General features: G+C 47.4%; 2 protein-coding genes and 1 long non-coding RNA gene across 4 annotated transcripts; 2 read left to right on the top strand and 1 right to left on the bottom strand.

Annotated features, from left to right (window-relative positions):
• Positions 1–20,748: 20,748 nt before the first annotated feature.
• Positions 20,749–46,504, top strand: LOC119296138 (metal tolerance protein 2-like). 2 transcript variants are annotated; one of them, XR_005144888.1, is made up of 13 exons: positions 20,749–21,114; positions 21,187–21,256; positions 21,873–21,970; positions 22,182–22,330; positions 23,823–23,938; positions 24,272–24,368; positions 43,703–43,787; positions 43,893–43,955; positions 44,493–44,598; positions 44,905–45,044; positions 45,354–45,445; positions 45,541–46,163; positions 46,244–46,504. XR_005144888.1 is itself a non-coding variant. In XM_037574529.1 (12 exons), the coding sequence occupies exons 1-12, from the start codon at positions 20,785–20,787 to the stop codon at positions 45,728–45,730; spliced, it is 1,536 nt and encodes a 511-aa protein (XP_037430426.1). In that variant the 5' UTR covers positions 20,749–20,784; the 3' UTR covers positions 45,731–46,504. The 2 variants fall into 2 exon arrangements, 1 of the variants encoding a protein (XP_037430426.1); XM_037574529.1 differs by having other exon boundaries at positions 45,541–46,504.
• On the top strand, positions 45,752–47,442 carry LOC119296139 (cleavage and polyadenylation specificity factor subunit 7-like). Its single transcript, XM_037574530.1, has 2 exons — positions 45,752–46,305; positions 47,119–47,442. The coding sequence occupies exons 1-2, from the start codon at positions 45,789–45,791 to the stop codon at positions 47,217–47,219; spliced, it is 618 nt and encodes a 205-aa protein (XP_037430427.1). The 5' UTR covers positions 45,752–45,788; the 3' UTR covers positions 47,220–47,442.
• Positions 46,270–48,072, bottom strand: LOC119296140. The gene is made up of 4 exons (XR_005144889.1): positions 47,957–48,072; positions 47,790–47,877; positions 47,436–47,593; positions 46,270–46,371 (listed from the first exon to the last, which is right to left on the bottom strand). It is a non-coding gene; the product is annotated as an uncharacterized LOC119296140 (long non-coding RNA).
• Between the last annotated feature and the right edge of the window lie 24,017 nt (positions 48,073–72,089).

The following is a 72,089-nucleotide window of genomic DNA, read 5'->3' as shown; positions in this document are numbered from 1 at the left end:
CGACTGTGATGATATGGTCAGAGAAGTAGTGAGCAACTTTCTTCGTGGTCATATAAATCCCATATACAAGCTTCTGATAATGAGGGTATCGTTGCTTGGATGGGGTAAGGACTTCGGAAATGTAATATACTGGGTGCTGAACTTTGAAGGCTTTCCCTTCTTCTTCCCATTCGACCGTAAGTACAGTACTGACGACTTGTCCTGTGGCTGCAATGTAAAGCAGCAAAGGCTCTTTGCTGATCGGGGCAGCAAGCACCGGCTGGGTGGAAAGCAGGGTTTTTAGCTCTGCAAACGCTGCGTCAGCTTCAGGAGTCCACTCGAACTTGTCTGACTTGTTCATCAGTCGGTAAAGAGGCAATGCCTTCTCACCAAGATGAGAGATGAATCGACTTAAAGCAGCCTAGCAACCAGTAAGCTTCTGAACATTGTGCACACGCACAGGTCGTTTCATTCGGAGTATAGTACCCACTTTCCCTGGGTTTGCATCGATTCCTCGTTCGGAAACGAGAAAACCGAGTAACTTTCCACCAGGAACTCCGAATGTGCACTTGGATGGGTTAAGCTTGATATCGTACCTCCTGAGGTTGGCAAATGTTTCAGCGAGGTCAGTCAGCAGGTCGGAACCTTTCCGTGACTTGACCACAATGTCATCCATGTACGCTTCCACATTCCGACTGATTTGAGTGAGCAAACACTTCTGAATCATCCTCATGAACGTGGCTCCGGCATTCTTGAGGCCGAATGGCATGGTGACATAACAGAAGCACCCGAATGGGGTGATGAAAGCTGTTTTGATCTCATCGGGTCCAAACAGACGGATCTGATGGTACTCGGAATAAGCGTCCAAGAAAGACAGTCGCTCACATCCCGCAGTCGAGTCGACTATTTGGTCGATGCGGGGAAGAGGAAAATGATCTTTCGGGCAGGCCCGATTGATATGCTTAAAATCAATGCACATGCGAAGCGAATTGTCCTTTTTGGGGACCATGATGACATTGGCGAGCCACTCGGAGTGGTAAATCTTTCGGATAAACTCTGCTGCTAGGAGCCGAGCCACTTCTTCGCCAATAGCCTTCCTTTTCTGGACGGCGGACCATCGCAGATGTTCCTTCACAGGTTTTTCCTTTGAATCGACTCGCAGACGATGCTCAGCCAGTCCCCTGGGTACACCCGGCATGTCAGAAGGTTTCCATGCAAAGATGTCTCAGTTCTCACGGAGGAACTGGATGAGCGCTTCTTCCTATTTGGGGTCGAGTGTTGTGGAGATATGAGTCGGAGCAGCGTTGGGGTCGGTCGGGTGGATGTGAACTGGTTTTGTCTCACCGGACGACTGGAACGCTGATTCTGTAGCAGGCTTTTTGGCTCGCAACAAATCACTCGGGTCCGCATTCCTCTGGTGTTCCTGCCACTCTTCTGCCACCATCTGAGCATCGGCGATCTTTGAGCCTTTCTGGAAGCACTCTTCTGCCTTCTTGCGGTTACCAGTGACAGTGATCACGCCTTTAGGGCCAGGCATCTTTAGTTTGAGGTACACGTAACATGGTCGGGCCATAAAACGTGCATAAGCTGGCCTGCCCAAAATAGCATGGTAGGCACTCTGGAAATCCACAACCTCAAATGTCAGCTTCTCTTTGCGGAAATTCTTTGAATCACCAAAAACCACATCAAGAGCAATCTGGCCGAGTGACGCGGCCTTCTTGCCAGGAATGACTCCATAGAAACTCATGTTGCTTGTGCTGAGTCTGGACATCGGAATGCCCATCCCTTTTAGCGTCTCAGCATACAGTATATTCAAACTACTGCCGCCATCCATCAACACTTTAGTCAGTCGAGTGCCCTCAACGACTGGGTCGACCACCAGCGCTTGCCTCCCAGGGGTGGCTATGTGCGTCGGGTGATCAGACTGGTCGAATGTAATGGCGGTTTGAGACCACTTCAGATAATTGGGTGTTGACGGAGCAGCCATATTCACCTCTCGGTTTATAACTTTCAGTCGGTTTTTGCTCTCAACGTCAGCAAAAATAATCAGGGTGGAATTGACCTGTGGATATTTGTAGCACCCACGATGCGGCTATATCTCCCACGTGTCGAAGCACGATTTAGAGGCATAACCGCATTGTGGTTTTGTCGCAAGAAGGGTCATCTTCACACAATCCCATGTAATGAACAAGAATGGGATAAAGAGAGTTGGCTTACAATCGTCACTTCACACAATACATAAATTAAGATCATACATCATTCAAATACACTCATAGACCGGCTACGGTCAAGTTCAAATGAAAAGAAGACAACCCCAAATGCTAGATCCCCGATCGTCCCGACTGGGCTCCGCTACTGATCATCTAGAAACGATACATAGTAACGACCAAGGGCCTCATCAAATTCCCACTTCAGCTCAGTTGCGCCATCTGCGCCAGTATCCTCGGCACCTGCATCTGTTTTGGTAGAATTTGTGAGTCACGAGGACTCAGCAATCTCACACCCGCAAGATCAAGACTATTTAAGCTCATAGGTAGGACAAGGGGTAATATGGTGGAGCTGCAGCAAGCACTAAGCATATATGGTGGCTAACATACGCAAGTGAGAGCAAGGAGAGAAGCAACACATCGGTCGAGAAGCTAGAAGTGATCAAGAAGTGATCCTGAAACTACTTACGTCAAGCATAACTCAAACCGTGTTCACTTCCCGGACTCCGCCGAGAAGAGACCATCACGGCTACACACACAGTTGATGCATTTTAAAGAGCTCAAGTGTCAAGTTATCTACAACCGGACATTAACAAATTCCCATCTGCCTCACAACCGCGGGCACGGCTTTCGAAAGATAATATACCCTGCAGGGGTGTCCCAACTTAGCCCATCATAAGCTCTCACGGTCAACGAAGGATAAACCTTCTCCCGGGAAGACCCGATCAGTCTCAGAATCCCGGTTCGCAAGACATTTCGATAATGGTAAAACAAGACCAGCAAAGCCGCCCGAAGTGCTGACAAATCCCGATAGGAGCTGCACATATCTCGTTCTCAGGGCACACCGGATGGGCAAGACGTCGGGTTGGTATAGACCCTGGTTGCCCAGGTGACGCCGGACATCGCCCAGGTTGGACCAACACTCGAAGGAGCACTGGCCCGGGGGGGGGGGTAAATAAAGATGACCCTCGGGCTTGCGAAAACCCAAGGGAAAAGGGCTTAGGTGGCAAATGGTAAAACCAAGTTTGGGCCTTGCTGGAGGAGTTTTATTCAAAGCGAACTGTCAAGGGGGTCCCATAAATCACGCAACCGTGTAAGGAATGCAAACTCAAGGAACATAACACCGGTATCACGGAAACTAGGGCGGCAAGAGTGGAACAAGTCACCAGGCATAAGGCCGAGCCTTCCACCCTTTACCAAGTATATAAGGTGCATTAATTTAAACAGGAGATATTGTGATATCCCAAAATATCCATGTTCCGACCAGGAACAAACTTCATCTTCACCTGCAACTAACAACGCTATAAGAGGGTCTGAGCAAAAGCGGTGACATAGCCAAACAACGGTTGCTAGGACAGGTTGGTTAGAGGTTTGACATGGCAATAGGGAGGCATGATAAACAATGGCAGGTAGAGCTAACATAGCGATACAGCGAGTACTAGCAAGCAAAGATAGAAGTGATATCGAAGGTATGGTCATCTTGCCTGCAAGGTTCTCAGAGTTGTCGAAGGCTTGATCCTCGTTAGCGTACTCAATAGGTTCCTCGTGCACGTACTCGTCTCCCGGATCTACCCAAAGCAAGAACATAAGCAAGGAACCACAATAAATCACGGTGCAATGCACAAACAACATGATGCAATACATGTCATGATATGCGAGATGTGATATGCAATGCATATGCGTGCTCCGGGAGGAAAAGGATGAACAAGGCATCAACTTGGCAAACCAAGTATGCCGCTGGAAAGATGAGATGATTTCGGTTGAAATCGATATAAAGACCACCGGATTCGGGTGCACGGTTTGCAAATGACAAGCACGACAAGATATGATGCAAACTGCTAAAACAGCAACAAGGCCACTTGGATGCAAAGTATAAATAAGCTATCGCACCCAAACATATGAACAGAATGCATAGCAGTGATGTACAAGAGATGCTCTACGAAACATGAACACTGAGCTCAATCTATAAACCACTAGAGCATGACTAAAATAGCATGGCAATAATGCACAAGATAACAGTTTCTACAGACTTAGTGAAAATGATAGACATAGCAGAAAAAAGATTCAACATGGCATCTCTACAAGCTTGATTAACTCACTACCAGGCATTTCATGGCATGGAACAAGTACTAGCATGAAGTAGGCATGAAAATGAAGCTACTCATGTGCAAAACAACCACCTAACATATTTGCATGAACAAACACATAAAGGACAAAACAGCAACATAGATTGAGATGACATGTTCATGAACTTGCTCAAATGCAGAAACTAATGCCACCACTGGATTGGTGGGATTTTTCTACCCCAAAAACATATATAATATGTTAGGGTTGCTGTAGAAAAATCATCACAAATGCACTAAGATAAAACCTGCCCTAAATGGAATATGACACAAATGGCATTTTCCATATTTGGAAACGTCCAGAAATGGACTTGCCCGGAATGGATAGATTCCATATGCCAGAAATGGAATATTCGCTGGGAAATAACAAAAATAAAAATAAAAATAAAGGAAAACAGGGGCTAAGGGAGGATGACAGGTGGGGCCACCCTGTCATACACACGGTGCAAAGAAACGGAAAAAGGGGGGAAGGATTTATGCACCCGCGGGGGATCGAACCCGGGTCTCCCCGGTGTGGTTCTGCATAGTCAACCACTGGGCTAGGTAGGTGCTACTGATAAGGAAAGGGGTTCGGCCCCTTTTAGAGAGACACCGGATCGAGCTCCTCTATTACAAACAGAGAAGACGACGACGCCGGCGAGGGCAACGGCGGCAACCAGCGGGGCACAGGGACTCCGGCGGGCGTGCGGAAAGGGGTAAGGATGCATGCAGCTACGAGGGGATGCCGGGGCGCTCGAGCTCGGGCAGTTGCTCGGCTCGGGGCCATGGCGTCCGCGGCGAGCGGCAGCAGCAGCTACGGCGACACAAGGAAAGGCCGGGTGCGCGCGGGAGTGAGCGTGCACACGTGCAGGGTGAGGCCAGCGGAGGGGCGCGCTAGGCGCGAACCGGGGCGCGGAGACGTTTCTGCACCTACACGTGCAACAGATAGCTACAGCTTCTCTGGGTCACCGGGAGCACGGCAAAGGCACGAATTAAACGAACCCTAGGGGGTGCCTAAACGCGAAAGATGTGGATGGGAGAGGAAGGTGCGTTACCCAGCTCACCCAAAGACGCGACGGGATCGACGGAGACGAGCCGGCGGCAACGAAGTGGAGCTTTGAACCTTGGCGCGGTCCTGACCGAGAGGAAGGTGGAAGCAGAGGACGTCGAGGAACTAGTCGTCCGGGGCACCGTAGTCGACGTCGTGGAAGAAGACGACGACGAGGAGGAAGAAGGACATGATCTACGGGGGTGGGGGTGACCGGAGAGCACGCCGGCGACGAGGTGCACTCTCAGGTGCGCTCGGGACGGAGCGGTTGCGGTGGATCTGGTGGTTCTACTCACCTGGCGGCGGCGATGAGAGGAAGAGGGAAACCCTAGGGGGCGTGTGGACAAGGAGAGGGGTTAAAAGGGGGGCCAGGGCGACGGGTGGAGCACGGCGTCGGCGCGGCCGTGTCCATGTGCGAGCCCGGCACGAGCTTGACGAAAAGGTGAGGGGCGGGTGCGCTGTAGCCAGAGGCTGGGTAGTGGGGTCGCGGTTGACACGTGGGCGTACGGGCTACTGGGTAGCGTCGCGGCTGGGTGAGAAACGACGAGGGCGCGAGCGAGCTGGCTGGCTGCGCTGGCTGGGCTGGCGGGCAGGAAAGGCCTTGGCTGGGCTACGGGAGGCCCAGGGGGGCTGCTGCGCTGGCTGGGCTGATACTCTTCTTTTCTATTTGTGCAAACAGAAATAGAAACAGAAAAGCACAGGGTAAAAGGAGAGGAATTAGAGTATAAAGAAAATATTCTCAAGCTCCTGGAATTATCCACTATTTGAATAAATTGCATTGGGCATTTTTAGAGGTAGAAAAATAAGACAAGTTTGAATATAATTCAAACTTGTGTCATTTTTGAACCTGACCAAAACAACTTCAAATAAGGAGATATTTGGCAGAGAGGTTTAGGGCATGGAGCAAGATTTATAGGGAGACTATGAACATTTAAGGAGAAGGTAAAAGGTGCACTTGCAAAAAGAAAGAAAGAAAGGAAAGGAAGGAGAAATGGTGATGATGCAAGATTTATACATTGAGCATGCCACAACATAATAGGTATGAGATCACAACATGCACATGATGAGGATGAATGCAAAATGACAAGAGGCACAAATGCAATATGGTAAGGTGAGCATGACAATGAAAAGAATAAAACACATAACCAAACAAGATGAGGCCAAACATGATAAAACCCACAAGAAATGGATGAAGGTCAAGTTGATATATTGCCAAAATGGGACATGTTACAACTGGGGTGTTACAACTCTCCACCACTACAAGAGGATCTCGTCCCGAGATCTAGGACTGAAACAACTCCGAATATTCGGAACGGAGGTGATCCTCGCGCTCCCAGGTGGCTTCTCCGTCGGAATGGTGTGACCACTTCACTTTCAGGAATTTGATTGACTTGTTGCGAGTCTTGCGCTCGGTTTCTTCAAGAATAGCAACGGGGTGCTCATGATAAGAGAGATCTTCTTGGAGGTCGATTTCTTTGAAGTTGATAGTGCGCTCAGGAGTCTTGAAGCACTTGCGAAGCTGTGACACGTGAAACACATCGTGCACGTTTGCAAAGTTGTATGGAAGCTCAAGTTGATAGGCGAGGTCGCCTCTTTTGCCGATGATCTTGAAAGGACCCACGTATCTAGGGGCAAGCTTCCCTTTGATACCGAAGCGACGAGTGCCTTTCATTGGAGAGACGCGGAGGTAGACATGGTCTTCGATTTCAAAAGCCAAGTCACGGTGCTTGCTATCATAGTAACTCTTTTGGCGCGATTACGCGGGTTTGAGATTCTCACGAATGACTTTGCACATTTCTTCGGCTTTTGTGATCAAGTCGTTGCCAAGAAGTTGGCGTTCACCTGTCTCAGACCAGTTGAGAGGAGTACAACACTTTCTGCCATAGAGAATTTCGAATGGGGCCTTGCCCGAACTCGCTTGGAAGCTGTTGTTGTAGGAGAACTCGGCATATGGAAGACAATCTTCCCACTTCATACCGAAAGAGATGACACAAGCACTGAGCATATCTTCAAGGATTTGATTGACTCGCTCGACTTGGCCACTTGTTTGAGGATGGAAAGCTGTGCTGAAATGAATGTTGGTGCCCATGGACGTCTGAAAGGAGTCCCAGAACTTAGAAGTGAAAATGTTTCCACGATCTGAAGATATCAATTGTGGAATGCCGTGCAAGGAGACAATTCTGGAGGTGTATAGCTCTGCCAGCTGAGCTGCTGTGATAGATTCTTTGATAGGAAGAAAATGAGCCACTTTGGTAAGCTTGTCAATGACAACGAAGATAGCATCATTTCCACGCTTGGACTTAGGAAAACCAGTCACGAAGTCCATCTCGATATGGTCAAACTTCCATTCCGGAATAGCAAGAGGTTGGAGGAGACCAGCTGGTCGTTGGTGTTATGCTTTCACCCTTCTGCAGACATCACATTCATTCACGAATTGAGAAATCTCTCGCTTCATTCGAGTCCACCAATATGACTGCTTGAGGTCATGGTACATCTTTGTACTTCCAGGATGAATGGATAGGAGGGAATTGTGTGCCTCATTCATGATGACTTTTCTCAGATCACCTTTTGGAACCACAATTCGATCCTCGAAGAAAAGAGTATCTTTGTCATCCAAGCGATAGCACTTGTATATGGGAATGCCCTTGTCAATACCACGTTTCACCTTCTTCACCATGGTATCCAGGAGTTGTGCCTCACGAATTTGATCTTCCAAAGTAGGAGAGACTATGAGGTTGGTAAGAAAGCCTTGAGGAACAACTTGAAGATTCAGCTTGCGAAAAGCCTCACAAAGATCCGGTTGAAACGGCTTGAGAATTAGACTGTTGCAATAAGCCTTTCTGCTTAGAGCATTTGCAATCGCATTTGCCTTGCCAGGAGTATATTCAATACTCGGATTATACTCTTGAATCATTTCGACCCATCGAGTTTGCCTGAGGTTGAGGTTGGGTTGAGTGAAGATATACTTGAGGCTCTTGTGATCGGTGAAAATGTCCACTTGCCTTCCCAATAAGAGATGTCTCCATGTTATCAATGCATGGACAACTGCCGCCAACTCAAGATCATGAGTGGGGTAGTTCTTTTCGTTGGGCTTCAACTGACGAGAGTTATAGGCCACAACTTTTTTCTCTTGCATCAACACAGCACCGAGACCTTGAAGGGAAGCATCACAGAATACTTCGAATGGCTTTGATTCATCAGGAGGAGTCAAGACAGGAGCTGTGACTAGCTTCTCTTTGAGGGTGTTGAAAGCAACGTCGCACTCAGGCGTCCAGACATACTTGACATGCTTCTGGAGGAGGTTGGAAAGAGGCTTTGCAATCTTAGAGAAGTTCTCAACGAATCTTCGGCAATAGCTTGCAAGACCAAGAAAACTGCGGAGCTGTTTGACATTCTAAGGAGGTTCCCAATTCACAACTGTAGACACCTTCGCCGGATTAACAGCAATTCCCTTGGCGGAGATGATGTGACCAAGATAAAGAACTTCATCAAGCCATAACTCACATTTGGAAAACTTCACATAGAATTGATGCTCTCTGAGCTTGTCGAGCACCAATCGCAAATGTTTGGCATGATCCTGCTTATTCTTGGAGAAGACCAAAATATCATCGAGATACACCAGAACGAATTCATTGGTGTAGGGGTTGAAGATAAAGTTCATCATGTGAGAGAACGTTGGAGGAGCATTGACAAGGCCGAAAGACATGACAGTATATTCATAAGAACCATAGCTTGTTCTGAATGCTGTCTTGGGAATATCTTGTTCACGAATGCGAATCTAATGATAACCCATACAAAGGTCAAGCTTGGAGAATACTTTAGCACCTTTGAGTTGCTCGAAAAGCTCATTGATGTTGGGAAGTGGATACTTGTTCTTGATTGTCTTCTTGTTCAATGGACGGTAATCGACGCAAAGTCGGTCCGTGCCATCCTTCTTCTGGACAAAAAGAACTCCACAACCCCATGGTGATGAACTCGGTCTGATCAAACCCAGACGCTCTTGTTCATCGAGCTGCTTCTTCAATTCCTTCAGCTCCTTGGGTCCAAGCTTGTATGGATGCTTGCAAACGGGTTCCGTTCCAGGCTCAAGATCAATAACGAACTCGACTAGCCGATGAGGAGGCATACCCGGAAGCTCTTCTAGAAAGACATCTTGGTACTCACAAACGACTGGAATTTGAGAAATAGCATCCAACTTGCCCTTCTCATTGAGAGAAAACAACCGAATGGTTTCATCACGAGCGGCATAGATGATAACATCCTCAGAAGGGTGAGTCAATTGAATTTGCCTGGCAGCATAATCAAGCTGAGCCTTGTGCTTAGAAAGCCAGTCCATCCCGAGAATTAGATCAATATCAGAGTCACCAAGAACCATTAGAGAAGATAGAAATCTATAGTCGCCCATCTTGATAGAAACATCTGGAGCCATCATTTTGGTGTTCATGAATAAACCCGGAGAGGAAACCGCTATCGGCTTAGGTAGATCAACAATATGCAAATCGTGCATGGATGCAAAAGGCTTTGATATGAATGAAATAGAAGCACCCGTATCAAATAAAACTTTTGCAGGAATATCATTAACTGGAAGATTACCCATTATCACATCTAAAGAATCCTCTGCCTGAGCTGCATTCATCATGTTCACCTTTGCAGACTTTGGATTATGCTTGACCACAACATTGCTTGAAGATCTCACAGGAGGAGGAGGAGGAAGGCGCCTTTGATTGAAGCATTTGTTCGCATAGTGACCTTTCTGCTGGCACTTGTTGCAAGTCACTTCTGAGAGCGGACGATGATAAGGAGCATTCGACTTTGAAGCATGAGGCTGGGACTTGATCTGATAGCCTGGGTTGGGTGGGTGGGAAGATCCATGACCACCGGAGTTCTTCTGTTGGTAAGGCTGACGAAACGGAGGAGGAGGAAGATAGAACTTCTGTTGCTTAGCTGCCACTTGTGAGGAAGAAGAAGATTGCACTGCATCCCTGATTCTCTTCTTAGAAGCCTCACACTTGAGCTGAGCACCTTCTTGCTTGAGTGCCATATTGTAGAATTGATCAAACTGAGTAGGCTCAACAAGAACGAGAGCTAACTGCAGATCCTCTCTAAGGCCACCTCTGAATTGATAGATCATACTTTTCTCATCAAGAACATCTTGCTTAGCAAAGCGAGCAAGTTTCTGAAACTGCTTGTTGTATTCGTACACTGACATGTTGCCTTGCTTGAGATTGTGGAACTCCTCTCGCTTGCTCTCAACAACACTGGTAGGAGTATGGTGAGCTTTAAAGTCCCGACAGAAATCAGTCCAAGTAATCACTCGACCACCTCTGGAATCCTTGTATTGCTGGAACCAATCAGCTGCCTGATCCTTGAGCTGAAAACAAGCCAACTTGACATAGTCCTTAGGCCTGACATTGCTGCATTCAAAATGCTTGTTGATATCCACGAGCCAATCATCGGCGTCTGTGGCCTCGACACAGTAGCTGAAAGACTTTGGCTAATTTGCAAGGAATTGGTTGAGGGTAGGAAATAGAGGCTGATGATTGAACTGCCCTTGACCTTGATTCCCTTGGTTTCCTTGGCCTTGGTTGCGCTCTTGCATGAGCTGGATCATCATCTGGGCATGGGCGTTTGAGGCTGCCATCAAAGCTTGCCATGCCTCCGGAGGTGGAGGTGGAGGTGGAGGGTTCGCCTGACTCCCATCATTGTGTTCTGGATTCTAACGCGTTGGCAGAGCCATCCTGAAGAGGGTGACATCCGTTAGCATCTTGATAGACAGATAGCCAAGTTGAATCAACGGATAGAAATTGCAACATATAGTCTTCACAATAAACATTCGAACAAGGATGAACGAATGAATTCCCAACGCAAACATCACACGTCCATTAAGGTGAGAAGCCACTTGATAAGAGATTGATGAATGAAATAAACAAGGTACAACTGGAACAAATAAGTGGTAAGGATTACCCAATCACAAACCAAATATCTGCGGGAAGAAATGCTAGAGCTACTTGAATCCCACCTATAAACTCCCGAAACTTTCTGGTTATGCAATCTGGTGTTGGGGATACAGGGGAAGCAATATATCTCACCCAAACTAACAATCCCTACATCCAGCTGTATCCATCCGTCAACACATAACCAAGAAACCTTCGGAAATCGTGTACCTCAACCTTCGAAAAGCATCCATTATACGAGTTATGGCAATACTCCCGAACTCCCCAGTACTGGGTGACGTCGAGGTTATCTCACCAACAACTGCATAAAAGAGATTTTCGATGTCGGCAAAACTCAGGTATTCCAGAACTGCAACGATAAAATTGTGACGACAACACCTCGGAGCTCAACTCCCCGGGACACTGCCACAACCCCTAAATGTCAGGAGGCACCAAGAACAGTGTTCTCGTCACAAAACCATCGGAACGATTCCAAGATACCCGCGTGATCCTAATTTTTTTAGTGAAATTTGAGGAGAGGAAAGTCAAAACATCAACGTCAGGAGACCTCACCAGAGCGACGAAGGGACTGAGGAGTAAAAAGAATCCTACTCTCCGATATATATAATCCTAAGACTCAAAACATTTTTGTTCTAGACTCAACATCACCAGCAAACAATCAAGCAGGGGGCTCCTAAGTCGGGGATGGCTCTGATTACCAACTTGTAGCACCCACGATGCAGCTATATCTCCCATGTGTCGAAGCACGACTTAGAGGCATAACCACATGGTGGTTTTGTCGCAAGAAGGGTCATCTTCACACAATCCCATGTAATGAACAAGAATGGGATAAAGAGAGTTGGCTTACAATCGCCACTTCACACAATACATAAATTAAGATCATACATCATTCAAATACACTCATAGACCGGCTAGGGTCAAGTTCAAATGAAAAGAAGACAACCCCAAATGCTAGATCCCCGATCGTCCCGACTGGACTCCGCTACTGATCATCTAGAAATGATACATAGTAACGACCAAGGGCCTCATCAAATTCCCACTTCAGCTCAGTTGCGCCATCTGCGCCAGTATCCTCGGCACCTGCATCTGTTTTGGTAGAATCTGTGAGTCACGAGGACTCAGCAATCTCACACCCGCGAGATCAAGACTATTTAAGCTCATAGGTAGGACAAGGGGTAATATGGTGGAGCTGCAGCAAGCACTAAGCATATATGGTGGCTAACATACGCAAGTGAGAGCGAGAAGAGAAGCAACGCATCGGTCGAGAAGCTAGAAGTGATCAAGAAGTGATCCTGAAACTACTTACGTCAAGCATAACTCAAACCGTGTTCACTTCCCGGACTCCGCCGAGAAGAGACCATCACGGCTACACACACAGTTGATGCATTTTAAAGAGGTCAAGTGTCAAGTTATCTACAACCGGACATTAACAAATTCCCATCTGCCTCATAACCGCGGGCACGGCTTTCGAAAGATAATATACCCTGCAGGGGTGTCCCAACTTAGCCCATCATAAGCTCTCACGGTCAACGAAGGATAAACCTTCTCCCGGGAAGACCCGATCAGTCTCGGAATCCCGGTTCACAAGACATTTCGACAATGGTAAAACAAGACCAGCAAAGCCGCCCGAAGTGCCGACAAATCCCAATAGGAGCTGCACATATCTCGTTCTCAGGGCACACTGGATGGGCAAGACATCGGGTTGGTATAGACCCTGGTTGCCCAGGGGACGCCGGACATCGCCCAGGTTGGACCAACACTCGAAGGAGTACTGGCCCGGGGGGGTAAATAAAGATGACCCTCGGGCTCGCGAAAACCCAAGGGAAAAGGGCTTAGGTGGCAAATGGTAAACCCAAGTTTGGGCCTTGCTGGAGGAGTTTTATTCAAAGCGAACTGTCAAGGGGGTCCCATAAATCACCCAACCGTGTAAGGAATGCAAACTCAAGGAATATAACACCGGTATCACGGAAACTAGGGCGGCAAGAGTGGAACAAGTCACCAGGCATAAGGCCGAGCCTTCCACCCTTTACCAAGTATATAAGGTGCATTAATTTAAACAGGAGATATTGTGATATCCCAAAATATCCATGTTCCGACCAGGAACAAACTTCATCTTCACCTGCAACTAACAACGCTATAAGAGGGGCTGAGCAAAAGCGGTGACATAGCCAAACAACGGTTGCTAGGACAGGTTGGTTAGAGGTTTGACATGGCAATAGGGAGGCATGATAAACAATGGCAGGTAGAGCTAACATAGCGATAGAGCGAGTACTAGCAAGCAAAGATAGAAGTGATATCGAAGGTATGGTCATCTTGCCTGCAAGGTTCTCAGAGTTGTCGAAGGCTTGATCCTCGTTAGCCTACTCAACAGGTTCCTCATGCACGTACTCGTCTCCCAGCTCTACCCAAAGCAAGAAAACAAGCAAGGAACCACAATAAATCACGGTGCAATGCACAAACAACATGATGCAATACATGTCATGATATGCGAGATGTGATATGCAATGCATATGCGTGCTCCGGGAGGAAAAGGATGAACAATGCATCAACTTGGCAAACCAAGTATGCCGCTGGAAAGATGAGATGATTTCGGTTGAAATCGATATAAAGATCACCGGATTCGGGTGCACGGTTTGCAAATGACAAGCACGACAAGATATGATGCAAACTGCTAAAACATCAACAAGGCCACTTGGATGCAAAGTATAAATAAGCTATCGCACCCAAACATATGAACAGAATGCATAGCAGTGATGTACAAGAGATGCTCTATGAAACATGAACACTGAGCTCAATCTATAAACCACTAGAGCATGACTAAAATAGCATGGCAATAATGCACAAGATAACAGTTTCTACAGACTTAGTGAAAATGATAGACATAGCAGAAAACAGATTCAACATGGCATCTCTACAAGCTTGATTAACTCACTACCAGGCATGTCATGGCATGGAACAAGTACTAGCATGAAGTAGGCATGAAAATGAAGCTACTCATGTGCAAAACAACCACCTAACATATTTGCATGAACAAACACATAAAGGACAAAACAGCAACATAGATTGAGATGACATGTTCATGAACTTGCTCAAATGCAGAAACTAATGCCACCACTGGATTGGTGGGATTTTTCTACCCCAAAAACATATATAATATGTTAGGGTTGCTGTAGAAAAATCATCACAAATGCACTAAGATAAAACCTGCCCTAAATGGAATATGACACAAATGGCATTTTCCATATTTGGAAACGTCCAGAAATGGACTTGCCCGAAATGGATAGATTCCATATGCCAGAAATGGAATATTCGCTGGGAAATAACAAAAATAAAAATAAAAATAAAGGAAAACAGGGGCTAAGGGAGGATGACAGGTGGGGCCACCCTGTCATACACACGGTGCAAAGAAACGGAAAAAGGGGGGAAGGATTTATGCACCCACGGGGGATCGAACCCGGGTCTCCCCGGTGTGATTCTGCATAGTCAACCACTGGGCTAGGTAGGTGCTACTGATAAGGAAAGGGGTTCGACCCCTTCTAGAGAGACACCAGATCGAGCTCCTCTGTTACAAACAGAGAAGACGACGGCACCGGCGAGGGCAACGGCGGCAACCAGCGGGGCACAGGGACTCCGGCGGGCGTGTGGAAAGGGGTAAGGATGCATGCAGCTACGAGGGGATGCCGGGGCGCTCGAGCTCGGGCAGTTGCTCGGCTCGGGGCCATGGCGTCTGCGGCGAGCGGCAGCAGCAGCTACGGCGACACAAGGAAATGCCGGGTGCGCGCGGGAGTGAGCGTACACACGTGCAGGGTGAGGCCAGCGGAGGGGCGCGCTAGGCGCGAACCGGGGCGCGGAGACGTTCCTGCACCTACACGTGCAACAGATAGCTACAACTTCTCTGGGTCACCGGGAGCACGGCAAAGGCACGAATCGAACGAACCCTAGGGGGTGCCTAAACGCGAAAGATGTGGATGGGAGAGGAAGGTGCGTTACCCAGCTCACCTAAAGACGCGACGGGATCGACAGAGACGAGCCAACGGCGAAGAAGTGGATCTCTGAACCTTAGCGCGGTCCTGACCGAGAGGAAGGTGGAAGCAGAGGACGTCGAGGAACTCGTCGTCCGGGGCACCGTAGTCGACGTCGTGGAAGAAGACAACGACAAGGAAGAAGAAGGACACGATCTACGGGGGTGGGGGTGACCGGAGAGCACGCTGGTGACGAGGTGCGCTCTCAGGGGCGCTCGGGACGGAGCGGTTGCGGTGGATCTAGTGGTTCTACTCACCTGGCGGCGGCGATGAGAGGAAGAGGGAAACCCTAGGGGGCGTGTGGACAAGGAGAGGGGTTAAAAGGGGGGCCAGGGCGACGGGTGGAGCACGGCGTCGGCACGGCCGTGGCCATGTGCGAGCCCGGCACGAGCTTGACGAAAAGGTGAGGGGCGGGTGCGCTGTAGCCAGAGGCTGGCTAGTGGGGTCGCGGTTGACACTTGGGCGTACGGGCTACTGGGTAGCGTCGCGGCTGGGTGAGAAACGGCAAGGGCGCGAGCGAGCTGGCTGGCTGCGCTGGCTGGGCTGGCGGGCAGGAAAGGCCTTGGCTTGGCTGCGGGAGGCCCGGGGGGGCTGCTGCGCTGGCTGGGCTGATACTCTTCTTTTCTATTTGTGCAAACAGAAATAGAAACAGAAAAGCACAGGGTAAAAGGAGAGGAATTAGAGTATAAAGAAAATATTCTCAAGCTCCTGGAATTATCCACTATTTGAATAAATTGCATTGGGCATTTTTAGAGGTAGAAAAATAAGACAAGTTTGAATATAATTCAAACTTGTGTCATTTTTGAACCTGACCAAAACAACTTCAAATAAGAAGATATTTGGCAGAGAGGTTTAGGGCATGGAGCAAGATTTATAGGGAGACTATGAACATTTAAGGAGAAGGTAAAAGGTGCACTTGCAAAAAGAAAGAAAGGAAGGAAAGGAAGGAGAAATGGTGATGATGCAAGATTTATACATTGAGCATGCCACAACATAATAGGTATGAGATCACAACATGCACATGATGAGGATGAATGCAAAATGACAAGAGGCACAAATGCAATATGGTAAGGTGAGCATGACAATGAAAAGAATAAAACACATAACCAAACAAGATGAGGCCAAACATGATAAAACCCACAAGAAATGGATGAAGGTCAAGTTGATACATTGCCAAAATGGGACATGTTACAACTAGGGTGTTACAATATTCCTCGTCACTGTCCTCCTTGTCCTCAACTTTGTCTGACTCTTTTTCCTTATCTTTGTGCTGCTTTCCTTGGAACTGCTGTATCAGGAGTCGACACTGTCGAGTGGTATGCTTCGGGTAAATGAAGTTACCCTCTTCATCTTTCTTCGTGTGGATGTGACACGGTAAATCCATCACGTCGTTTTCTTCTTTATCTTTTACTTTTTTGGGGTTCCAAGGCCCTTTGGGCTTTCCTTTGAACTTTCCTTGAGTCACGGCCAAGGCTTCTCCAGGAGCGGCTGGCTCGGCTTTCTGCTTCTGCTTCCGACTGGAGTTCCCTCCTCCGGTTTCCTGGGCGACTGACTTATGCTTGCCGCTCCGGAGCCGATCCTCTTCCTCACCATTGGCATATTTGGTGGCTATTTCCATCATTCGACTCAGAGACATGTCTCTGGTTCGACCGAATTTCAGGCTTAGCTCTCTGTACTTTATGCCCTCCTTGAAGGCGCAGACCGCCTGGTGATTAGATACATTCTCTACTGTGTGATGCAGTGTGATCCATCTCTGGATGTAATCCCTCAAAGTCTCATTCGACTTCTGCACACAAGATTGCAGCTCTGTCAGTCCTGTTGGTCGCTTGCATGTTCCTTCGAACGTTCTGACAAACACTCGGGAGAGGTCCTCTCAAGTGTAAATGCTGCTGGGTGTCAACTGATTCAGCCATGCTCTGGCTGACCCTTCCAACATAAGAGGTAGATGCTTCATGGCCACCTCGTCATTCCCGCCGCCGATCTGAACAACCACTCGGTAGTCCTCAAGCCAAGTATCGGGCTTAGACTCACCGTTGAAATTGCTGACTCCAGTCGCCAACCTGAAGTTGGAAGGAATCACCGCGGCTCTGATGGCTCTGCTGAAGCACTCTGGTCCAGAGACATGCACTCGGCTGCTAGTGGGTATACCTCTGTCGTTACCCTCTCTGTGGGCTCTGTTTCGGTCGACCAGACCTTGAACGATGATGGATCTCGCATCAAAGCCTGGTTCCCTGGGGTCGACCGGAATCCTTCGCCCGCCACTGTGCTGGCGTCTATCATCCTGCTGTCGAGGCATATAGGACCCACCCCTTGGGGGGGGGGGAGTATGCACTCGACGTCGATCGTTACGATCGAATCGGTGATCATACTGCTCATGGTTCCTGTGCTGATCATGCCAGTCACCATGCCCTTCACGCCTCGGGGGCGATCTGGGGCTGTGAGCCGACTGGACCATATTTGCTGCCACGGACCTGCTGTGAATCCTGTTTCGCGACTGCAACACAGCTGAGTTCTGATCTCCCGCTGCCCGGAGCAAATCTCTGATCTGCATCAAGCCTCTGCCAGCCTCTGACTGGGAAGGCTGAATTGATTCTGCTATACGGGCTGCGGCTGCTAAATTCTGAATCGGAGTTTGATATACCTGAGTCGGAGGTGGAAAGAGCTGGCGTCGACTGGAGTCTAGAATCCGTTGTCGCGCGCGCTCATCGAGTGCCCGCTGAAGGTTCTCCAGTCGAGTGCGCTCGGCCAGGTTGGTCAAGCGCGCGTCCTCCAAGGCGCGAGCCTTACGGGTTTCTCCAACAATCGGAGTGTGAAGCGCATCCATGTTCTGGCGGCGAAGCTCTTCCCTCTGCTGCGAATTGAGGGGCTCAGGGAGATATTCCTCATGGGCGTGCGACGGATCGTCTCCGCCGTTGCCCCCCTCAGCACCGGGAAAGCCGGGGGGAACGTGCGATCCATTGACCATCAGGACCTCCGCCGCTGGATCACTGTTGTCGCACTCGGATGTAGTCTCTGCGGAGCCAGTCGAACAGGCCGTAGAGAGATTCGTCGGGCTCGATTGCCGCGACTTGGGCGGTGGTTGACTGGCGAGCCACCGCGTGTCTCACCCACCGCTGAAGCCTCGACCGACCGGAGCGCTTACGCCGGCGAGAAGCGGGGAGGGAGGATGACACGAAAACCGGCCGATACTGGGTCGACGGTTGCCGCAGAAGGACGCCGCGGACGCACGCTCGAAAGTGCGTAGCCCCGCGGACTGGGAGTGCGTCGACGTCGAGCGGAGCCTCCTGCAGCCAGGCAGAGTCGTCGGCGACGAACGTGAGCGCGCCGAGACGGATCTCGCGGCCCTCAACCAAAACTCTACCTGAAACCATGATGATGGCAATCGGTAAAATTGCAACTTCTCCAATAAGTCGCTAAGACACCTGCCCCAAGGTGGGCGCCAACTATCGTGGTTCTAAGTCTGACAGTAATGTAGGGGAGTACTAAGGAGAGGCAAGATCCTAGCTATGGAGTAGTTGTGCACACAAGAGTTGTACGAGTTCATGCCCTTCTCGAAAGAAGTAACAACCCTACGTCTCGGAGCCCGGAGGCGGTCGACTGGATTGTATGTGTGAGAGTTACAGGGGTGCGAACCCTTCTGCCAGTGGTGGCTTATATAGAGGATGCCAAGACCCCAACCAGCCCACGTAGCGGAGGGTTAAAGTACATTAAGGCCTGGCGTTACTGGTAACGCCTTACATAAAGTGTCTTCATGACCATAAAGTCTACTTAATTACAGACCGTTTGGATACAGAGTAGATCTTGAACTCCTAGTGGTCGAGTGAGTCTTCATGGTCGAGTGTCTTCAAGTTCGTCGAGTGTCTTCCAGTCAGTCGAGTGGAATCCCTCTAGGTCGACTGGAAGATGGCTTCATCTAAAGATGTCCTCGGGGAGGGTACCTTAGACAGGTCCATGACCCTATCCTAAGTACATGACTTCATCATGCACCTCCTTCCCGGTGTTGATATGCTTGAAGATGTCGCGGGGGTGGATGGTCGGGGGTGTGAGCGACGTAGCGCTCACCCCATAGCTCCTTAACAGAATGGCGATGAGAGCACGCGTTGCCCGATATGAGCTATGTGGTCGAGGCGTCACCTGCTCCTAGGGATCCACACGTACCCATTGGATACCCCAAATAATGGAGTGTGTTGGGATTCCAATTCGAGCACCCATCGAGGGCAGGATCCTGGCGCGACCTCTAGTGCATAATGGTGATCCAGCTCCTCCTCCCTTCACGACAAGGGAGGTTACCTCCTCCGCTTGCTCCTCATCCACCATCCACTCTTCCTCCTCCGAGAGCGACACCCAGTCCGGCTACAGGGGAAGCGGCATGGCGATGGAGAGGGAGAGGGAGAAAGTGGCTACAGGTAGTCGTGTTGGAAGTGAAGGTTGTGAGCTATTTGGCCGTGGTGGTGACCTTACCCGCGAGCACTTGGAAATGTGGCGAGAGACCGTGGACAGTTAGTAGGTGGCGGCAGCCATTAATTGACATGCTTCCTAATACTATGGCCATTTGAGTGTCTGCATCTTGGCGGGGAGAGAAGATGGGTTGCGCATAAGGCGGGGAGAAAGGAGGAAAACTTCCCTCCCGCACGAGCGGTTGGTGGATGGAGCTCACACCATAATGCCCCCAACATCCAAATATGGAGGTTCCCGACGAAAGCACCCTTCCGAGCTCGAGCTCAAATGAACTCGGATGAACAGTAAAATCGAAAGAAAAAATAATCAAGAAATTTAAAAAAATTATGATTTTTTTGGTAAAACTTAACAAATGTTTTAAGCGTTTGCAATTTTCATCATGAGATCATATTTTTGGAAGGCGTGGCAAAAAAATCCAGTGCTCCAAAATGATTTTGAAAGTAACATTTTTGAAGCATCGTTTTTTTCCTTCGATTTATTTTTCCAAATTGTTTGATTGTACTGTTCATCCGAGCTCATTTGAGCTCGAACTCACATACTCCGCGTCCGGCTCGCAGGCTCTGTATAAAACATCCTTCATAAATTATGGCGACTCGAGGCCATACGACTATGCTAGTGTTCGTCTTTTCACAAAATCATAGTGATGATTATTTGTGGCGATTGGGTCAAAACGATGACTCTCCCTCCGTATGAAAATACTTGTCATCAAAATGGATAAAAAATGATGTATCTAGAACTAAAATAAATCTAGATACATTCCATTTTATTCATTTTGATGACAAGTATTTTCGGACAGAGGGAGTACATCTCAAATACTGAATCTAGAAATGGCGTTGCGAAGAAAAGTTAGGAGAAAAATTCAATAGATTTTTTTGTCCAGGTGGCAAATTGCTGGCGAAGGTGGGAGGAGCGGCCGGCAGGCGGCAGCATGCGTACTCTGCTGACGCCACCCCGAAGGATCCGGAAAACCAGAACGATTCTCATCAGAGCGCACCTCCTCCTCCCCTTGCGCGAATGGGCCTCCGCTTCGCCCACCTCGCCGGCGGGGTCGCCCGAGCCGCCTTCTCTCGCCGTGGGCCACACCTCTCCGCAGCGTGCGCCCACCGCGTGCTCGCCCCTCTCGCCTCGCCGGGTGAGCCAAGCGGCGGCAACTGGCTCATCCCTGCCCGCGGCCACGGTGGCCACTCCCACCACCACGGCGAGGAAAGCGGCGAGGCATCTGAGAAGATCTTCCGCTTGGGCCTCGCTGCTGACGTCGTCCTCACCGTAGGGAAAGCCATCACCGGTTACCTCTCCGGCAGCACGGCCATCACCGCCGACGCCGCTCACTCCCTCTCTGACATCGTACGTCTCGGAAACAAGTGCGCAGCCATTTTCTTAATTGATGCTAATGGTGCAGGATTTTGATCTGTGCAGGTGCTGAGCGGGGTGGCTCTGCTGTCGTACAAGGCGGCCAAGGTTCCTAGAGACAAGGATCATCCGTATGGTCAGTCCGAACCTTGTTCTGCTCACCATTCCCACTTTCTCGAGGAAACCAATTGTGCAGGCATACGAGAGACTGCCCTTTCCCTCTTTAACAGAACCAACGATTTGGGTTCAACTCAGCTTGTTTTGATTTCTAATACATGCGAAAAGCGTACTGCAAAATTATCATGAGGGATTCAGATGCAAGAACTAGTAATTCCCAGATTAATTCATCAAGGACACTTTCCACCTTCCATTCTTCAGATTTATGATTAAATTGTTAGGCCCATAAAGAAAGTTAGAGCTCAGAATATGGTCATGATCTGATTATTAATTACCTCATGTTTTTTCAAAATCATTGGTTGGAACAGAACATCGATCTGTCATATGTAACATGTAAGCTCTCACTGTTTGTGCAAGTGCACCATTGCACCTACATGCATGCTCTATGTGCATATCATATCCAGAAGAAAAATAAAACAGGAAAGTGCATTATGCTATTGCTTCTACATTTTACTTGAATGACCCCCTGTTGTAGTAAACAATACATACAACAATGTCGTTTTGTTACCACATTCTCTGCTTGTGCCCACAAAACATTGAGGGTTTACCTATCAACATTTCCTCTCCACTCCCAGGTCATGGAAAGTTCGAGAGTTTAGGAGCTCTTGGAATTTCAAGTATGCTGTTGATTACTGCAGGTGGGATTGCCTGGCATTCTTTTGAAGTTCTTCAGGTCTAATACTTCTCATTAACAATCATGCAAAATTTATGTATTTAAGTTATATTTCCTCTGTTCCATAATTCCAAGAATTATGGAATGGAGGGAGTATCATTCTTTGGTTGGTACTTTTTTTTGACAATAGGTGGATGGTTTCTTCTGATGACTGGTACTCCGGTAAGACATGATTATGCATGGACTTAATGTGCTGAATTCTTTGTTTCAGGGAGTTATGTCTTCTGCTCCTGATATAATTGGCAACATATCACAGATGAATCACAACCATGGTAGTGGTGGGCATAATCATGCAATAGATTTGGAACATCCAGTCCTTGCATTGAGTATGACAACCTTAGCAATATCTATCAAAGAAGGGTATGTGGATAGTGTCATAAAGCATTGCCTAATGGTTTCCGTTTTCTATTAAGTTTGACGATTTCATTTTGTTGCAGTTTGAAATATTGTTCGCTATTTTTTTCGCTAGATTTTACCGTGTTCGATGCAGCCTCTCTGCATTGTACTGTGCAGGGGTAAGGCTTGCCTCAAATAACCCTTCCCCAGACCCCACCTGCTGTGGGAGCTTCTAGCACTGGGTTTGTCCTAGATTTTACTGTGCCATGAGTATACATGGACAACTGCTTCTATTTTCTGTTAGATTTGATGGTCTACCACAACAGATTTTTATATTTAGCATCATCGATAACCCCATACCAAACTTATTTCCAAGGTCTGACCTTTTTGGCAACATTACTGGGTGTGGAGCAGCGAAATCACACTGCCATGCTGCTGGGTGCTGGGCCTGGCGTGGTAAGAACTGCCATATTTCGGCTCAGTACAGGACTTAATCCATGGCGCAGCCAAAAGGGTCAAATCTGTAAATAAGTTTTGGTCTGAATTATAACAAAGTCATAAAAAAAAAGGGCAGCCCGATGCATGCAGCTCCCGCTTGCGCAGGGTCCGGGGAAGGGTCCGACCACTTTGGGTCTATTGTACGAAGCCTTACCCTACATTTCTGTAAGAGGCGGTTTTCAGGACTTGAACCCGTGACCTCATGGTCACAAGGCAGTAGCTTTACCACTGTGCCAAGGCTCCCCTTCATAACAAATTCATAAAGACGATTAAATTATTAAACTCTTCTGTTTTGTAGCCACTAATTTTGTTTGCTACCTTTGTTCATGGAGGATATGTCTCTACTCTTATAAAAAACCGAGTTGGTGATGATGGCGTGCCTGCCATCTTGCAATATATATCGTTCGATCTATATCTGACGGATAGAAAGCAAACTATGGCAATTTTGCAAAAAGATACCCGCACCTCTCCATATTTGCAGATAAGGCGTTCCCTCGTTCATCCTTATCTCTCACAACCTCATTGTTGAGCAATTAAAAAAGAAAGTCTCTGGAACAATCTAGCATGGTGGCCACTGTCAGCGTCGTCCATCCCCATGCCTTCGCTCAGTCCGACCATCAATCACCACCACGCCCCACTCCTCCTCGCCTTATCTCTCCTTTTTCTTGAGATATCATTAGTTTTTACACGTGATTACTCCCGCATGGTTTAATCACAACAGGTGTTTTGTAAAAAAATGCATCTTGATGTTCCGTGCAATGCACGGGCATCTTGCTAGTAAAGCTTGAAAAATTGAAATTTAGTCATGTAGATTACTGTGTGTACAACTTAAACAGGCCATATATTATGATATATTGCTATCATAATGATGATTTTCTAGCCATTTTATATCTGTATCAAGATTTCCTTGTGGTTCTTTGTTTAGTATGAACTTACTTTCTTGATTTTCTTGTAGAGATAAATCTCATGTGATATTTCATAAGATGATTCATCAAGTTTTACTATACTGGAATTACAGGCTCTATTGGATTACGAAAAGAGCTGGGGAGAAGGAAGGGAGTGGGCTGATGAAAGCTAACGCATGGCACCATCGTGCGGATGCTATTTCATCTGTTGTTGCCCTAGTAGGGGTAGGTAAGACCTTCAATGATGCTTGAACTTCCATTTTACTAGAACTTTGTGTTACATTCTTATAACATGAATAGTTGGTTCATTGCTATCGTGAGCCTCGAGTTCAAGATAACACCATGAATCTATGTTTAGAGTCTGAAGTAAGAAATTTGTTTGCATATCAGTAGAGCTCTACTAGGCCTGATGGTGAAAAATGTGTGCATCATTTTGTGTTGTTGTTGCAAAGCAATCTTAGTTTGTGAATTTCACCAAAAGATGTTGTTTACTTATACTATCTTCAAGGAGAAACATGATTTTTTAATACCCTGATTATCTTTTGCTTTTAAATTTTTACAGGTGGCTCCATTGTTGGATTACCTTATCTTGATCCACTAGCTGGCCTTGTTGTCTCAGGCATGATTCTTAAAGCTGGTGTCCAGACAGGATACGAGAGGTAACTATTTTAGGTGTGTCAAGTGATCTTCAATTGAACTCTAATCAATGTATCTTCTTAACAAGTCATGTTTACAGCTATTTTTCATCCGTTTCTCCATATTTAGCGCTTTATACTCTCTGCCTCCAGAATATCGAAATCAAGGGGTAGCTTTCTAAAGGGGTAGCTTTCTAAAGTCACATGGATGGAAACTAATCAATGTATCTTCTTAACAAGTCATGTTTACAGCTATTTTTCATCCGTTTCTCCATATTTAGCGCTTTATACTCTCTGCCTCCAGAATATCGAAATCAAGGTGTAGCTTTCTAAAGTCACATGGATGGAAAAGTATATAAACCATGAAATAATGCAATGTGCTCATTTACACCGAAAAAGGCTTTCGCCTCGCTTTATAAATAAAGCAACCAGAGAACAAAGTCAACATGGTACCATTTGAACAACACACATACACAACGCCACCGCAAGCAAGGTCCAACACACAGGCACATAAACACTACACAGGTTCAACTGTGGGCACAGCACAACAAGCCCAACACAGACACAAGGCACGCACAACACATAAACGGTGCTGGCGAGGTAGAGAAGATCTAATCCGGCTTCGGTGGTGGTGGGGGAAGTGGTGGAGCCATCCGGAGAGCCATCACGCGAAGCTGGGTGATAATGGAGGTGATGGCGTCTCTCTCTCTGGGGCGGCTAAGCGGCCGCCAAAGCTGCAAATAACCAGACCATTTAAACAAAGCGTCAATCGCGCGACGAAGAGGGATACGCTGAATCACAAGCTTATTCCTAACAGTCCACAACGTCCAGGCTAGCACACCGATGGTCAACCACCTAATGTGGCGAGACGAGGGTGGTAACGCCTGGAGTTCGGCGAAGAGAGCGGGGAAGTTGTGGTCCCAGCTTCCACCCACTATTTCGCGGAAACAGCTTCAGAGAAACTGCGCGGAGACGCAGGTGAAGAAGATATGGTTCGACTCCTCTTCAGGCCCGCAGAGCGGGCAACGCCCATCACCATGGCCGTTGCGTTTCAGGACCTCCACGCCGGATGGAAGGCGGCCGCGAATCCATTGCCACAAGAAGATCCTAATCTTCAAGGGGAGCCGAATCTCCCAGATGGTGGTGAAGAGCCTCAGGACCCGACGAGGGAGCTATAGCCTGGTAGAGAGATTTAGCGGAGAATTGCCCAGATGGCTCTAGTCGCCACCTGGTGCGGTCATCTCTGATGACCCACAAGTGTAGGGGATCTATCGTAGTCCTTTTGATAAGTAAGAGTGTTGAACCCTACGAGGAGCAGAAGGAAATAATAAGCGGTTTTCAGTAAGGTTTTCTCTGCAAGCACTGAAATTGTAGGTGATAGATAGTTTTGTGATAAGATAAATTGTAATGAGTAACAAGCAATGAAAGTAAATAAAGTGCAGCAAGGTGGCCCAATCCTTTATGTAGCAAAGGATAAGCCTGGACAATTTCTTATAATGAGAAAGGAGCTCCCGAGGACACATGGGAATTATCGTCAAGCTAGTTTTCATCACGTTCATATGATACTTTGATAATTTGATATGTGGGTGGACCGGTGTTTGGGTACTGCCCTTACTTGTACAAGCATCCCACTTATGGTTAACCTCTATTGCAAGCGTCTGCAACTACGAAAAAAGTATTAAGGTAAACCTAACCACAATATTAAACATATGAATCCAAATCAGCCCCTTACAAAGCAACGCATAAACTAGGGTTTAAGCTTCTGTCACTCTAGCAACCCATCATCTACTTATTACTTCCCAATGCCTTTCTTTAGGCCCAAATAATGGTGAAGTGTCATGTAGTCGACGTTCACATGACACCACTAGAAGAAAGACAACATACATCTCATCAAAATATTGAACGAATACCAAATTCACATGACTACTAATAGCAAGACTTCACCCATGTTCTCAGAAACAAACGTAACTACTCACAAAGCATATTCGTGTTCATAATCAGAGGGGTAATAATATGCATTAATGATCTGAACATATGATCTTTCACCAAGTAAACCAATTAGCATCAACTACAAGGAGTAATCAACACTACTAGCAACCCACAGGTACCAATTTGTGGTTTTGATACAAGATTGGATATAAGAGATGAACTAGGATTTTGAGAGGAGACGGTGCTGGTGAAAATGTTGATGGAGATTGACCCCCTCCCGATGAAAGGATCGTTGGTGATGACGATGGTGATGATTTCCCCCTTTCGGAGGGAAGTGTTCCCGGCAGAACAGCTCTGCCGGAGTCCTAGATTGGTTCCGCCAAGATTCCGCCTCGTGGTGGCGGAGTTTCGTCCCGTAAGGTTGCCCATGATTTTTTCAGGGTAAAAGCCCTCATATAGTAGAAGATGGACAGCGGAGGGCCACCAGGGGGCCAGGAGACAGGGGGCGCGCCCAGTAGGGGTGGGCGCGCCCCCCATCCTCCTGGCCAGGGTGTGGGCCCCCTGAGGTATTTCTTTCACTCAATAATTCTTATTAATTTCAAAAACAGGTTTCGTGGAGTTTCAGGATTTTTGGAGCAGTGCAGAATAGGTTTCCAATGTTTGCTCCTTTTCTAGCTAGAATTTCAGCTACCGTCATTCCCCCTCTTCATGATAAACCTTATAAAATAAGAGAGAATAGCTATAAGTATTGAGATATAAAGTGTAATAACAACCCATAATGCAATAAATATTGATATAAAAGCATGATGCAAAATAGACGTATCAACTCCCCCAAGCTTAGACCTCGCTTGTCCTCAAGCGGAAGCCGAAATCAAAAAATATGTCCACATGTTTAGAGATAGAGGTGTCGATAAAAATAAAATACGGATATGAGGGCAGCATGATCATTCTTATAACAGCAACATATATAGATCTATCACATGCTTTATTATACTCAAGTAACAATCAATTCACAATGTCAAGTATGATTCAGAAACTTTGTTGGGAACTAACAAACTATAATCTCAGTTATTGAAGCAATTGCAATTTATCATAACATCAGAAAGAGTCAATAATAAAGCTTTTCAGCAAGTTCACATACTCAACTATTATATAGTCTTCTACAATTGCTAACACTCACGCAATACTTGTGGTTATGGAGCTTTAGCCGGACACTTAAAAAGATAGGGGCTTATTGTATTGCCTCATAACATATTCATCTTTAGGTGATGTCAACAATAATAGCCCATGCTAACTTGTATCCAATTGAATATATGTATCATGATCTTTTAAACATGAAGAGTTTGCCAAAGGATAAAATGAAAAGGGAAAGGTGAGGATCACCTTAACTCAAGCATAAAGTAAAAACATAAAGTAAAAGATAGACCCTTCGCAGAGGGAAGCAGAGGTTGTCATGTGTTTTAGGGTTGAATGCACAAAATCTTAATGCAAAAAACGTCATTTTATATTGCTCCTTGTATATGGATCTTTATTATGCAGTCCGTCGCTTTTATTGCTTCCACAACAAGATCGTATAAAGCTTATTTTCTCTGCACTAATAAGTCATACATACTTAGATAGCAATTTTATTGCCTGCAACATGACAACTTACTTGAAGGATCTTACTCAATCCATAGATAGGTATGGTGGACTCTCATGGCAAAACTGGGTTTAAGGATATTGGAAGCACAAGTAGTATTTCTACTTAGTGCAAGGAATTTGGCTAGCATGAGGGGAAAAGGTAAGCTTAACATGTTTGGAAGGTCAATGACAATATACTTTAACTGAGATGTGAGAAAGCATAAACCATTACGTTGTCTTCCTTGTCCAACATCAACTCTTTTAGCATATCATACTTAATGAGTGCTCCCAATCATAAAAGATGTTCAAGATAATATATTTATATGTAAACCTCTCTTTCCCTATTATTTTTTATTAATTTGCAACAATGACCAAAACTACGTTTATCAACTCTCAACAACTTTTATGCCTCATACTTTTTATGTATGAAGTCATCACTAACCATAAGATCAATATGAACTCTTTTATTCTCTACTTTCTCAAGATCATAGCAACATAGAAAAGCCCTTGACTCAACATTAATCTTTATTATAGAGCTCACAGACTCAATTACATAAAGAGATCACAAAGCAAAACTCAAAACTATTTGATATCAAAACTTCAATCTACTAGATCAACATACTACTAAAAAGATCGAACTAAATAAAACGGTAAAGATAGAAGTGTGATGGTGATACGATACCAGGGCACCTCCCCCAAGCTTGGCAGTTGTCAAGGGGAGTGCCCATATCCATGTGATTATGTTCTTGGAGGTGGTGAAGTAGGAGTTGTTGATGATATAGGTTTGTCGTCCATCTTCCTCAATTTACGCTTGAGTATAGTATTTTGCTTTTTTAGGTCCTCGATCTCTTGCTCAAGGCTTAATACTTTTTTGCACAATTCCTGTTTATTTTCCTGCAAGAGATGAAAAGGGATAAACTCGATTTTTGGCTTCTTTACTTTATCAGGGAGGCTTGACTTTTTAAACTTCACATGCATATCCCCAGGTTGAGGTAATGGGGTTTCGTCCTCGTCTGAACTTGTCTTCTCCTTTCCCTTAGGCTCATAGTCTTCTTTTTCTTCAGAGGTTCAGCCGTCATGTTCCAAGTCCTCGTAGACCTTAGGATCTGCAAGGTAATCAGCCATGTAGCTTTCCCCTTTCCAATCCTGAGATGACATAATGTTTTAAATCTGCAACAGAAATAGCTCGAAACTAAAACAGAAGATATTTACGTGATACGGTGGTCAAAACCTTCGGGAATTTATATAATGAATTTTTACCGACCAAAATACGTAACGTGCAAGAAAACGGAGTCAGGGAGGCACACGAGGTATCCACGAGACAGGGGGGCGCGCCCAGTAAGGGTGGGCGCACCCTTCACTCTCGTGGAGGCCTCGTGTCCTTTTCGGACTACTTCTTTCTTCCTAAAATTCTTAAATATTTCAAAACTGATAAAAATTGCCAATGGAGTTGTTTTGGAGTCGGTTTACTTACCGTACTACATACATATTCCTTTTCGTAGTCTGGAACATTCTGGAAAGTGTCCCTTATTTATTTCTCCGGGGTTACGATTTCAATAATATTAGTTTCAACATTGATAGGATTACCTAAGATGTAATGTTTAATTCTTTGACCGTTCATCACCTTTGGACTTGTGCATTCGAAGTTGTTGATTTTTATGACACCAGAACGATAGACCTCCTCGATAACGTAAGGACCTTCCCATTTAGAGAGAATTTTTCCTGCAAAAAACCTTAAACGAAAGTTGAATAATAACACATAATCACCTACGTTAAATTCACGCTTTTGTATCCTTTTGTCATGCCAGCGTTTGACTTTTTCTTTAAATAGCTTGGCATTTTCATAGGCTTGAGTTCTCCATTCATCAAGTGAGTTAATATCAAACAACCTCTTCTCACCGACAAGTTTGAAGTTATAGTTGAGCTCTTTAATAGCCCAATATGTTTTATGTTCAAGTTCAAGAGGTAAATGACAAGCTTTTCCATAAACCATCTTATATGGAGACATACCCATAGGATTTTTGTATGCAGTTCTATTGGCCCACAATGCATCAACAAGTTTTTTGGACCAATTCTTTCTAGATCTATTCACAGTCTTTTGTAAAATTAATTTGAGCTCTCTATTGCTCAACTCTACTTGCCCATTAGACTGCGGATGATAAGGAGATGCGATTCTATGATTAACATCATACTTAGCAAGCATCTTACGAAAAGCGCCATGAATAAAATGTGAACCACCATCAGTCATAAGATATCTAGGGACTTCAAACCTCGGAAAAATAACTTCTTTAAGTATTTTGATAGAGGTATTATGATCAACACTACTCGTTGGAATAGCTTCTACCCACTTAGTAACGTAATCAACAACAACTAAAATATGTGTATAACCATTAGAGGCAGGAAAAGGCCCGATATAATCAAAGCCCCAAACATCAAAAGGTTCAATAACAAGAGAGTAATTCATAGGCATTTTTTGAAGTCTACTAATGTTACCAATTCTTTAACATTCATCACAAGATAAGACAAACTTACGAGTATCTTTGAAGAGAGTAGGCCAATAAAACCAGATTGCAGTACCTTGTGTGCAGTTCTATCTCCAGCGTGGTGTCCTTCATAGGATTCAAAATGACATATGCTCAGGCATACAACGTCTAATAACACCATCTACCCCTTTATAAAGGTGTGGGACATCCCAGAAGTAATGTTTTAAATCATAAAAAAACTTTTTCTTTTGCTGATATGTGAAACTAGATGATATAAATTTAGCAACAATGTATTTAGCATAACCAGCATACCAAGGAGCAGTACGAGAAGCACTAACGACCGCTAATTGTTCATCAGGAAAGCTACCATCAATAGGCAGTGGGTCATCAAGAACATTATCTAACCTAGACAAGTTGTCTACAACGGGGTTCTCAACAATCTTTCTATTAATAATATGTAAATCAAATTCTTGGAGCAAGAGAACCCATCTAATGAGTCTGGGTTTAGCATCTTTTTTTCCATAAGATATTTAATAGCGGCATGATCAGTGTGAATAGTAACTTTGAAATCAACAATATAAGGTCTAAACTTATCACATGCAAACACAATTGCTAAGAACTATTTTTCAGTAGTAGCATAATTTCTTTGGGCAGTATCAAGAGTCTTACTAGCATACTGGATAACATTCAATTTCTTATCAACTCTTTGCCCTAAAACAACACCTACAACATAATCACTAGCATCACACATAATTTCAAATGGTAAATTCCAATCAGATGGCTGAACAAATAGGTGCAGTGATCAAAACTTTCTTAAGTATTTCAAATGCTTCTACACAATCATTATCAAAGACAAGAAATATCTTTTTGCAATAAATTAGTCAGAGGCCTAGAGATTTTAGGAAAGTCCTTAATGAACCTCCTGTAAAAACCGGCATGACCAAGGAAACTTCTTATACCTTTTATGTCCTTGCATCTTTTCAATAGCATCAACTTTAGCTTTATCAACTTCAATACCTTTATCGGAGATCTTGTGCCCCAAGACAATGCCTTCATTAACCATAAAGTGACACTTTTCCCAATTCAGGACGAGGCTAGTGTCTTCGCATCTCTGCAAAACTCGATCAAGGTTGCTCAAGCAATCATCAAAAGAGGATCCATAAACAGAGAAATCATCCATGAATACCTCACAAATCTTTTCACAAAAGTCAGAGAATATAGCTATCATACATCTTTGAAAGGTAGCAGGTGCATTGCATAAACCAAAAGGCATACATCTATAAGCAAAAGTACCGAAAAGACAAGTAAAAGTAGTTTTAGATTGATCCTCAGCTGACACAGGTATTTGAAAGAAACCAGAATAACCATCTAGAAAGCAGAAATGTGTATGTTTGGATAGTCTTTCTAGCATTTGATCAATAAAAGATAAAGGATAATGATCTTTCTTAGTAGTTTTATTTAATTTACGGAAATCAATTACCATCTTATAACCTGTAATAATTCTTTGCGGGATCAATTCATCTTTATCATTAAGAACAATGGCAATACCTCCCTTTTTAGGAACAAAGTGGACAAGGCTTACCCATTCATTATCAGCAACGGGATAAATTATACTTGCCTCAAGGAGCTTTAGTATCTCCTTTCTTACCACTTCTTTCATCTTGAGATTCAGTCGTCGTTGAGGATCTCTAACTGGTTTAGCATCGGCCTCCAAATTAATTTTGTGTTGGCATAACGTGGGACTAATGCCCTTAAGATCATCCAGAGTATATCCAATAGCAGCCCGGTGCTTCTTCAGAGTTTTCAGTAATCTTTCTTCTTCTTGCTCTGAAAGGTTAGCACTAATAATAACAGGATATATTTTCTTTTCATCAAGATAAGCATATTTAAGATTATCAGGTAATGGTTTGAGTTCAAACACGGGATCACCCTTGGGTGGAGGGGGATCCCCAAGAATTTCAACGGGAAGGTTGTGTTTCATCATAGGTTCCTGTTTAAGGAACACTTCATCTATTTCCCTTTTTTCTTTCATAAACATATCATTTTCATGGTCAAGCAAATATTGTTCTAATGGATCAGTAGGAGGCACGGCAATAGAAGCAAGATCAATAATCTCATCCTTACTAGGTGATTCTTTATCACGAGGTTGTCTACGAAACTTAGCAAAATTAAACTCATGAGACATACCACGTAAGCCAATTGTGACAGTATCCTTTTCACAATCAATCTTAGCATTAACAATATTCAAGAAGGGTCTACCAAAAATAATGGGACAAAAATCATCTTGTGGGGAACTAAGAACAAGAAAATCAGCAGGGTATTTAACCTTCCCACACAAGACTTCAACATCTCTAATAATCCCAACTGGTGAAATAGTATCTCTGTTGGCAAGCTTGATAGTAACATCAATACCTTCCAACTCAGCGGATGCAATATCATGCATAATTTCTTTATATAAGTCATAGGGTATTGCACTAGCACTAGCACCCGTATCACATAAGTCATGATAACAATGATCTCCTATTTTAACGGAAATAACAGGCGTGCCTACCACAAGTCTATGTATCTTAGTATCTGGTCTAGCAATATTAGCAGTCTCACCACAGAAATAAATAACATGCCCATCTAAATCATCATCCAAGAGATCTTTAACCATAGCAATACTAGGTTCAACTTTGATTTGCTCAGGAGGTGTATAAGTTCTAGTATTACTCTTACGAACAACAGCCGAAATTTTAGCATGATCCTTTATCCTAACAAAAAAAAGAGGGTTTCTCAACATAAGTAGTAGGAACAATAGGATCACTATAGGTGACAGTCTTTTCTTCAACTGTAATAGGTGCAACTACCTTTACTTCAACGGGAGAGTTATATTTAAATCATTTCTCCTTAGTGAGATCAAGGTGAGTAGTAAAAGATTCACAGAAAGAAGCTACTATCTCAGAATTAAGTCCATATTTAGCGCTAAATCCACGAAAAGCACGTTATCCATAAAAGATTTAACACAATCAAACTTAGGTGTCATACCTGACTCCTTACCATCGTTGGAACCCCAATCTTCAAAGTTGCGTTTACTTCTTTTCAATAAGTCCCATTTGAAATCAATAGTCTTCAGCATATAAGAACCAGCACAGGAAGTATTGAGCAGGTTGTGATCATTAAGAGAAAGCCGAGCATAAAATTTTTGAATAATCATTTCTCTGAAGAGCTCATGATTGAGGCATGAATATAACATTGATTTAAGTCTCCCCCAAGCTTGAGCGATGCTTTCTCCTTCGCGAGGCCAGAAATTATATATGTAGTTACGATCATGATGAACAAGATGCATATGATAGAACTTCTGGTGAAATTCTAGCTTCAATCGTTTATAATTCCAAGATCTCATATCATCACATCGCCTATACCATGTCAATGCATCTCCCTTCAAAGATAAAGGGAAGACCTTCCTTTTGACAACATCATCGGGAATACCTGCAAGCTTAAATAATCCACAAACTTCATCCACAAAGATAAGGTGTAAATCGGGATGCAATGTTCCATCTCCTGCAAATGGATTAGCTGGCAGTTTCTCTACCATACCCGAAGGAATCTCAAAGTAAATATTTTCAAAAAGTTCAGTGGGTTGAGGAGCAACTCTTTGCTCTTCTGGTTGGGGTGGAGATACCCCGAACAAGTCCCTCAAAGGATTAGTTTCTATAGTGACAAGTAACAGAAAATTTTAGCACACTATATAAATGTTTCCTTACCAAATTCCACTCACCAAAAGCGCTACGCTCCCCGGCAACGACGCCAGAAAAGAGTCTTGATGACTCACAAGTGTAGGGGATCTATCGTAGTCCTTTCGATAAGTAAGAGTGTCGAACCCAACAAGGAGTAGAAGGAAATAAGCGGTTTTCAGTAAGGTTTCTCTGCAAACACTGGAATTGTAGGTGATAGATAGTTTTGTGAAAAGATAAATTGTAACAAGTAACAAGCAATGAAAGTAAATAAAGTGCAGCAAGGTGGCCCAATCCTTCATGTAGCAATGGATAAGCCTGGACAATTTCTTATAATGAGAAAGGAGCTCCCGAGGACACGTGGGAATTATCGTCAAGCTAGTTTTCATCACGCTCATATGATTCGCGTTCGGTACTTTGATAATTTGATATGTGGATGGACCGGTGCTTGGGTACTAAGCTATATGCTTAACACATGCAAGTCGAACGTTGTTTTCGGGGAGCTGGGCAGAAGGAAAAGAGGCTCTCTTACTTGGACAAGCATCCCACTTATGATTAACCTCTATTGCAAGCGTCCGCAACTACAAAAGAAGTATTAAGGTAAACCTAACGACAACATTAAACATATGAATCCAAATCAGCCCCTTACGAAGCAACGCATAAACTAGGGTTTAAGCTTTTGTCACTCTAGCAACCCATCATCTACTTATTACTTCCCAATGCCTTTCTCTAGGCCCAAATAATGGTGAAGTGTCATGTAGTCGACGTTCACATAACACCACTAGAGGAAAGACAACATACATCTCATCAAAATATTGAACGAATATCAAATTCACATGACTACTAATAGCAAGACTTCACCCATATCCTCAGGAACAAACGTAACTACTCACAAAGCATATTCATGTTCATAATCAGAGGGGTAATAATATGCATTAATGATCTGAACATATGATCTTCCACCAAGTAAACCAATTAGCATCAACTACAAGGAGTAATCAACACTATTAGCAACCCACAGGTACCAATTTGTGGTTTTGATACAAGATTGGATACAAGAGATGAACTAGGGTTTTGAGAGGAGACGGTGCTGGTGAAAATGTTGATGGAGATTGACCCCCTCCCGATGAGAGGATCATTGGTAATGACGATGGTGATGATTTCCTCCTCCCGGAGGGAAGTGTCCCCGGCAGAACAGCTCCGCCGGAGCCCTAGATTGGTTCCGCCAAGGTTCCGCCTCGTGGCGGTGGAGTTTCGTCCCGTAAGCTTGCCCACGATTTTTTCCATGGTAAAAACCCGCATATAGCAGAAGAGGGACACCGGAGGGCCACCATGGGGCCCAGGAGACAGGGGGGCGCGCCCAGTAGGGGTGGGCGCGCCCCCCATCCTCCTTGCCAGGGTGTGGGCCCCCTGAGGTATTTCTTCCGCTCAATAATTCTTATTAATTTCAAAAACAGGTTTCGTGGAGTTTCATGATTTTTGGAGCAGTGCAGAATAGGTTTCCAATGTTTGCTCCTTTTCCAGCTAGAATTCCAGCTGCCGGCATTCCCCCTCTTCATGGTAAACCTTGTAAAATAAGAGAGAATAGCCATAAGTATTGAGATATAAAGTGTAATAACAACCCATAATGCAATAAATATTGATATAAAAGCATGATGCTAAATGGACGTATCAATCTCCAATATCAAGATCAGGCTCGTGCAGAGCGATGCAGTCGAGTAAGTCCTGCCAATCAGCATTCTCCGCCGGTCCAAATGGTCTTCGGAACGCGAGTTGCCCTAAGTCAATAAGGGCCACCGCGACAGAGATCCGCGGATCTACCGCGATGTTGAACAGGTCAGGAAAGTGAGCCGCGAAGGGGGTGCCCCCAGCCCATCTATCGAACCAGAACAGCGTGGTGGTGCCAGATCCAACCGCAATCGAGGTCCCGATGCGGAGGACTGGGAGGAGCTGTATGATGGATTGCCAGAACTGGGAGCCATCGGACCGCTGGCAGAAGGCGAGTGGCTGGCCACGGAGGTATTTCGGCTGGATGACACGAAGCCACAAGCCACCCTCTCCATTCGCAATCCGCCAAAGCCACCTAGTCAGGAGGGCAATGTTCATGCGTTTGGAGGACATGATCCCGAGGCTGCCCTGATCGCGAGGTTTACAGATCTCCATCCACCGAACCATGTGGTACTTCTGTTTATCGCCCTCGCCATCCCAGAAGAAGCGCCCCTGAACTGTGGCAATCTCATGGTGCAGAGTCTTAGGCAGGCTATAGAAGCTCATAATGAATAGGAGCAGGCTGGACAGGGACGAGTTAATGAGCATCGTCCGGGCTGCCTTGAGAGCCAGCGACACTGCCAGGGTTCAATGCGGTGCTGTAGCTTACCCACTGTGGGGCGCAGCTCAGCCACCATGAGCCTCGTCTCGCTAATGGGGATCACCAAATAAGTCGTGGGGAAGCTCCCGAGCTGGCAATTAAGACGGTCCGCGATGCTCTGCCGCTCGTCTTGGGAGTATCCCAAGACCATGAACGCACTCTTATCAAAGTTGATCCTGAGGCCAGACATCTGCTGAAAGCAGAGCAGGAGGAACTTCAAGTTCGTGATGTCGCTCGCTGAGCCTTCCATCATGATAATGGTGTCATCTGCATATTGGAGGAGGAAAATCCCATTCCTGCCTGCTATATGCAGGACAATGCCCTTAATATGTCCCGCGGCCTTGGCTTTATCTAAGATGTCTGCCAGAGCATCAACAACCATGTTGAAGAGGAACGGAGAGAAGGGATCGCCCTGACGAACCCCACAGAATGTGGGGAAGTATGGTCTAATCTCGCCATTTACGTTAACCACGGTCCGGCCCGAGCAGACCATTTGCATCATGCGGGTCACCCATCTATCGTCGAAGCCCTTCCGGAGCAAGCATTCCCGAAGGAAGGACCAACTGACTGTGTAATATGCCTTGTGGGAGTCCAGTTTCAGGAAGACCGCCTTGAGGTGTTTGGTGTGCACCTCATGGAGTGCTTCGTGAAACACTAGGACTCCATCAAGGATATATCGGCCCTGGATAAATGCCGACTGATCAGTGTGAGTGATCCGGTCCGCTATGGGGGCCACCCTAATGGCGTACTCCTTCGCAAGGATGCGGAAGATGACATTGATCACCGTAATTGGGCGGAAATGGCGGATATCCGATGCTCCAGTTACTTTGGGGATGAGGTTGATTATCCCAATGTTCAGCTTGGTGAGGTCGATGGATCCTACATAGAACTCCTCAAAAAGGGCCATCACCTCCGGCTTAATTACCTCCCAGAAGGTCTGGAAGAACTTCACCGGGAGGCCATCCGGGCCGGGGGCCGAAGATGGATTCATGCCCTTAATGGCCGTCCACACTTCTGCCTTGGAGAACGTGGCCGTTAGGGCCACGTTGTCCGCAGGTGAGACACATCTGTGGGTCGGCCAAATGTCTTGCACGAGGGCAAGCCCTCCCCGAGGGGAGGCAGAGAATAGGTCTCTGTAAAAGCCACCTACATGGGCCCGGATGTCCTCTGGCTGCTGCAGGAGGGTCTCTCCATCCCAGAGAAGTGGGATGGAGTTACGGAGTCGCCGGCCGTTGGCGATGGCCTGGAAATAGGCGGTATTGGCATCCCCCTTGAGGACCCAATTCTGCGTACCCTGCAAGCGCTAGTATGCCTCCTCATCCGTGTAGATGACCGTGAGCTTAAACATGGGAATAGTTTGGACTCAAACCATAATTTCAAATCGGTTTTCCTATTGGTCTCTTTTGGTTTGGATTAAATGGGTTGAGCTGCTAATGTAAGCTGGTTTGGTTTGGGCTTTTTCTATTATTGGCTTGGTCTGGTTCGGTCTGGTCACACACCAAACAGTCTCAAACCATTCCAAACCATGGACTGAGAACTAAATCAAGGACCAGGTTAGGATCCCGATCAAAGCAATCACCCTTTTTTTTGCCAGCGAAAGCAATCACCCATTGGCAACGTCCTCCTCGTCGTCTCCACTGCTGGTGCCGACGATGATGCTCCTGCAGTCCTGCTCGCTATGGCACGTCCATGCTCCAGCATGGACTCGATCGGCGCGTACTGCGGCAAGAATGATGCCAGTGCGGAGACACAGACCACCATCGACCAGGTTCTCGCGGCCTCGTCCCGCACGCCTCCGCCTACTACACCACGACCACCATCAGCCGCTCCTCCTCGGCAATATGGGGCCTTGCGCAGTGCCGCGGCGACGTCCCACGGTAGGACTGCGTGCTCCGAGTGGCCGCAGCGATGCCGACACGGGCTACACGCTCAGCCTTCTCAACACCCAGAACGCCACCGGCATGGACTGAAGGGCCTGGACGCGTTCGACCGAGCGCAGGGAAGCTCATGTCCGGCAACTCAGACGACGGTGTGAACAGGGGGCTGGCGACGGACATGGCGCGGCTCGGTGGCAGCAGCGGCGGTGGACTGTGGGCTGTGTGTGGCGCAGGCGGTGTCCGAGCTGCGCAACTACTGTCGGATAGTGTGATATACAACAGTCACATGGCGCCCTACGAGATGTACCCGTTCTTCTTCCCGCTCGACTGAAGGGCCTGGACGCGTTCTTCTTCCCGCTCGACGACGCCGGCGAGTTGGCCGACGAGGTTGGACAGTGCGGCGCCGGCGAGTTGTCCGACCGAGGTCGGACAGTGCGAACAAGTTCGTCTTATACCATGATGGATTGAGTGCAGCTCGTCACATACAGTGCTAGTATCTAGCATTATAGCTTGTTCTACTTCTATGTACGTACGTTGTGGTGGTGAGTAACATGCAGCAGCAGCAGCTAATCACCCTTCCAATGCCTCTCTTCCCGTAGTAATCGGACACGCCCTTGGTTTGAAACTTTAGGTTCAAACTGTAAGTGGGGAATGGTTTGGATGGGTTTGGCTTGAAAATATGTACAGTTTGGATTGGTTTGGAGTATAGCATTTGCAGTTTGGTTTGGTCTGGTCTGGCTGTTGGACTCATACCTGTATGGATTGGGCTGGGTTTAATCTGGATTACAAACTATTCCCAGGTTTACGTGAGCTTGTCCTCCAGGGTCCTCGACAGGGTCTTCACATCCATTCCTCGGCCGAGAGGCCCACGGCATCAGCACGGAGATCGAGGGGCTGGATGGCCTCTAGGAGGGCTTTCTTTCGCTTCCGGATGTCCCGGCCCACGTTAGCACCCCATCCTTTCATGAATTGCCGTGACCGCTTTGCACAGAAGTGCCAGGAGTCAATGGCCGAGAGGGATCGATGGGGGGCTTCGCGTGCCTTGCGCCACCGAGCGACCACTGCAGCGGCAAACCCAGGCTGGCGCAACCAAAAGGTTTCGAATCGGAAGCGGGGCGAAAGGGGGGGCGCTCGTTCTCCGAAGAGAGGAGAAGGGGGACGTGATCGGGACCAATCCGAGTAATCGCTCGGAGCGAAGCTAGGGGGCAGCGAATGTTCCACTCAGGAGATGCGAAGACCCTGTCGAGGACTGAACGGGTAGGCTCCGCTTGGCGGTTGGTCCAAGTGAACCTGGCCCCGACTCTATCTAGCTCGCGAAGCCCCATGTCCGCGATGCAGTCATTGAACATATGCATCCGAGGGAAGTTAACCAAATTATTGCTCTTGTCTTCCTCCGTCAGGATGAGGTTAAAGTCGCCGCCCACAACCACCGGCAGCTGGGCGGCCGCAACCTTCCTGCGGAGCTCAGCGAGGAAGGCCTCAAAGCGGCGGTGATAGGCCGGGCCATAGACCGCTATGATCTCCCATTTGAAGTTAAGGGTCGCTCGAAGATCTCCATGCTAACGAAGAACTCGCCCCGGTCCATGCTTCCTACCTCAAAGGTGGCATCCTTAACACCTAGAAGGATGCCACCCGAGTGGCCCGTGCTCCCACTAGAAGGGAGCCAGTGCCAAGCAAATAAGTCGGAGCTCAAACACTCGAGTTCCGATAGGGAGAATTCCGTATGCATCGTTTCTTGGATGGACACAATGTCAATTCGTTCGTTGCGCATGTACTCTATCAGTTGGCGGTGCTGGCCAGATGGCCGAAGCCGCGGATGTTCCAGAATAGGGTACGCATCACGAGACCATTGGGGGGCTGCTTGACCCCAAGACTCGGGATGCGCGGAGGGCTGCGGTGCGGGAGCGGGTGCGGCCCCGGATCTCAGCGGGATCGGCCACCGCACACGACTGAGCGCTTGGGGTGGCCTCGGAGGAAGGCCCCGAGGAGGTCTGCAGGCGCGCGCGGGCCTCGGCAAGGCGCTCATCGAGGATCTCTCGAGCGCGAATCGCCTCAATCTGAACTAACGGGGGCTCAATCTCTCCCCTGAACACGATGGCCGAGTCCGCAACCACCTTTGCGAGGTGGCCAAGCGGTGCCGACTCTAGAGCAGAGAACGAGCAAGTAGCGGGAGTAGCTGGAATGGATGGAGTACCTGGGCTACCCTTCGGCCTGGCCGCCTCGATCCGAGCACTACGGCGAGAGGACGTCACCGGGGTCGAGGTCGATCTGCCCCGCCTGGAGTAGGCCGCAGTCCGAGGTGGGGGGGGGGGCGGCCACAGGGGTGTTCACCACCGCCGACGCCCCACCTAGGGCGGTGCATGTGGATGGGAGCAGGGCCGGAGGAGACGCGATCCTGACGACGTCCAGAGCCAGCAGGGTCGGGGTCAAATCGGCACCAGGGGGATCAGTCACCCCCAGGTCTGTCAAGCCGAGCTGGGGGCGAGGGGTCGAGGGGGGTGGGTCCCGGTTCCGGTCACTCCCCTCCACCTCGGGTGGTGTAGGAGCAGCAGGCGAAAGCTGGGCGGCAGGCGTCGAGTCGGCCTCAGCTGAGAGCGCAGTGGGGATGCCGGAGTGAGTACCACCTGGGGAGCGCGGGGATGATGCTGGGAAGACCTGGAGGCTCGCATCAGATGCGTCATTGCCGTCAGCGGGAAGCGGAGGGGCCGAGAAGTGGGATCGGCCGACCCCTGCGCTACCCCTGGCAGCCGAGGCGGGAGGCTGCTCGTGGCGGGGACTGTCCTCGCATTCCTCATCGTTGTCCTCTGAGCCGGAGTTGCGGCCGTGGCGGGGGTCACGGTCGCTGCGATGGCCCCCATGCCCCCACCATCGGGGCCATCCCCCAAGAAGCTGTCGTCGGGGATGCGGGGGCGACCAATGTGGTTCGGCGGCTCGTGAGAGATCCGGAGGTCGAAACCCTGGTCGTTGAAGAACACACGGATCATGGCACGGAGCTTGGATGAGTCAAGGGATTTGACCTTGACCCGCACCTCCTCCTCCTTGCGGAGGGAAAGCTCGTCCACCACGACCACCTTGCCGAGGATGCAGGACATGTTCCGAATGACCCTCTCCGAGCGGGCGATGTCGGGGAGGCCGCCGATGAGGATCCATGCCGTGTCCAGGACGACCACTGCCAAGGGGTCTCGGACAGGCACAGAGATGTCCACCACGAGCTTGTTGAGCGCGAGGGTGATGTCGCCGCTGTGGGTGCCGTAGCCGTGACTGACCGCGTCGGGGAACACTACCGAGAACTGGTTGTCAACCAGTAGGGTGACCTGCCAGTCCCAGGTGCAGTGGTAGAGGTGGTTGAGCTCCGCCTCGATCATCTCCGGAGAAGCCACCCCATCCCGCACGGTGACAATCGCCAGAAGCAAGGGTGAAGGCGGAGGGATGTCAGGCACCTCGATGTGGAAGTAGCCGAGGCCCTCGATCCCATGCCCGTACATCATCAACTCTTTCGACATCGGGCGGTTGGGGCATAGGGCAGCCGGATGGCCGGGGTCCGAGCACACAAAGCAGCACTGAGGATGCGTACATGCCACCTGGGAGTGTCCAGCGAGGCCGCAGTTGAAGCATTTGACGAGGTCGGCGGCACGGTTATCGGGGAGCAGGGCAGCCGACGCGGGGGCCGCCGGATCGCGCAGGGGGCCAGCGGGCAGGGCCGAGCCATTGCCGTGGCCCAACCTTTTCTTCTTCTTCCTCTTGCCCCCCTGCCAGCCCCGGCCAGCCCCGCTGGTGCTTGGAGGAAAGCTTGGCTCGCCGCGGGATGGCTCGTATCGGCGGGTGGCGGCGTTGGGGATAGGCTGCAACTGTTGTTCGGTGTGAGCAGGAGAACGGGAGTGACCCCCGCGGACTGGGGAGCGGCTGCCGTCCCGGCGACGAGGCGGAGAGGGGGAACAGCGGCGTTGAATCCTCCAGTCGGTGGCAGGAGCGGGCGAGCGGGACCGGGAGCAGCCCCGGGGTCAGCCCGTCGGAGAGCGGCGCGACGGGGAGCGGCGGTCGGAGTGGGGCGGGGAGCGCCGGCCGTCGCGTGCCAACAGCTGCCGGCGAAGATCCTCTTCGTGGCACACAACGTCGGGGGAGGGCCGCGAAGAGTCCCTGCGGTCGTCGGAGCGCCGCTTGGGGCGCGGCCCTTCGTCGCCCCAGTCGCGCGACATGGGCGCGGATGAGGACGGCGCAGGGAGGGAGCTGGGTGGGGTGGCGGCGGGGAGGGAAGACCGGGCGGCGATGGCTAGGGTCTCGGGGGCGGATTCGGGGATCCGATGCGGTAATGGTTGCCGAGGGAAACCGGTCGGAGGCCATATCGAGGGGCCACCTGGATGGGCCGGCCCACTAGTGACCACAGGTGGGATGCCCCGACGCGAGCAAGATTCGGCCCACAAGGGCGCGCTGGGCCCAGGCCGCGACCGGCCCACCTGAATGCGACCCAGCCAGCAGGGCAGGGGGTTGGTAGCGAGGGTTTCCCCATCCGCCGCCACCCCCACCGCGGCCAGCGCCTGCGCCAGGGAGGAGGGAGGAACGGGCCATGGGCGCCGAGGCGTGAGACGGTGCGAGAAGCGGAGGGTCGAAGAGCCGAAGGACACGATGAATGGTCTGAATGGGGAGCTGCGCATGAGGATCGGGGAGCTAGCCGGTGCGGCGGCCGGGCGGCGAGGTGGGGTTCCGGCCGTGCCGGCGAAGGCAGCAGGCGCAGCGGAGCGCGACGAAACGCGAGCGCGACCTTGGTCGGACCGCCCCGCGATACCCCACGCCGGAGCGCTGCGGCGGCGAGCGGTCAGGGATCCCAAGGCGGCTTTATTTTCGGGCGTCGGCGGGGGAGCCGCCGCAGCGTGCCGGCGCGACCGCGAGAGAGCGTCTGAGCAGCCACGCCGGGACGGTCGCTCGCTCTCCATGCGGGTCACGGCCGGCCGGGCCGGGGGGTCCCGGCGCACGATCGGACGGCCGGTGGCCTCGTCATCCTGCTCCGCGAGGTCGGCCCACCGAAGCACCGGAACTGGCGCAGGGGGCGGGGAGGGGGAGGAGGAGGCGGCGGGCGGTGCAGCCGCGGGAAGGAGCTCAGGCGACGGGGATGCCGGCAGCAAGGCCGCGGGCGACGAGTCGCCCTCCAGGTCGCGGGAGCTGCAAGCCTCCATCCTCCCGGTCACGAACCATGTGCTCATTTCTTCTGTGGTAATACTGTTATGATCATAACTTCCTGCTAAATCAAACACATAGAATACAAGGTTTTATAGCTAAGCATACTATATTCTTTTACAGTTCAGTGTACACGAGTCTTACAATTTTGATGTTGCTATGGATGGTGACGTTCTTCGAACTTAACTTGCAGTACACTAGAGCTTGTTGATGCAGCTGTTGATCCATCGCTTCTAGAACCAATCAAGGAAACAATTGTGAAGGTTGATGGTGTAAAGGTACAATATTAGCTACTCCCTGAAGTTTCATTTTTCTCCGCAACAATGTGCTGTTGTATACTTGAAACCCTCAAGTGACAATTAACATTCTTGACATAATGTTAGGGGTGCCATCGGTTGAGGGGAAGGAAAGCTGGGACCTCCTTGTATCTTGATGTGCATATCGAGGTACTCCCTCCTTCCCAATATGTTGGGTGTATTAGGAATTGCATGCAATTCCATAATATAAGGCGCACAGTTACAAATCTCTGCTAACGATCGCTAGTTTCCAGGAAAAAAAGAATACGAAGACCACCCTCTCGTGCGGTCAGTTCCCACAATCGCTAGTTTCCAGGAAAAAAAAGAAGCAGGGGGGAGGAGAACGAGGGGTGAGTGGGGATAGTTAACGATCGCTGGAGGCCTTCCCCTGAGTGATGTGAACGGGGCTGAAGTAACGAACAACCTACGTTAATTATCGTACTCCCTCCATTCCAAAATATAGTGCGCCCGCGCTTCCCGAGGTCCAACTTTGACCATAAATTTAACCAACGAGACCGACTGCGGCGGGAGAAAAAATATATAATTGGCTGTGTGAGAATTTTTTCAATACTAGAAGTCTAGAGCTATGATGATTGATTGGTCGTGCAGAGGGCACTTAGGCGCGCAGTCTAGAATCAGATAAATGCTGATAGCCTTAAGTTGATCCTGATATTTATTATATTGCAGGTATATCCTTTCTTGAGTGTCAGTGCAGCACATGATATCGGGGAAACTGTCCGTCATCATATACAGAAGACGCATAATCAAGTTGCCGAAGTTTTCATACACATAGGTACAGAATGGTCTCTATATTCCACCTGTCAATGTGAAACTGGCCAATAACAGAACTATCGTTTGTACTTCGTCATGTTTTACATGCATCATAGTTGGGATCATTTACCGTTGTAGCAGCATTATGCATGTTTCCATCCAATTGATAGCCTCTTAACATTTGTTCCTAGTAGGCTACTGTATTTCCCAAATTTGTTAGTCGCCATTGGGTATAATATTGTAAGCCTGGAACTCTTGTCCCCGGTGGTTAATTATACAACTGTGTGGAACCATCAACTGGAACATTCCTGAAGTACACAAATTGCAGACCCCTCATATTCAATGGGTGCTAACGTGGACAAAAAAAGGATTTTGGAGAACTTGGAGAGAAGAAATTCAGACGTTATTCCACGTCAACGAAGTGCAGAAGCTATGGTGTCCGATATAATTTCCTCCCACCTTCCAAAGGTAAATAGTATTTTTCTTCATGAAGTTGATTGTTCACAGTTATTAGCTCCTGTGCAAAGTTAATGGGAATTAATGCAGAAGATGCAAATATCTAGTGAGATGACGAGTGCAGAACTGTATCGATTTGAATTGAATGAGGTTTGAACAGCAAATCTGGTCGATAAAACTAGCTACAAGAGATGAAAATACAAGAAACAATATACAGTAGTGCCAATTTATTAACTGAAATATTGTGCCTTTTTCAGAGAGCTTCTTTTACCTCTGTAGCGAGAATTCATATGTACGACTCAAAACCATGATTTGATGCAGAAAATGTGTCTTGAACATCTGATGCTGCATTACTTACAAGGACGGGTGTTGCTTCAGGTCCAAGTTTCAATGTCTCCAGAAATTTTGATTCGGTAATCAACCTTTATCCTCCAGCCCAAAGCTCCAGTTTATACAGTATTATTCTAATAATAATCCTGTGTCCATCGCCAATTACTAAACTTTGAAGGGATGCGATGGACATCGCAAAAAAAGCCGAGGAGGAGATCATGAAGGCTGACGCCAGCATATGTCAAGTCAGCGTACAGCTGAGATTGGGGCAACAAATTGAGCAACTTCAGCTGGCCGCAAGCAAAAGCGGAGCAAACGATCTACTCCCTCCGTTCGGATTTAGATGTTGTGGGGGTTCTAAAATTTGAACTACGAAACATTTATAAGAAACCCCCTGCGCATCTTCAAATTGTACAAAAATAGACGATGACAGGCGTGCGCGGCTCGCGCTTGAAGAATCGGCCGCCGGCGAGGCTACAGGCCAGTGGAGCTCCAGCCGCCGGCCTGATCCCGATCCTTATCCCCTGCCAAAAATCTCCTGAAGCTCCTCCGCTGCCTCCGGCCGTGGATCAACGGAATCGAGGCCATCTCCTCCCACCACGACCGCCGCTGCCCCCACGAGCTCGACGCCGACGGCCGACCTCAGTCCTCCCCGAGCCAGTCCGAGCTCCCCCGCGCCGAGAGCTACGCCCGCCTCGAACCACGCTTGTCGGAAAGCCACGAATCAACTTAATCGCCACCGTCCCCTCCCAATCCGGTCGCTGCTTGCCGCCGCTGAAGCTCGTCACGGTAGCTCCTCCGGTAAACAAAAACAGCGGCGCTCATGCTTCTGCTTCTGCTTCTGCAGCCGGTCGAGCTCGTGCTTCTGCTTCTCCCTGCAGCCGGTGGAGCTCGAGCTGCTGCTGCTTCCCTGCCTTCGAGTTCTTCTCTGAAGAAGTTACAGGTTGCTGCTGCTGCTCCTTGCTCTGAAATTTTCTCAAAGAATCTGAAATTGCTGCTGCTCCTTGCTCTGAAAAAACATTCCCCACTGAAAGCATTGGAATGAATCATATAATAACCAGTACTAGATTTTTTAGCCTCTGCCTCTGCTACTGAAATCGAAACTTGAAAATGAAATTGAATTGAATTGGAGTATTAAATCACAGTTTTTTAGTCCCCATTTCTGAACCTATGCTAATCTTGCAAGCAGTATAACACCAGGCAATGTACTCCAAATACTATAAGAACTGGAGTAAAAGATGACACAGAATATAAGAAGTACTCCTGCATATCACACCAATGATAGGTCTAATTTATGTTACTCAATGAAAGTAGAAGAAAAATGTTTCAGAGAAATATGTTACCGAAGGTAAACCTAGAAAATGAGTTATATCTAGGACAGGCCAGTGCAATTATGCCTTCATTTCAGAGAAATCCAGTTAAAATGACAGGTGTACAACTGTACATGCTGTAAGATTTAATTAAGATTACACTGTCACTGCTATACAAGGCTGAATCTTAGTGTCAGTTATCCAGGATTTAACTAAGATTTAATTATACACTGTCAATTTCAATGATTTAATTAAACATACTATATGCAATTCAGCACAAACGTTTGATTATCCCACTCTACTTACTGTCAATTGGCAGGAGTATAACTGTCAATTGTCCAGGGCTGAGTCTTAAAATGACAGGAGTATGTTAATTATTCAGGGCTGAATCTTAACACTGTATTTGATCATGTCACTCCACTTACTGTCAATTGTACTCTATGCAGTTCAGCACAAACATTTCAACACTGCAACGTTTGTATGCAAGAATAAATTGATGTTTCTAGGACACCACCAGAATAAATTGAAACAAGATAGCATTCATTAGGTTCTGAAATGCTGTGGGAGTATAATGCAACAAGCGGATGTTTTTAGAGTAAAGCAACATATACTGCGACAACAATCTATACACATGAGTGAAGAACAAGTTCTGAGCATGACTGAATTTAGGAGCATCTCTGAATTTAACTGAATTAAGATCTGACTACAAAGACAACAGAAATTTCGTAGAGTATGAAAATAAAACCAGGCACTGACTGCTTACCAGCGAACAGGATTTTCCAACTCAACTATAGGCTTCATAGTCAATGGGCATATACTATATTTAGGATGTTGTCAGGTCTGGATGTTGTTCTGGGTGCTGGTCATAACAAGTTCCTCTTGTTCGTCACCAGGCATCGGTTGACCTGCATGGTGAACCTCCTGCAGAGACAGAGCACAAGCACACAAAAGGCCAGGCACTTTGAGATCACACAGACACATTCTTCAGCATCTTTGGTTAAACAGCTTCTGTGCGCATCTTTGGTTAAGGAACTCAGCACCTAGCAAATGCATCTACAGCACACAATTGCAGATAATCTTCTCAACAATCAGAAATAAGAGTCTCTGAAGCACATACCCAAACAGCCTCTTTGAACTGCCGTATGAGCTGGTCCTTGTGTCCCGACGATCAGCTTTCTGAAATCAGTCCCCTTGACCTTCTCGACCTTCGTATCGATCAGCTTTCTGAAATCAGTTGCCTTCCCAAACCAACAGAGTGCAGACAGTTAGCAGCACGGCCCGCACCTGGTCAGACGGCTGGTACGCCCCGGGCACATTCTTCACCGCCTCGGCGAGGTACGCGCAGTCCTCGTACGAGGCCACGAGCTCCTGCACCGCATCCTCGAGCTGCTTCACCTGCAGAAATCCATCGGCACCAGGAGGATCTGGGAGGGAGAGAGGATGCGGTCTCCCCTGAAGCTAGCGGCCACCGGCGCCAGGAGCTTGGCGGCGGTGAAGGCCTCGCATCGACGGAATCCGTCGCTGGCTTGAACTCAAAGGTCGAAGCTTGAACTCTGTCGCCGCGGGAAGGAGGAGAGGAGCGCGGCGAGGCCACCGAAGATGGAGGAGGAGAGCACGGCGACGCGATAGAAGGTGGGGAGGGGAGGGGGAGGGAGGAGAGCGCGGCAGCAGCGCGGGGGCGAGCCAGCGGAGAGCACCGAGCGGACCGCGGCGGCCAGCCGGAGAAGAGAGTGAGGGCGAGGACGAGGACCGCGGGTTCGGTCGGAAATAGATGGAGGGGGTTTTCCCAAAAACAACGTCGCGACATCTAAATCCGAACGGAGGGAGTACATGCAGAAAAGCAGTAGAACGGGGCGCATATCCTGCGCAGTGCAGCCATGCTGGCTCAGTCAGCTGGGATGGTAATTTTGCTAATCTTTATGACATGCATCAACTGCAGTTGCTCCCGAGGCGGTGGACTAGGACAGCCCCTGTACATTGTGTCTTGTCCGGAGATATCAGAAGAAATGAGATATCAGAAGAAATGAAAAAATCTCTGAAAGAGGCTCTCACTCCGCTTTATAACCAACTAGTACATATGCCCGTGTGTTGCAACGAGGAAATAAATAAATGTGTCCATCAAAACGCCCATCGGTGGCATGACAACATCCTGGGAGGCAGGTCCTGGGAGGCAGGTAGGCGCATGCCGAGGTGTCGAAGAAATACATATCATGTTTTAGTCTCCATTAACCATGGTGAATGGATGTCATGCCCACTGAATGAGTAGGAATGTTGCATGGTCATTCTTTTTTAATCATTGCATGCAAAATTTAATGCATTTATAATCTAAACAGATGAGTGAAAGAAATAAAAATAGGACTAACAAACAAAAAGGATAATGAGATAAAAGTCAACAAACCGGAATGAGGAAGAGCATATATGTATCATACCTGACTCCCCAACGCTTGCTTTAATTGAAAAGGAAGAGAGGGAGCCCATCAGTCAGCGCAGCCCAACATCATCGGGCCCAACCTAACTTTCCATTTCGAGGTCGGCCCACCTACTCCCGTTAACCTAGCAGCCAGGGAGACCTATCCCCACAATTGCCCCATCGATCCCCTCGTCTCCCTCCACCGCTGCCCCACGCCGGCCTCGACCCTCACCTTCCTCCGCACGCGCCGGTGACTGCCGGCGCCGCCGGGAAGCCAAGCAGATGAGCACGCCCCCTGCCCGTTCTCCGCTCCTCCTCTCCTTACTCCTTCTCACTTCTCTCAGCAGGAGCTCGCCATGGACGCCTCTGCCTCGCACTACCCACCGGATCTGGTTCTCCATGTCGAGATCCGCCCGTTCCCTTCTTTGATCGATTCGTGTCTGCCTCATCCTCCTGACCTCTGCTTGCGGATTAGTTTGGTCGCTTGTTGAAATCATTAGTTTGTAAGTATATGAACTGGTTAGATTGGGTGTAAATTCACGATGTGGGATTATTATTAGTCAAACAAGCACAAGGCGACGTATAATTCTTTGTGGAGAAACAGTCGAATTGCTTTTACTCACTTTTGGACGGTGTGTTTATTTTCATAAAAGTCAAGTGGTTTTCTATAAAAACATCCGCGATGGTGAACCCCACATAAGCAATAGCCGCTCTATTAGAGCATCTCCAATAGCATGTGTATATTTGGATGTCTATATATTTATATAGACAGTGGTCTAAAAAGATTCCTTCATATACACATCTAATTTTGCATCAGAACGTCTATGTACAAGGACCATGACAGGTGGGCCATTGCTGGGGAGAGGAAGAAATCATAATTACAGCTGAGTTTAGACAACGCCTTCATATTGTCTAGGCGTGGACATTGTCGAGGTCGATTTAGAGGATGCGTATATTTGGACGACCATATAGACAAGCTGTTGAACGCCTGTTTTGGGCCCACCTCGTAGAAAACGAGTATAGACATCTATATAGACAAGCTACTGGAGATGCTCTTAGTAGGTAAAAAAGTATATGGCGAAACAATAAGTAGTGAGAAAACTCTTTTACACGACAGATCCTGGGATTATCAGATAACACAAATGCACACCACTATGTTGTTGAGAAATAATACAGGCAGGTTTGAATACAATGCTCACACCCAGGGCAATTTGTCGTTTCTTGTCCTACACTTCCTACGAAGTATTTGTAACGCCTTAGATTTAATCGTACATTAATTATACACGCTCTTATGAAGTATTTGTGACGCCTCAGATTTAATCGCACATGCCTTAGATTTAATCATACACTAATTATACACAAACATGTACGATCAAAATAAGGGACCCATGGAAAGATATCATAGGACAACTCTAAATACAAATTAAAGTCATACAAGCTTTATACTACAAGGCAAGGGCCTCGAGGGCTCGAATACATAAGCTCGAATATAAACAAGTCAGCAGAAGCAACAATATCTGAGTACAGATATAAGTTAAACAAGTTGTCATAAGATGGCTAGCACAAACGGGGATACAGATCGAAGAGGCGCAAGCCTCTTGCCTGGGATCCTCCTAAACTACTCCTGTCATCGTCAACGGTGGCATCTCCTGGGCTCCACCATCTGGTTGCAGCATCCGAGAAGAACGGAAAGGGGGAAAAAGAGGGAGCAAAGCAATCGGGAGTACTCATCCAAAGTACTCGCAAGTAAGGATCTACACTACATATGCATTGGTATCAATGAAAGGGGTAATATCTATGGACTAAACTACAGAATGACAGAATAAAGGGGGAGAAGCTAGTCCTACGAAAGATTATGCTTCTGGCTGTTGGAAATATGCCCTAGAGGCAATAATAAAAGTATTATTATATTTCAATGTTCATGATAAATGTCTTTTATTCATGCTATAACTGTATTATCCGGAAATCGTAATACACGTGTGAATACTTAGACCACAATATGTCCCTGGTGAGCCTCTAGTTGACCAGCTCGTTGTGATCAACAGATAGTCATGGTTTCCTGACTATGGACATTGGATGTCGTTGATAACGGGATCACATCATTAAGAGAATGATGTGATGGACAAGACCCAATCCTAAGCATAGCATAAAAGATCGTGTAGTTCGTTTTGCTAGAGCTTTGCCAGTGTCAAGTATCTCTTCCTTCGACCATGAGATCGTGTAACTCCCGGATACCGTAAGAGTGCCTTGGGTGTATCAAACGTCACAACGTAACTGGGTGACTATAAAGGTGCATTACAGGTATCTCCGAAAGTATCTGTTGGGTTGACACGGATCGAGACTGGGTTTGTCACTCCGTATGACGGAGAGGTATCTCTAGGCCCACTCGGTAATGCATCATCATTATGAGCTCAATGTGACCAAGGTGTTGGACACGGGATCATGCATTACGGTACGAGTAAAGTGACTTGCCGGTAACGAGACTGAACAAGGTATTGGGATACCGACGATCGAGTCTCGGGCAAGTAACGTACCGATTGACAAAGGGAATTGCATACAGGGTTTGATCGAATCCTCGACATAGTGGTTCATCCAGTGACAACATCGAGGAGCATGTGGGAGCCATCATGGGTATCCAGATCCTGCTGTTGGTTATTGACTGAGAGCGTCTCGGTCATGTCTGCATGTCTCCCGAACCCGTAGGGTCTACACACTTAAGGTTCGGTGACGCTAGTGTTATTAGGAAGACTAGTATGTGACTACCGAATGTTGTTCGGAGTCCCGGATGGGATCCTGGACGTCACGAGGAGATCCGGAATGGTCCGGAGGTAAAGATTTATATATGGGAAGTTGTCAAACGGACACCGGGAAGTTTCGGGGTCATACCGGTATTGTACCGGGGCCACCGGAAGGGTTCCGGGGGTCCACCGGGAGGGGCCACCCCTCCCGGGGGGCCACATGGGCTGCGTGGGGCAGGGAGCCAGCCCCTGGTGGGCTGGCCGCACCCCCCTCCCTTGGGCCCATGCGCCTAGGGTTGAGGGGGAACCCTAGAGGGGGCGCCCCCCTTGGCTTGGGGGGCAAGCCACCCTCTCCCCTCTCCCCTAGGCCGCCGCACCCCCCCCTAGATGGGTTCTAGGGGGCCGGCCCCCTTCTCCCTTCCCCCTATAAATAGAGGGGTGAGGGGAGGGCAGCCGCACCACCCTCCAAGGCGCAGCCCTCCCCTCCCCAACACCTCTCCTCCTTTGTTGTGTGCTTGGCGAAGCCCTGTCGGAGTACTGCCTCTCCACCATCACCACGCCGTCGTGCTGCCGGTGGAGCTGTCTTCCTCAATCTCTCCTTTCCCCTTGCTGGATCAAGAAGGAGGAGACGTCTCCCGTCCCGTACTTGTGTTGAACGCGGAGGTGCTGTCAGTTCAGCACTTGGTCATCGGTGATTCGAATCACGTCGAGTACGACTACATCATCACCTTGCAAGCTTCCGCACGCGATCTACAAGTGGTATGTAGATGCAAACTCTCTCCCTTGACTCGTTGCTTAGATGAACTCATAGATGGATCTTGGTGAAACCGTAGGAAAAATTTTAATTTTCTGCAACATTCCCCAACAGTGGCATCATGAGCTAGGTCTATGCGTAGTTCTCTTTGCACGAGTAGAACACAATTTTGTTGTGGGCGTGGATTTTGTCATCTTACTTGCCTCTACTAGTCTTTTCTTGCTCAACGGCATTGTGGGATGAAGCACGTACGCTTACGTGAGACCGGTTCCACCGACTGACATGCACAAGTTGCATAAGGTGGCTGGTGGGTGTCTGTCTCTCCCACTTTAGTTGGAGCGGAATCGATGAACAGGGCCCTTATGAAGGGTAAATAGAAGTTGACAAAATCACGTTGTGGTGATTCGTAGGTAAGAAAACGTTCTTGCTAGAACCCAATTGCAGCCACGTAAAAGATGCAACAACAATTAGAGGACGTCTAACTTGTTTTTGCAGCGATTGATCATGTGATGTGATATGGCCAGAAGTTGTGATGAATGATGAATTGTGATGTATGAGATCATGTTCTTTGTAATAGGATTCACGACTTGCATGTCGATGAGTATGACAACCGGCAGGAGCCATAGGAGTTGTCATTATTTTTTGTATGACCTGCGTGTCATTGAATAACGCCATGTAAACTACTTTACTTTATTGCTAAACATTAGTCATAGAAGTAGAAGTAGTCGTTGGCGTGACAACTTCATGAAGACACGATGATGGAGATCATGATGATGGAGATCATGGTGTCAAGCCGGTGACAAGATGATCATGGAGCCCCGAAGATGAAGATCAATGGAGCTGTATGATATTGGCCATATCATGTCACAACTATATAATTGCATGTGATGTTTATTATGTTTATGCATCTTGTTTACTTAGGACGACGGTAGTAAATAAGATGATCCCTTACAAAAATTTCAAGAAGTGTTCTCCCCTAACTGTGCACCATTGCTACAGTTCGTCGCTTCTAAGCACCACGTGATGATCGGGTGTGATGGATTCTTACGTTCACATACAACGGGTGTAAGACAGTTTTACACAGCGAAAACACTTAGGGTTAACTTGACGAGCCTAGCATGTGCAGACATGGCCTCGGAACACGGAGACCGAAAGGTCGAACACGAGTCGTATGGAAGATACGATCAACATGAGAATGTTCACAGACGATGACTAGTCCGTCTCACGTGATGATCGGACACGGCCTAGTCGACTCGGATCGTGTAACACTTAGATGACTAAAGGGATGTCTAATCTGAGTGGGAGTTCATAATTTGATTAGAACTTAATTATCATGAACTTAGTCTAAAACCTTTGCAAATATGTCTTGTAGATCAATGGCCAACGCTAATGTCAACATGAACTTCAACGCGTTCCTAGAGAAAACCAAGCTGAAAGATGATGGCAGCAACTATACGGATTGGGTCCGGAACCTGAGGATCATCCTCATAGCTGCCAGGAAACAATATGTCCTAGAAGGACCGCTAGGTGACGCTCCCGTCCCAGAGAACCAAGACATTATGAATGCTTGGCAGTCTCGTGCTGATGATTACTCCCTCGTTCAGTGCGGCATGCTTTACAGCTTAGAACCGGGGCTCCAAAAGCGTTTTGAGCACCACGGAGCATATGAGATGTTCGAAGAGCTGAAACTAGTTTTTCAAGCTCATGCCCGGGTCGAGAGATATGATGTCTCCGACAAGTTCTACAGTTGTAAGATGGAGGAAAACAGTTCTGTCAGTGAGCACATCCTGAAGATGTCTGGGTTGCACAACCGTATGACCCAGCTGAACATTAACCTCCCAGATGAGGCGGTCATTGACAGAATCCTCCAGTCGCTCCCACCAAGCTACAAGAGCTTTGTGATGAACTACAACATGCAGGGGATGGAAAAGACCATTCCTGAAGTGTTCTCGATGCTGAAGTCAGCAGAGGCAGAAATCAAGAAAGAACATCAAGTGTTGATGGTCAATAAGACCACTAAGTTCAAGAAGGGCAAGGGTAAGAAGAACTTCAAGAAGGACGGCAAAGATGTTGCCGCGCCTGGTAAGCCAGTTACCGGGAAGAAGTCAAAGAATGGACCTAAGCCTGAGACTGAGTGCTTTTATTGCAAAGGGAAGGGTCACTGGAAGCGGAACTGCCCCAAATACTTAGCGGATAAGAAGGCCGGCAACACCAAAGGTATATTTGATATACATGTGATTGATGTGTACCTTACCAGTACTCGTAGTAACTCCTGGGTATTTGATACCGGTGCCGTTGCTCATATTTGTAACTCACAGCAGGAGCTGCGGAATAAACGGAGACTGGCGAAGGACGAGGTGACGATGCGCGTCGGGAATGGTTCCAGAGTCGATGTGATCGCCGTCGGCACGCTGCCTCTACATTTACCTACGGTATTAGTTTTGAACCTTAATAATTGTTATTTAGTGCCAAGTTTGAGCATGAACATTGTATCTGGATCTCGTTTAATACGAGATGGCTACTCATTTAAGTCTGAGAATAATGGTTGTTCGATTTATATGAGAGATATGTTTTATGGTCATGCTCCGATGGTCAATGGTTTATTCTTAAAGAATCTCGAGCGTAATATTACACATGTTCATAGTGTAGATGCCAAAAGATTTAAAGTTGATAACGATAGTCCCACATACTTGTGGCACTGCCGCCTTGGTCACATTGGTGTCAAGCGCATGAAGAAGCTCCATGCCGATGGACTTTTAGAGTCTCTTGATTATGAATCGTTTGACACGTGCGAACCATGCCTTTTGGGAAAAATGACCAAGACTCTGTTCTCCGGAACAATGGAGCGAGCAACCAACTTGTTGGAAATCATACATACCGATGTGTGCGGTCCAATGAGCGTTGAGGCTCGCGGAGGATATCGTTATGTTCTCACTCTCACAGATGACTTGAGTAGATATGGGTATGTCTACTTAATGAAACACAAGTCTGAGACCTTTGAAAAGTTCAAGGAATTTCAGAATGAGGTAGAGAATCAACGTGACCGAAAGATAAAATTCTTACGATCAGATCGTGGAGAAGAATACTTAAGTCACAAATTTGGTACACACTTAAGGAAATGTGGAATCGTTTCACAGCTCACGCCGCCTGGAACACCTCAGCGAAACGGTGTGTCCGAACGTCGTAATCGCACCCTATTGGATATGGTGCGGTCTATGATGTCTCTTACCGATTTACCGCTATCATTTTGGGGATACGCTCTAGAGACAGCTACATTCACTTTAAATAGGGCACCGTCTAAATCCGTTGAGACGACACCGTATGAATTATGGTTTGGAAAGAAACCTAAGCTGTCGTTTCTAAAAGTTTGGGGATGCGATGCTTATGTCAAGAAACTTCAACCTGAAAAGCTCGAACCCAAGTCAGAAAAATGCGTATTCATAGGATACCCTAAGGAAACTGTCGGGTATACCTTCTACTTAAGATCCGAGGGCAAAATCTTTGTTGCCAAAAACGGATGCTTTCTGGAAAAAGAGTTTCTCTCGAAAGAAGTAAGTGGGAGGAAAGTAGAACTCGATGAAGTACTACCTCTCGAACGGGAAAGTGGTGCAGCTCAGGAAAATGTTCCTGTGATGCCCACACCAACTGAAGAGGAAAACAATGATGATGATCAAGGTACTTCGGATCAAGTTACTGCTGAACTTCGTAGGTCTACAAGGACACGTTCCGCACCAGAGTGGTACGGCAACCCTGTCATGGAAATCATGTTGTTAGACAACAATGAACCTTCGAACTATGAAGAAGCGATGGCGGGCCCGGATTCCAACAAATGGCTTGAAGCCATGAAATCCGAGATAGAATCCATGTATGAAAACAAAGTATGGACTTTGACAGACTTGCCCGATGATCGGCGAGCGATAGAAAACAAATGGATTTTTAAGAAGAAGACGGACGCGGATGGTAATGTTACCATCTATAAGGCTCGACTTGTCGCTAAGGGTTATCGACAAGTTCAAGGGATTGACTACGACGAGACTTTCTCTCCCGTAGCGAAGCTGAAGTCCGTCCGAATCATGTTAGCAATTGCCCATACTATGATTATGAGATATGGCAGATGGACGTCAAAACGGCATTCCTTAACGGGCATCTTAAGGAAGAACTGTATATGATGCAGCCGGAAGGTTTTGTCGATCCTCGGAACGCTAACAAAGTATGCAAGCTCCAGCGATCCATTTATGGACTGGTGCAAGCATCTCGGAGTTGGAACATTCGCTTTGATGAGATGATCAAAGCGTTTGGGTTTATGCAGACTTATGGAGAAGCCTGCGTTTACAAGAAAGTGAGTGGGAGCTCTGTAGCATTTCTCATATTATATGTAGATGACATACTCTTGATGGGAAATAATATAGAATTTCTGGACAGCATTAAGGCCTACTTGAATAAGTGTTTTTCAATGAAGGACCTTGGAGAAGCTGCTTATATATTAGGCATCAATATCTATAGAGATAGATCGAGGCGCCTCATAGGTCTTTCACAAAGCACATACCTTGATAAAATTTTGAAGAGGTTCAAAATGGATCAGTCCAAGAAGGGGTTCTTGCCTATGTTACAAGGTGTGAGATTGAGCTCGGCTCAGTCACCGACCACGGCAAAAGATAAAGAAGAGATGAGTGCCATCCCCTATGCTTCAGCCATAGGATCTATTATGTATGCCATGCTGTGTACCAGACCCGATGTAAACCTTGCCGTAAGTTTGGTAGCAAGATACCAAAGTAATCCCGGCAAGGAACACTGGACAGCGGTCAAGAATATCCTGAAGTACCTGAAAAGGACGAAGGACATGTTTCTCGTTTATGGAAGAGACGAAGAGCTCGTCGTAAAGGGTTACGTCGACGCTAGCTTCGACTCAGATCTGGATGACTCTAAGTCACAAACCGGATACGTGTATATGTTGAATGGTGGAGCAGTAAGCTGGTGCAGCTGCAAGCAGAGCGTCGTGGCGGGATCTACGTGTGAAGCGGAGTACATGGCAGCCTCGGAGGCAGCGCATGAAGCGATTTGGGTGAAGGAGTTCATCACCGACCTAGGAGTCATACCCAATGCGTCGGGGCCGGTCAAACTCTTCTGTGACAACACTGGAGCTATTGCCCTCGCCAAGGAGCCCAGGTTTCACAAGAAGACCAGGCACATCAAGTGTCGTTTCAACTCCATCCGTGAAAATGTTCAAGATGGAGACATAGAGATTTGCAAAGTGCACACGGATCTGAATGTCGCAGATCCGCTGACTAAACCTCTCTCGCGTGCAAAACATGATCAACACCAGAACTCTATGGGTGTTCGATTCATCACAATGTAACTAGATTGGTGACTCTAGTGCAAGTGAGAGACTGTTGGAAATATGCCCTAGAGGCAATAATAAAAGTATTATTATATTTCAATGTTCATGATAAATGTCTTTTATTCATGCTATAACTGTATTATTCGGAAATCGTAATACACGTGTGAATACTTAGACCACAATATGTCCCTGGTGAGCCTCTAGTTGACCAGCTCGTTGTGATCAACAGATAGTCATGGTTTCCTGACTATGGACATTGGATGTCGTTGATAACGGGATCACATCATTAGGAGAATGATGTGATGGACAAGACCCAATCCTAAGCATAGCATAAAAGATCGTGTAGTTCGTTTTGCTAGAGCTTTGCCAGTGTCAAGTATCTCTTCCTTCGACCATGAGATCGTGTAACTCCCGGATACCGTAAGAGTGCCTTGGGTGTATCAAACGTCACAACGTAACTGGGTGACTATAAAGGTGCATTACAGGTATCTCCGAAAGTATCTGTTGGGTTGACACGGATCGAGACTGGGATTTGTCACTCCGTATGACGGAGAGGTATCTCTGGGCCCACTCGGTAATGCATCATCATTATGAGCTCAATGTGACCAAGGTGTTGGACACGGGATCATGCATTACGGTACGAGTAAAGTGACTTGCCGGTAACGAGACTGAACAAGGTATTGGGATACCGACGATCGAGTCTCGGGCAAGTAACGTACCGATTGACAAAGGGAATTGCATATAGGGTTTGATCGAATCCTCGACATAGTGGTTCATCCGATCACAACATCGAGGAGCATGTGGGAGCCATCATGGGTATCCAGATCCTGCTGTTGGTTATTGACTGAGAGCGTCTCGGTCATGTCTGCATGTCTCCCGAACCCGTAGGGTCTACACACTTAAGGTTCGGTGACGCTAGGGTTATTAGGAAGACTAGTATGTGACTACCGAATGTTGTTCGGAGTCCCGGATGGGATCCTGGACGTCACGAGGAGATCCGGAATGGTCCGGAGGTAAAGATTTATATATGGGAAGTTGTCAAACGGACACCGGGAAGTTTCGGGGTCATACCGGTATTGTACCGGGGCCACCGGAAGGGTTCCGAGGGTCCACCGGGAGGGGCCACCCCTCCCGGGGGGCCACATGGGCTGCGTGGGGCAGGGAGCCAGCCCCTGGTGGGCTGGCCGCACCCCCCTCCCTTGGGCCCATGCGCCTAGGGTTGAGGGGGAACCCTAGAGGGGGCGCCCCCCTTGGCTTGGGGGGCAAGCCACCCTCTCCCCTCTCCCCTAGGCCGCCGCACCCCCCCTAGATGGGTTCTAGGGGGCCGGCCCCCTTCTCCCTTCCCCCTATAAATAGAGGGGTGAGGGGAGGGCAGCCGCACCACCCTCCAAGGCGCAGCCCTCCCCTCCCCAACACCTCTCCTCCTCCGTTGTGTGCTTGGCGAAGCCCTGTCGGAGTACTGCCTCTCCACCATCACCACGCCGTCGTGCTGCCGGTGGAGCTGTCTTCCTCAACCTCTCCTTTCCCCTTGCTGGATCAAGAAGGAGGAGACGTCTCCCGTCCCGTACGTGTGTTGAACGCGGAGGTGCTGTCAGTTCAGCACTTGGTCATCGGTGATTCGAATCACGTCGAGTACGACTACATCATCACCTTGCAAGCTTCCGCACGCGATCTACAAGTGGTATGTAGATGCAAACTCTCTCCCTTGACTCGTTGCTTAGATGAACTCATAGATGGATCTTGGTGAAACCGTAGGAAAAATTTTAATTTTCTGCAACGTTCCCCAACACTGGCAGCCTCCATCTTGAAGTATATAGAAGAGAGTAGCTGGTATACTAGCAAGTAATATCGTATAGCGTAACCTACCCCGCGATCCTCCCCTCGCCGCCCTGTGGGAGAGTGATCACCGGGTTGTCTCTGGAACTTATCTGAGTGTGTTCTATTAAGTATCCGGTTCTAGTTGTCAGAGGTCGGAATACAACTCCAAGTCGTCCTGTTGCTGTTGACATGGCTATTCGAATAGATAAACTTCCCTGCAGGGGTGCACCGCATTACCCGACACGCTCGATCCATCTGGCCAGGCACACTTTCCTGGGTCATGTCCGGCCCCCGAAGATCATCACGTTGTAGCTCTACCTAGTCCCAATAGAGAGGTCAGCACGCCGGTCTAAATCCTAAGTGCAGGGGTCTTGGGCCCATTGCCCGTTGCACTCCTGCATGTTGTGAGGGCGGCCGGGACTAGTACCGACAACCTCCATTACAAAGGCGGTTACTTTACGCGGACAACCCGAGCGCGCGCCGCTCAGTCGCTAACGTCTGGAAAGCTTCAGCTGATACTACGACACTGATTGTCCATATCTTATCCCACGTGGCGGTTAGTGTGTATAGGCCAACGACCAACTCAGATCAAATATCCGAACTTGTTAGGTGCGTTATTTTGAAGTAACCACGGACGTCGACTAGGGACCAGGCCCACAACCCGCCCTGGGTGGTCACAACCCGCCCTGTCGCTCCGCCACAAAGAATCACTCGGGGAAGGGGGGGGGGGCGTCGGGAACCTATGTCCACTACTACCTGGACGGAACCACCTGTCCCTTCAGCCTCACATTCGTGAATCACTCGCGGGTACTCTACGAGCCGACCCGACTTTAGTCACAACAGGTATCATGTATAGTATGTATATATGTACCCATGATCACCTCCTGAAGTGATCACGGCCCGAGAGTATAGCATGGCAAACGGACAAGAATGTAGGGTCACTGATGGAATACTAGCATCCTGCACTAAGCATTTAGGATTGCAGGTAAAGGTAACAACAGTAGTAATAAGGACATGCTATGCAACAGAATAGGATCAAACCGATAAGCAGTAACAGCTACATTACTCTAGTGCAAGCAGTAGAGAGAAAGAATAGGCGGTATCGGGATGATCAAGGGGGTTTTGCTTGCATGGAAGCTCTGCGGAGAAGGACGGGTCGTCAACACCATAGTCGATTGGGGCAGCAGTGGCATCAGTCTCGAAGTCTATCAGAGCGAAGAGGGGGAAGAAACAATGAATACAATGCAAATAGATGCATGTCAGAACAATAAGCGGTGCTAGGTGTGATCTAACGCATCGCTAGGTGATACCAGCGAAGGAAGAAAACATCTGGGAAAGTAGTCCTGGTGTTTGAAAATTTTGGACAGATGAAACGGAGGGGGATGGTTTCATGTTTGCTATGGTAGAGGCATGTAACAGATGAACGAAGCGCGTATTCGGAATTGTCACATTTTTCTGAGCAACTTTCATGTATAAAGTATTTTCATCCAAGTTATAGATTATTTTCTATTAATTATCAAAGTTTAAATGATTTCCTGAAATGTCTGGATTCAATATTAGTTTGAAAATCATGGTAGAAACACTAGGTGCACTCAGTGCATTGCACCCACAGTGCACCATCGAGGCTGACAGGTGGGGTCAGATGGCCCAGTTGACCCAGTCAACAAAGACTGGTCAACAGGGTGAATAGTGCATGCGGGTCCCACATGTCATTGGCTCGCAGACGTTTATTTTAACTTAATTGACTTATCTAGCAGTGGACCCACATGTAAGTTACTCCCTCCGTAAACTCCGTAAACTAATATAAAAGCGTTTAGATCACTATTTTAGTAATGTTAACGCTCTTATATTAGTTTACAGAGGGAGTACTAAATAAGATGGGGGGGGGTCGTTTAATTAGGCCTAGCACTAATCTAACCAGGGATTGGTCCCGGTGACATAGGCGCAGCCGGCCACATAGGGGCGGCGTGCACGCACGCGCGCGCGCGCCCATCAAGGCCCGACCGTGGGACGGGCATGAGGGAACGCAAGGCGCGGCGGTACTTGTCAGCAGCGGCAGGCAGCAGAGTAGCAAGGGAAAGTAGCAAGTAGCAGCAGCTAGCGACGCAGGAGTAGTAGCTGGTAGCAGCATAAGCAACGGCAAGCAAGCGCTAGCGGCAGCGGCGCTGTCGCAATAGAGAGAACAGCGGCGTCAGTTGTGCAACAGCAGAACACAGCAGCTAGCGGAAGCAGGGGCGCGGCCCGAGCGGACGCGCACGAGCGTGGCCGGGTGCAAGGCAAGGCAAAGGGTGTGGGGGACGCGATCGCTGGGGTGGGCGCGGTCGCGACGACCACGTCCACTGGCTGGAATTTTGGTGGCACAGGGAAGCCAACTCCGGCGACCATTTGGTCGACCGCGAGCGCCAAAGGGACAAGCACAGCGAGGCACAGGCAGTGGTGCAAGCGGCGCGTGCAGGGGGGTGGCTGGAGTGATGAGTACAGCGACGACCAAGCGGCGACAGCGGCGGGGCTCGATGGAAACGAGCCCACAAGCTCGGATTCAACGAATCGAGAGGCTAGGAGGCATCTGCACAACTCCAGGAGCTCGCACACATCAACAGAGGACGTTGGGGGCATGGCAGTGACGTGCATCCCCAACCATGGCAGACCGCGGAGCCGAAGCTCGTGGCTAGCTTTCTACGGGAGGAGCCGTGACTCGGGAAGAGAGGCAAAGGCAAAGGTGCTCATCGAGGAGGCAGATGAAGGCCTGTTGGGTGATCGAGAGAGCAGCCATCGACAGATCAAAGTGGTAGTTCGCGGTAGCCGAAGGCGACGGATCCGTTCGATCTAGATGATGGAGTGCGACGCAGCTCGAGTAGATCCTCGTAGTGGTCGTAGACGACGTAGACATACCTCTTAGACAAGGTTCCACGCATCTGGGAGCTTGGTGGGCGCGAGGGTGATGGCGTCTACGCCGCCGATGGCTCGACAGTGCACGAGGGGGAAGAAAACGACGCATGGAGAGGGAAGGAAAGTAACTAGGGTTCGTCAAGGGGGAGACGGAGGCGTCGGGGCCACCTTATAGCCCCGGGGAGACGACAGATGGCCGCCACGGTAATGGTCATGGTCGTGGCGGTCATCGGGGGTGTCCACCTCCCCTTCCCCTGCAGCGGGGGAAGAAGACAAGGTGGGCCAAGGCCCAGGGCAGAGGGGAGGGTCCTTCTTTTTTAATTTTTTGCTTATTTTTATTTTTACTTATTTTATTTCTTTTCTCTTTTATTTTAGTTTTAGTTTTAAAAATATAGAAGTAGCTCCTAAATTAGTACAACTAAATATACTGCTGCCACATACGGTTTAGTCCCCAACTAAATTAGTTTAATATTTTATTAATTATAAAAGGCATTTAAATAATTGTTTTTGCTACGGTTTTATTTATTTTAGAGCAGTTAAGCATTTTATAAAAATGTGGTTTCTTCACCATAATTACTTATGATTTATTTGTCAATTTAGAATATTTTAGTTTAGACAATTGAAAACTTTTGTAGTTTGACTTTATTTGAAATTTGAAATTTGAATTGGTTTACGCAAGTTTTACAAGAAAAACCGAGGTGACATGGCATCATTAGTAGAGAGTTACTATAGCTTAATTATCCGGGCATTACAATATTCTATGTCTTTTTTCTACCAGAAGCGCTGCTGGCTCACGGGTGGAAGAATAATGACCAAGTTGTTTTCAGCTGTAATTAAGAAAAATCAAGACTATAAAAAAGTATTGAACGAGAGCATGCAAAATGAGTACTTCGGAGTCTTGCATTGTTGGTCAAGCCACCGACATGGCTGACCCGCCAGCAGCGACATTGAGCTTGATGGCCACCGCCTGGCGGCCTGGGGATGTCTACAGAATCATTGATCTCGTCATAGAAGGAGCGAAGGAGATGATCCGTGCAAGACGAGCCGACCGCCTGCACACTCCAGGTTGAGGCAGAACTCACTATCGATACCGCACAAGGGCCGATCATGACCACCACCTACCCCTGCTGCTTGCTCCATGGAGCTGCCCGGCCATCTCCGATTGTGACAAGGACATCTACTTCCTACGACGCGCTGCATGTCACACTCACGACCACAACTACTACCTGGCTGTCGCTCTACTTTTAAATCAATCGGTTCTCTTTACTCGGCCAGAATGTTTAGTACTAGTAAACTTTATTTTTCACTTTGGGAAGGGGGGTCGTATCGTCCTGACCCCCTTTGGCCTCCAAGCGGCTCCGTCAGTGCCCACCAGCTCACTCTTGAAACAAAAGGACAATTAAAGGGTTCCAGCAGTATAGGCATGTTATAAGATCACAATCCTGCGTGATTTCCATATTGGTATTCCCGTGAACCTTATGGTTTGGCCAACATTGAACTTGGGCGTCGAGTAGTGCGCGCCGTGATGTGGAGAGGAGCGTGTTGGGAATCGTTGCATGGAAAACAAATGTTTTTCTACGCACACGCAATGATCTATCCATGGAGATGCATACCACGAGGGGGAGAGTGTGTCTACGTACTCTCGTAGACCGTAAGCGGAAGCGTTTGACAACGCGGTTTATGTAGTCGAACTTCTTCTAGCTCCAATCGATCAAGTACCGAATGTACGACACCTCCGATTTCTGCACACGTTCAGCTCGGTGACGTCCCTCGCCTTCTTGATCCAGCAAGACGTCAAGGTAGTAGATGAGTTCCGTCAGCATGATGGCGTGGTGATAGTGATGGTGAAGTGATACTCGCAGGGCTTCTCCTAAGCACCGTGAGAATATGACCGGGGGTGTAAACTGTGGAGCGGGGGCGCCGCACATGGCTAGGCAAGTGTCTGGGGTGTGCTAGGGCGCCCGACTCACATATATATAGGTGGGAGGGAGAGGGGAGGCTGCCAGGAGGCTCCCCAAGTAGGTTGAGTCCTACTTGGGCTCCCCCCAAGTGCTGCCCCCTGCCATATTTAGTCGGAGGGGGAAGGAAGGAGAGGAGGTGAGGGAAGGAAGGGGGAATCCTATTCCACTCTTTCCTTTCCCTTCCCCTCTTTCCTTCTCCTCCTAGGCCATCCCATATGGGGGGCGCACCAGCCCCTTGTGGCTGGTGCGTTTCCCCTCTTGGCCCATAAGGCGCATATCTTTTGCCGGGGGTGCCCGGAACCCCTTCCGGTGATCCGATATGTACCCGGTACCCTCCGGAACACTTCTGATGTTCGAATACCATCGTCCTATATGCCAATCTTTACCTCTCGACCATTTCGAGACTCCTTGTCATGTATGTGATCTTATTCGGGACTCTAAACAACATCCGGTCACCAAATCACATAACTCATGTAATACTATATCGTCAACGTACGTTAAGCGTGCGGACCCTACGGATTTGAGAACTATGTAGACATGACCGAGACACCTCTCCGGTCAATAACCAATAGCGGAACCTGGATGCTCATATTGGCTCCTACATATTCTACGAAGATCTTTATCGGCCGAACCATTATGACACCATACATAATTCCCTTTCTCCATCGGTATGTTATTTGCCCGAGATTCGATCGTCGGTATCTTCATACCTAGTTCAATCTCGTTACTGGCAAGTATATTTACTCGTTCCGTAATACATCACCTCATGACTAACTCCTTAGTCGTTTGCTTGCAAGCTTATGATGTGTACTACTGAGAGGGCCCAGAGATACCTCTCCGATACTTGGAGTGACAAATCCTAATCTCGATCTATGCCAACTCAACAAACACCTTCGGAGATACCTGTAGAGCATCTTTATAATCACCTAGTTACGTTGTGACATTTGATAGCACACAAGGCATCCCTCCGGTATCCGGGTGTTGCATAATCTCATAGTCGAAGGAATATGTATTTGACATGAAGAAAGCAATAGCAATAAAACTGAATGATCATAATGCTAAGCTAACAGATGGTTCTTGTCCATCACATCATTCTCCTAATGATGTGATTCTGTTATCAAATGACAACTCATGTCCATGGTCAGGAAACCTTATACATCTTTGATCAACGAGCTAGTCAAGTAGAGGCTCACTAGGGACACGATTTTTGCTTATATATTCACACATGTATTTAGGTTTCCGATCAATACAATTCTAGCATGAATAATAAACCTTTACCATGAATAAGGAAATATAAAATAACAACTTTATTATTGCATCTAGGGCATATTTCCTTCGGAGCGGTCGGAAGCAAGCTCGGGGAGGGGATCAGGATCCCATGCGTGGGCGGGCTCATCGGTGGCGAGAGAATTAAAGGTCGCCAGGATGGTAATTTTACCCATGGGTATGGGTACCTGTGGATACCGTAACTACATGGGCAGGGTATGGGCGCAATTTTATACCCATGGGTGGTACCTGTACTCTACCAGTTAAGTCATGGGTAGGGCACATGTATAGCCTTGTACACATGGATATACCCATATCCTACCCGTTTATAGTGACATGTGGACCATACTCGTGAAGTGTTTCATGAGCTTGTGAACCTATGTTAAAGTCGTTACCAATCGTTAATTTGGATTGAGATAATTGTTATGTATTCATCTATCTGCTATTGAGTTGAGATAAATATTTTTTTGGTCAAATGTGATATCATTGAATGTAATATTGTGAGTAACCCGTGTACTATTTGATCTATTCGTTGGCTAGCCAAAGGTATGGGTACCTCAGGTATGGGTATATGTAGGATCAAAAGTAGGTCTAGGGGGGGGTGTGATTAGACTACTTGACAAAATAAAAATCTAGCATTTTCCTAATTTTAGTTGTGGGTAGATTTTAGCAATTAGTACAAGTCAAGCAATCAACCTAGACATGCAATTCTAAGAGTGTAGCAGCAGAAAGTAAAACATTGCATATGAAGGTAAAGGGAAGGGTTTGGAGAGTGCAGACGCAATGATGACATGGAGATTTTTGGCATGGTTCCGATAGGTGGTGCTATCGTACATCCATGTTGATGGAGACTTCAACCCACAAAGGGTAACGGTTGCATGAGTCCACGAAGGGCTCCACGCACGAAGGGTCCATGAAGAAGCAACCTTGTCTATCCCACCATGGCCATCTCCGATGAAGGACTTGCCTCACTCGGGTAGATCTTCACGAAGTAGGCGATCTCCTTGCCCTTACAAACTTCTTGGTTCAGGTCCACAATCTTGTCAGAGGCTCCCAAGCGACACCTAACCAATCTAGGAGACACCACTCTCCAAAAGGTAATAAGATGTTGTGTTGATGATGAACTCCTTGCTCTTGTGCTTCAAATTATAGTCTCCCCAACACTCAACTCTCTCTCATAGATTTGGATATGATGGAAAGATGATTTGAGTGGAAAGCAACTTGGGGAAGGCTAGAAATCAAGATTCTTGTGGTGGGATTGGTATATCTTGATCTCAACACATGAGTAGGTGGTTCTCTCTCAGAAAATGTATGCTGGAAGTGTAGGCACATTCTGATGGCTCTCTCACATATGAAGAAGGGGATGGAGGGGTATATATAGCCTCCACACAAAATCCAGCGTTACACACATCTGACCCAACTCGGTCAGACCGAATAGAAGAACTCGGTGAGACCGATTTAGTTCAAAATGTGAACGTTAGGAATCTCGATGGGACCGACTCGAACAACTCAGTGGGACCGATGTGTTAGGGCTTAGGGCACGGTGGCACCGATTGCATCAACTCGGTGAGCCCGAAGTGAAGCAATAAGGCAATAGAGCGAATGTCAAGCCAAGTCGGTGAGACCGATCGCTATTTCGGTGAGACCTAAATAATTGCAATAGGCAACAGAGAATTGGCAATGCCATCTCGGTGAGACCAAGATCCGTATCGTATGACCGAACTGTCAGGGTTTCTGGCAGTGGCTATGTCAAATGAACTCGGTGGCTCCGGATAGAATGGATCGGTGGGGCGAGTTGGAGTTTAGGGTTTTGACATATTTGGAATGAGAAAGTGGTTGAGGGCTTTGGAGCAATATCACTAAGCACTTGAGCAAGTAGACCATTAAGCAATACCTCATCTCCTTTTAATAGTATTGGCTTTCTTATGGACTCAATGTGATCTTGGATCACTAAAATATAAATGAAGAGTCATGAGCTTTTGCTAATATGTGTCCTTAGCATTTTGAGGGGTTCACATCTCTAGTCCATGCCATGCTATTCATTGAATTTTTGAAATATTAAACTTGAATAGATATTAGTTCAATGAGCTATATGTTGTTATGAATTACCAAAACCACCTGGGGATTAGTTGCACTTTAATCTCTCCCTTTTTGGTAATTAATGACAACATATAGATCAAAGCTTCGACAAATGATAATATAAATGAAATACATCGTCGCTTTGAGAAGTATTTGATAAGCAAGAGCTCCCCCTAAATTTGTGCATTATTTAGAATTTGCGTTTGAATGCAAATGCACAATCGATTAGGATCATGGGTCACTCTTCCATGTCACATACATCTTGGTGGAGCGCTCAAAATGATGAGAATTAAATAACATGCACTCATCACCAAGGATACAAGTGATTGATCATACACAAACATTCATAGATATAATCATGCAAGCACACATTAAGCGTAGTATGATCAAACACATGATCACATAAAGTATCTCACGAGCATATAACACAAATGAAGCAAGAGTAGCAACAGCCAAACAAACCAAAGTAGCAAGTAGCAAGGCAAGTAAGACCAATAAAAGCAAAAGACACTCGCTCTCGAAGCCTATGATCTATACACTTTCTCCCTCTTTGGCAACAAGTAACCAAAAAGTTCAAAAACATATAGTGCTATGCGGCACTCTAGGAACGATCTTCGGGATCTCCTGAAGTGGTCTTCTGGCTTGTAGCTCTGGTGTGCGTAGATGGCGTTGAGATGACTGTGTCTGCAAATGCTTTTGCTGAGGTCCGTGGAGCTAGAGCAGTGGATACAGGAGGAGCAACTGGGGCTGTGGATGTAGGTGCTGAGAGAGTAGTCCTAGAGTCTGCAACTAGCATAACTGATGACCTTTGTGCCCTTGGCACTGTATAGAATCAGTCTGTTGTAGTTCTAGCATCATTGTCCTCAACATCATCCCTTAATTTCTCCACAATGGTCTGAATCTCTGCGACCTTCACATCAAGGTCATACATCTTGGTCTCAATGATCCTCTCGAGACTCTCTGATTCTGACTCAAGGTGGCCAAGTGATAACCCGCAAGTATATGGGATAGTTGTAGCCTCTTTCGATAAGTAAGAGTGTCGAACCCAACGAGGATCAAAAGGTAGAACAAATACTCTCTCAAGTCCTATCGGCCACTGATACGACTCTACGCACACTTGACGTTCGCTTTACCTAAAACAAGTATGAAACTAGAAGTACTTTGTAGGTGTTGTAGGATAGGTTTGCAAGATAATAAAGAGTATGTAAATAAAAAGTAGGGGCTGTTTAGATAAAGAAACAATAAAGTAAATATAACGAGTGTGGAAAAGTGGTGGTAGGAGTTGTGAAATTGTCCCTAAGCAATTGACTACTTTACTAGACCGATAATCACTATTGCAATTCTATTTGAGGGAGAGGCATAAGCTAACATACTTTATCTACTTGGATCATATGCACTTATGATTGGAACTCTAGAAAGCATCCGCAACTACTAAAGATCATTAAGGTAAAACCCAACCATAGCATTAAAGTATCAAGTCCCCTTTATCCCATACGCAAACAACCTACTTACTCGGGTCTGTGCTTCTGTCACTCACGCCACCCACCATAAGCAAATCATAAACATATTGCAAACCCTACAGCGGGAATCCCTCATGCTTGCGCGACGCGGAGGGCACAATAGGACAGCCCCAATAATAAAACATGCAATTCAAACCAATCATAGCAATTCATCAATCACCGATAGGACAACGAAAATCTACTCAGACATCATAGGATGGCAACACATCATTGGAAAATAATATGAAGCATAAAGCACCATGTTGAAGTAGAGGGTACAACGGGTTGCGGGAGAGTGGACCGCTGTAGATAGAGGGGGGAAGGTGATGGAGATGTTGGTGAAGATGACAGAGGTGTTGGTGAAGATCGCGGCGATGATGATGGCCCCCAGCAGTGCTCCGGCGCGGGAAGCAAGGGGGAGAGAGCCCCCCTTCTTCTTCTTCTTCTTCTTCCTTGACCTCCTCCCTAGATGGGAGAAGGGTTTCCCCTCTGGTCCTTGGCTCCCATGGAGTGGGAGGGGCGAGAGCCCCTCTGAGATTGGATCTATCTCTCTGTCTCTCTCTATTTCTGCGTTCTCAGATTCTGCCCCTTCACCGTTTTTTTATATCCGGAGATCCGTAACTCTGATTGGGGTTAATCTTTCGCCCAGATCTTTCTCATAAAATTAGCTTTCTTGCGGCAAAAGAAGAGCGTCAACCGCCTTATGTAGGGCCCACAAGAGTGCCAGGCGCGCTCGGGGGGAGGGGGAGGGTGCGCCCCCTGTCTCGTGGCCACCTCGGACACCATTTCGCGTTGATTCTTCCTCCGGAAAATCCCAAATATTCCAAAAAATAATTCTCCGTCCGTTTTTATCCCATTTGGATTCCGTTTGATATTGGGTTTCTGCGAAACATAAAACATGCAACAAACAAGAACTGGCACTGGGCACTGGATCAATATGTTAGTCCCAAAAATAGTATAAAAAGTTGCCAAAAGTATATGAAAATTGAATAATATTGGCATGTAACAATCAAAAATTATAGATACGACGGAGACGTATCAGCATCCCCAAGCTTAATTCCTGCTCGTCCTCGAGTAGGTAAATGACAAAAAAGATAATTTTTGATGTGGAATGCTACCTAGCATAATCTTGATCATATAATCTAATCATGGCATGAATATTAAGACATGGGTGATTCAAAGCAATAGTCTATCATTTGACATAAAAACGATAATACTTCGAGCGTACTAATAAAGCAATCATGTCTTTTCAAAACAACAAGGCCAAAGCAAGCTTATCCCTATAAAATCATATAGTTTGGCCATGCTTCATTTTTGTCACACAAAATGATCCCATCATGCACAACCCCGATGACAAGCCGAGCAATTGGTTCATACTTCTTAACGCGCTTCAACTTTTTCAACCCTCATGCAATACATGAGCGCAAGCCATGGATATAGCACTATAGGTGGAATTGAATATAATGATGGAGGTTATGTGGAGAAGACAAAAAAGGAGAAAGTCTCACATCGACGGGGCTAATCAACGGGCTATGGAGATGCCCATCAATTGATGTCAATGTGAGGAGTAGGGATTGCCATGCAACGGATGCACTAAGAGCTATAAGTGTATGAAAGCTCAAACTGAAAACTAAGTGGGTGTGCATCCAACTTGCTTGCTCATGAAGACCTAGGGCATTTGAGGAAGCCCATCATTGGAATATACAAGCCAAGTTCTATAATGAAAATTCCCACTAGTATATGAAAGTGACAATATAGGAGACTCTCTATATGAAGAACATGGTGCTACTCTGAAGCACAAGTGTGGTAAAAGGATAGTAACATTGCCCCTTTTTTTGGGTGGGCTTCTTTGGCCCCCCTTTTTTATTTAGGCTTCTTTGTCCTTTCCTTTTTTCCTTTTTTTCATGGGGCAATGCTCTATAATGATGATCATCACACTTTTATTTACTTACAACTCAATATTACAACTCGATACTAGAACAAAGATATGACTCTATATGAATGCTTCCGACGGTGTACCAGGATGTGCAATGATCTAGCATAGCAATGACATCAAAAAATGGACAAGCCATGAAAACATCATGCTAGCTATCTTACGATCATGCAAAGCAATATGACAATAAATGCTCAAGTCATGTATGTGGTGATGATGGAAGTTGCATGGCAATATATCTCGGAATGGCTATGGAAATGCCATGATAGGTAGGTATGGTGGCTATTTTGAGGAAGATATAAGGAGGCTTATGTGTGATAGAGCGTATCATACCACGGGGTTTGGATGCACCGGTGAAGTTTGCACCAACTCTCGAGGTGAGAAAGGGCAATGCACGGTACCGAAGAGGCTAGCAATGATGGAAAGGTAAAAGTGCGTATAATCCATGGACTCACATTAGTCATAAAGAACTCATATACGTATTGCAAAAGTTTATTAGCCCTCGAAGCAAAGTACTACTACGCATGCCCCTAGGGGGATAGATTGGTAGGAAAAGACCATTGCTCGTCCCCGACCGCCACTCATTAGGAAGACAATCAAAGAAAAGCCCCATGCTTCAAATTTGTCACACAACGGTTACCATACGTGCATGCTACGGGACTCGCAAACCTCAAGACAAGTGTCTCTACAATCCACAACCACCCACTAGCATGACTCTAATATCACCATCTT

Source organism: Triticum dicoccoides, chromosome 4B (assembly GCF_002162155.2).
Source record: "Triticum dicoccoides isolate Atlit2015 ecotype Zavitan chromosome 4B, WEW_v2.0, whole genome shotgun sequence".
In the NCBI taxonomy this organism is placed as follows: Eukaryota; Viridiplantae; Streptophyta; class Magnoliopsida; order Poales; family Poaceae; genus Triticum; species Triticum dicoccoides.
This window is presented reverse-complemented; position numbering and strand designations above follow the sequence as displayed.

Coding starts and splice junctions, on each gene's coding strand:
- LOC119296138 (XM_037574529.1), top strand. CDS start 20,785: ATGGGCCTCCGCTTCGCCCACCTCGCCGGCGGGGTCGCCCGAGCCGCC. Junction 43,956..44,492: donor ATCTTGATGTGCATATCGAG/GTACTCCCTCCT, acceptor ATTATATTGCAG/GTATATCCTTTCTTGAGTGT. Junction 45,045..45,353: donor TTTCCTCCCACCTTCCAAAG/GTAAATAGTATT, acceptor GATTTGATGCAG/AAAATGTGTCTTGAACATCT.
- LOC119296139 (XM_037574530.1), top strand. CDS start 45,789: ATGACAGGCGTGCGCGGCTCGCGCTTGAAGAATCGGCCGCCGGCGAGG. Junction 46,306..47,118: donor CTTCTCTGAAGAAGTTACAG/GTTGCTGCTGCT, acceptor TACTCTATGCAG/TTCAGCACAAACATTTCAAC.